The sequence below is a fragment of the Phaseolus vulgaris genome, chromosome 2 (assembly GCF_051622355.1).
Source record: "Phaseolus vulgaris cultivar YP4 chromosome 2, ASM5162235v1, whole genome shotgun sequence".
In the NCBI taxonomy this organism is placed as follows: Eukaryota; Viridiplantae; Streptophyta; class Magnoliopsida; order Fabales; family Fabaceae; genus Phaseolus; species Phaseolus vulgaris.
The window spans coordinates 16450395-16522483 of NC_143499.1; the positions used below are offsets into that span (position 1 = coordinate 16450395).

At 35.9% G+C, this 72089-nt stretch overlaps 1 protein-coding gene and 3 pseudogenes across 3 annotated transcripts; all 4 read right to left on the minus strand.

The window, feature by feature from the left end:
- Positions 1–25896: 25896 nt before the first annotated feature.
- On the minus strand, positions 25897–31095 carry LOC137810802 (uncharacterized). Of its 3 annotated transcripts, none has more exons than XM_068612245.1 (10): positions 30762–31095; positions 29617–30012; positions 29146–29229; positions 28841–29050; positions 28421–28556; positions 28130–28292; positions 27874–28002; positions 27111–27305; positions 26638–26760; positions 25897–26413 (listed from the first exon to the last, which is right to left on the minus strand). In XM_068612245.1, exons 2-10 carry the CDS (start codon positions 29933–29935, stop codon positions 26294–26296), a joined length of 1479 nt encoding a protein of 492 aa, XP_068468346.1. In that variant the 5' UTR covers positions 29936–30012; positions 30762–31095; the 3' UTR covers positions 25897–26293. The 3 variants fall into 3 exon arrangements, with proteins under 3 accessions (XP_068468346.1, XP_090154446.1, XP_090154445.1); XM_090298320.1 differs by lacking the exon at positions 30762–31095 and adding an exon at positions 30287–30364; XM_090298319.1 differs by lacking the exon at positions 30762–31095 and having other exon boundaries at positions 29617–30072.
- A 5903-nt stretch (positions 31096–36998) lies between these two features.
- On the minus strand, positions 36999–50842 carry LOC150029023 (uncharacterized; annotated as a pseudogene).
- Positions 50843–51380: 538 nt separating this feature from the next.
- Positions 51381–53138, minus strand: LOC150029024 (uncharacterized; annotated as a pseudogene).
- A 1017-nt stretch (positions 53139–54155) lies between these two features.
- On the minus strand, positions 54156–55059 carry LOC150029025 (uncharacterized; annotated as a pseudogene).
- Between the last annotated feature and the right edge of the window lie 17030 nt (positions 55060–72089).

The following is a 72089-nucleotide window of genomic DNA, read 5'->3' on the forward strand; positions in this document are numbered from 1 at the left end:
ATTAAAATTTATTAACAGATAGAAGATAGAAATCTAACAACTTTAGGAGAATTTTTTTATCTATCTGATAGAATATTTTAAACATATCATGCATATTAATACTATTTAAAAAATATCATTTTCAAGAAAATAATATTCAAAGGGATAAAAAAAATTATAACCAAAGGCTTCAACATCCTATCTACTCTAATATACCAATAAGAGTATATCATCAATTATATCAGGCTCAATAATATAAATATATATATATATATATATATATATATATTGCACAATAATGTAACAAAAATTTAAAAATAATATTATAATTCTACCTGAATATGATAGGTTATACGTTTTTGTCTTAAATATAATTATTTGAACTAATTCTAATCAAATTATCATAAAAATATATATATATATAGATAGATATATCACCAATTACTATATCTACAATATAATACTTGTATATAATATATTGCCCATCAATGTAACATAAAATTCTCAAAATAATATTATAATTCTAATTGAATATGATGTGTTTGGTTATATATTTTTGTCTTAAGTATAATTACAACATTAAACTAATTCTAATAAAAATCATAATATATATATATAATAAGGATATATTACCAATTATATCACGTATCTACAACATAATACATGTATATAATATATTGTACAACAATTTAACATAAAATTCTCAAAATAATTTTATAATTCTAGTTAAATATGATATGTTATACTCTTTTGTTTTAAATATAGTTATAAAGGTTCAGTAAAAAATCATCATAAATATATATATATATATATATCAATTAAATCATATTATTAAAATAATATGATGAATTATAATTGAATTTGTAGGAATTTTCATCCAAATCTTAATGAAAGCATACAATTAATCACTTAAAAAAAATTAATCCTTGACACATAGAAAACTTTATTAATAAAATCCAATCTTATTTTCTTATATATGAGTGGTTTCTCGCATATCTTTATGTACGGGTGATTACTTGCGTAATGGTAACAGAAGAATCTTTCTTATTCATTATCACATGAAATCTTATATATTTTTGTGATTAGATCATTGGTGTGAAGTATAAGATATCACACTCTCTTAATGCCTTTATGTTTAATAACAAAATATTATGACTTAATACCATCATAGATATCACGATCATTAAAACATAAGAAAAGAATACTAAATTGTGTTTTTTTAAAACTTTCACAATGTATATTGTCTCATAGTAAGTGATCAAACGATCTGTCAAAAATATTTTCAGAGATTGTTTACAAATATTTAATTCTTTCACTATTCTAGTTTAGTAATATACAATGAACAAAGACAAGAGAAAGAAACATTTACTGTACAAGTTTTATATTGGTTCGTCTGATATTGTAGACTACATCCAATTTTCAATCAACAGATTGAGTTTCACTATGTTGAATATTGTTATAAGTTATAAACTGAGTATTATTTGGAACACAACCACTCATCGCTAAAACTCAAGTATTACCTATTAGAATGACCTTAGGGGAGCCTTGAGACGCCGCCATATTCCCTCATACTATAATAGGGAGTTGATGGACAACCTCCAAAAACTCCAACAGAAGAGTATGAGTGTAGAGGAGTATAGGCAAAAGATGGAGCTCTACATGATGAAAGCTTTTATTAGGGAGGAAGAAACCACCACCATTTCTAGGTTCCTTAGTGGAATCAGTCTTGAAATAAGAGACAGAGCAGAACTTTTGCCCTACAGGGACTTGAATGACTTGATCTAACTTTGCATAAAAGTTTAGCAACAAAGTTTGAGAAAAGGATCAAGTCGCAAGGAGAGTTCTTACTCTGGCTCCTATCCCAAGAAGGAGTATAAGAAAGAAATGGGAGATAGTTTCTCTAAAGATAAATCTAAGATAGAAACTTTTAAAAGCCTAGAAAGAGGAAAAGGAGTGTCCACTACCCACACCCGCACTGGAGGTATACAATGTTTCAAATGTCTTGGTTGAGGTCATATAACATCCCAATGTCCAAATAGGAGAACCATGATCATAAGGAGCAAAGATGAATATAGCAGCCAAGAAGATGAGTCTAGTAGGGGAGAAAAAAAAGAAAAGTGTGAGAGAGAATATCCTTGTGAGGGGGAATTATTGATGATTAGAAGAACCCTCAACAATCAACCTAGAATGAAGCATGAAACACAAAAAGAGAACATCTTTCATACAAGATGTAAAATTTTAGAAAATATTTGTTCTCTCATTGTGGATAGTGGCTCTTGCTGCAATTGTTGTAGCACTGGTTGAAAAGTTTGATCTACAAGTTATACCCTACCCTAAACCTTATAAATTACAATGGATGAATGAAGATAGGGATTTAACTATTGATAAGCAGGAAAAAGTCAGCCTTTTTGCGGGGAACTATAAAGTTAATGTTTTATGTGATGTAGCATCCATGGAATTCGGCCACATCTTATTGGGAAGACCATGGCAATTTGATAAGAAAACCTCCCATGATGGTCTTACCAACAATATTACTTTTACTCACAAGGAGAAAAAGTTTGTACTTTATCCATTAACACATTCACAAGTGGTAGAGGACCAAGTACAAATGAATATGAAAAGAGAGAATAAAAAAATCGAAAATCAAGGGATAGTCCTTAGGGACAATACTGAGGCTTGGGAGAAGAGTTCTCTTTCCCACAAGGTCATTTAGATATAACAAAATCTTGAAAAAACTAAAGTTAAAAAAATACTTCTATCTAAACAACCTTCATACCTCCTTTTTTGTAAATGAGCACTTACATGCACTGTCACACTTTCAAAATCTAGTATTTTACCTCCTAAAGTCAAGAGTCTTATGAAAGAATTTGAAGATGTATTCCCTAAGGAAGGACCAATTGGACTTCCACCTTTTAGGGGTATAAAACATCAAATTGATTTAGTACCGGGAGCTAGTCTACCAAATAGATAGGCATGTAGGACTAATCTTGAAGAGACCAAGGATATAAAATCCCAGGTTCAGGAATTTTGGAGAAAGGTTGAGTCCAAAAGAGCCTAAGTCCTTGTGTTGTACATGTTTTGTTGGTGCCTAAGAAATATGGCAAGTGGAGAATGTGTTGTGATTGTAGAGCCATCAATAACATCACCATCGAATGTAGGCATCCCATTCCTAGACTCGATGATATGCTTGATGAATTGCATGGGTCCATAATATTGTCCAAGATTGATCTCAAAAGCGATTATCACCAAATAAGAATCAAAGGGGGTGATGAATGAAAAACTACTTTTAAGACCAAGTTTGGACTATATGAGTGGTTAGTGATTACTACATAGAATTGATGACAAATTGGATGAACATGACTTAGACATTACTTGAACTTGATTCAAAAATTAAAATGAATCAACCAAATTGAAATGTACTAAATGAAAAATATAAGAAGACTCAAATAAAATGCAAAGCAATCGGTCTACTCAATAGAAAACCTGCAAATGCAAACAGAATAGCTCAAGAATAATTGAACATAATAGAATTTAAAACAAACATCATGGATTGATTAGTAAATTGAAATTGAAACAACAAGACAATCAATGACCACAATGAACAACAAGGAAATAAGAACAACACAAAAATTAAAAGAAGAGAAGGCACTTAGCTCTTGAAGAACCAAAGCTCTTGATACCAAATGATAGGTGCCTTCATCTGAATTGCTTTCTTTCTTGGAATTTTGGAGGGATAAACTAGTGGAGGAAGTGGATTAAGGAAAGCTCCAATGAAGCAATGATTTCCTTGTAGGTGAATGAAGAGTAGGAAGATTGTTTGGTTGGGTCGTATCACTTGAAAAAATGAAGAAGAAGACCAAAGATGTCTATCCTATAAAGGTTTAGACAAGGGAGTGACTAGGCTAGCAACTTGGCAGCATAACACTCTAAAACTGATCTTATGAAAATGCGAGTCAAACATCTTTTTATACAGGCTAGAGGTTTGACCAATCTTACACAAATTTGAGAGGGAAAATTCAAACTAATTATGTTTGAATTAGGCACCTAAACTGAGTCACATTACAAGCATGTTCAAGTGTGCTTCATGTGACCTTTTTAGGTCTAAATGATTGACCTAGGTTAAATGTGGGCTTCAATGAAATCCTAATTTACCCTAGATTTCTTTATAGATACCTAACCCCAACCCTAATTCACTTAAGAAAATTTACAATTAAAATTCCTATTCAAATTTTAGCAAGAAAATAAATTCTACTCTAGAAAACTTATACTAGGTTATGAAATTTTTGAACATGTATAAAAGGGTGTCTCTGCCATCAGTAGTAGAGTCCTAATCTTCTTGTATCTTCCTTGCCATAGCCCTAGTGATTGGTCATGAATTGAGCCATCTGCCATCAAGAATACTTACAAAGAAATATAATGAAGGAAGTCTTTCCTAATACTAAAGAGCAATTGGACCTCTCAAATTTATTTGAGGAAGTTATACATCATCACATTCCAAAGACAGAAGAGGAAGATAAAGTCCAATAGGAGGTGGCTATAGAAAAAGATGCATACAGACCAGGGCAACCCCTAATGCTTAGAGATGTTAAATTGCAAATAGGGTTGAAGACAAAAGGGTCAAGATTATGGGTTATCAAAGAACTCAAGACTAATGGAATCGTTGAACTTGAAAGCCCATACTCAAGAATTACTAAAGTTGTAACCAGGAAATTGTTGCAACAAATGTGTTGTTCACCTTGAAAGAAACATGTAAAGTTATATGACATTAAACAAGAGCTTATTGGGAGGCAACCCCGTACATATTTTTAGTTTTATGATGATTTGTAATTTTTGTTTTAAATTTTACTTCTAAAAACCTTGTTTTTATGCAGAGAAACTAGCCCAAGCGTCATATGTCTCGCATAGGCAAGTTTGACGACGTAAATCCAATTTTTTTGTGCAGGGAACCTTGCCCAGGCACAATATATCTCTCCTAAGCAAGGTTGACGAAGTAAAATCAATATTTTTGGCAGGGAACCTCGCCCATGCGTAGAGTATCTCACCTAGGCGAGTTAAGTTAAAAAAATATTGAAAAAGTAAATAAATAAAAAGTTATCTCTAGAGTAACATGACTAAGACAAAACTTGACATGATTACAAAATTAAAAGACACATCACAAACTTAAACAACAAGTGAAAGGAAGCTTAAGGTAAACTCTAGGAAGGATAATGCCATTCCAAAAGAGCAACCATACTCATAAGAAGAATGAGTGCTATAAACCTTTTCACAAACACTTGGTGTAAAAGAAAAACAGCAAGAATACTCAAGTAAAATTCTAAAACAGAAACTTAAATTGCAAGAAATTAAAAGAGCTCTTGAAAAAAAAAAAAGTGCACACAACTCAACAATTAAACAAGAATGAACCTAAGACTCATGATACCACATGATGTGATTCCAATAGCCACATAGAACAAGATTCTTGACATTCTTAGGAATCACCTTGAGCTGGAAAATATAGAGACACTTTTCTTAGAGTTGGATCATTGTTCTAAGACAAGAACTCACCAAAAACTAGTACCAAATCCCAAACTCATTTGGATGAACCAAATATTGTCAAATTGAATAAACAAAGAGAATGAAAGCTGGAATGACCGAACAGAATTAAACAACTAAACATATGAACCGAACAGAATTAAAAACAAAACAGAACATAGTGCTGGAAAATAGAAAAACCGAAACTGAAAAACTCAAGAACACAAAGCAACATGAACAATTGAAGAAGAAGAAAGGAAGGAGAAGAGAATGCTCATGAAGATGGAAGGAGGATGGATGATCTCGCCACTAGAAGTGTGGAATGCTCCTAGATGAGAGTGATGCCGCCACTTGAGGACTCCATTGATCCATCAAGATAAGACTAGAGAAGAAGGCTCCAAAAGCTCTCCAAAGGTCACTCAAAATTTGAGTAGAGTTTTCTTAGATTAATTCCAATCTGAATTTTACAAAGAGAGCACCTCTATATATAGCCTAAGGTGCTGAAAAACTAAGCTAAAACATTTTAAAATTCCCTCCTAAACTATTCTAGAAACCGGCGCCTAAAACAAACATCCTATGGCACCTCCTATTCTACTCCTACACCTATCTACTAATACACCCCCCTAAAGCTCCTAATTAAAATCTACAAGATGCTAAAACAAAAGAGGTTTCTAATGTTTCCCTCTAAGCACCTTCAACTAAAGAAATTACAAAAAGAGAAAATAAATGTCCTCTAGCTCCCAAAGCTTTGAACATGCTTCTTGTAATCCTTTGAGGTGGACTTTGACCTCCATGGGCGTCCTCCATTTGTGCCTCCACCTCTTCTTGAGCTTGATGATTGGCCTCCATGTCCTCTTGAGCTTGATCTCCATCATCGCCCATGTGAGACAAATCTTACTTAGGCGAGATTCCACTTATACAATCTCTCTTGAGTAAGACGTATAGTCGTTTGAGCGAGTTTGACGGTCCAAAAGTATGAAGGCAATCCAACCCTTACATGCCTTCAGATCACTTTGAAGCTTATGTAGCTTAGTCTGGGGACAAGTTCTACTATTCAGGGGGAAAATCTAGCAAATGAAGCAGAGTCATCTACAACTGTAGATGAAGACTTTAATAGCTAGATGACTTCCTAGGAAGAGAGGATTGAGCAAAAAATTTAGGGTTTAGACTTTTATAGTTTTCTTTTTCTAGTTTTCTTTTCTTTTCAATTATTAAAATTTGTTTTATTTATTTATTTTGTTATTTTGTTTTAAATGGCTTGTATTGGTATTCTTGAATAATTTTCTTTGTTTATTTTGTTATTTTTATGTTTTGAATTATTTTTCTTGAATCAATTTCAGTTTAATCTAATTGTTGAGTAGTTTTCTAGTTTTATTTTTCTTAAATAAATAAGAAGTACAATATTAAATTTGAATTGTGGAAAAAAGGAATTTGTGTTTAAATATTAAATAGTGAAATGAATTAGACACAAATTAAAGAAAATATGATTGAATCCTTATTCAAATGCAGTTGAAATGGTGATACATGAAAATTTAACAGGATGATTGATTAGAACAGAGAATGACAAAAGAATAAGGAATGAGACCACTTAAACCAAGTGAGTGTGTGAACCTTAAACAGTTTTGAGAATTTTACTGATGAATTATCAGTTGTGGTTGTTTAATTTTTGTTTTATGTTACATCATAAAAGAGCATGAAGATGATTGAGAGAATTGTGTTAATTAGAAACCCAAGGTCAAATAGTCAACCTTTATCTTATTATAATTCTTTTTTTTATCCCTTTTTAGGCAAGAATTTTGTTATTATTGCACCCTAAATCTTTAATGATATATTTTCCTACACATTGGCATGTTTAAGGAAGGATAACATAAATGCAATATATATAGAAAAGGGAATGGTTGGTTCTAATTGTTGAAAGTTCAAATAATTGGAAATGGGAATAATCTATTCCTATTGATGAAAAAAAAAAAAGAGAAAGAAAAGTTCATGTTAAAATCATGAATAAGTAAAAAGAAAATGAGGAATAGTGTGAAGTCAAAGAAACTGGTGATTAGATAACACATATGTACTATAATTGGATTGTATGTATGTTCTTCTTCTTTAAATGTGTATTTTGTTATCTAAAAAATCAATACTTTGTGGAAGTTCAACCTCATTACAACCACTTCCGTAGAAGCCTGGACACAAATTCCAAACATCCACGTTTTTTATTTAAATAAAAATTAAAATTAAAATTAAAAGAATAAAGGAAAAGAAAGAGATTGTGAGAAAGGAGGTCTTCTTCTTCATACAATCTCATGTGTCAACGATGGTGTCACAGTAATAACAATTGAAGAATGAAGAAGAGAAGAAGAAAAGAAGAAAATAAGGTAGCCACGATGAGTTACAGAGACATTATCTCATATTTCTCTCATCCTTCAACTTCGTGCTTCATTCCATTACCGCGCCAAACCTGCACATGCACCTCCTCCATCGTCGTCATGCAATCGATTAAAGGTGCCACCGGTAACGACGTCCTAGTAGAAAGAGAGAAGAAAGCACCATATGCATAAAATAAACCCTAAGCCCCAAAAATCTTAATCATTAAAGGAGAAAGAAAAGAAACATAACTTACTTAAGAGTGACTTCGTTATGTTAATAAAGGAATTGTGGGAGATAAGGAGCGAAAAACACAATAGGAGATAGACAATATATAAGGAGCGCGAAATTCTTGTGGAGGGTGTGAGAGTGGACTACTGGCGCGAGACTTCAAAGAAAGCGGGATTGTGAAAGAAAAAAAGAAACTTATTATGTCATTTAAAATACTAACTGAGATAGTATGTGTTTTTTTATATAATTTATAATAACATGTGACATAGTAAATTTCATCTTATTTACAATTTTGTCATCCCTACATTTACTATGACATGTGGATTAGACTTGTCATAGTAAGTCGTCATTGATTCTCATTTTTGTACTAGTGTGTCTATGACGATCTTTGGGCCAAAACAATCAAGAAATGACATAAATGTTTATCACAATCCATTGATTGATGATTTGAGATTATTCTGGGATGAGGGAGTTGAATTCTTTGATGCATTTTTTCATATGCGTGCCATATTATTTTTTACTATTAATGATTTTCCTGCATAAGAAAACTTGTTAGATTATAATGTTAAGGGTCATAAAACATGTCTTGTATGTGAAGTAGAATCATCATATCAATAATTCAAATATGAAATGAATATAATATATCCTTGACATTGAAAATCTTTAAAAAGTTTCACCCATAATATAGATCGAGAAAAAAATCCAATGAACATCAAGATGAAGAGATTTAGTCTACTCCATTAACTGATGTTGAGATTTATGAAAAAGTAAAGAACATTAATGTTATCTTTGGAAGAAATGAAAGAGGGCAACAATAAAAAAACATATGGAAGAAGAAGTTCATTTGGTTTGATTTTCATATTAGTGCAAGTTACATGTCAAATATTGTATTGATATAATGCATGTGGGTAAAAATGTTAATGATAACTTATTAGAACATTTCTCAACATTGAAGAGAAGACCAAGGATAATGTGAAAATTCGTTTGGATTTGATTGAAATGATTTCCACCAATGGAACTAGGTGAGCATACATATTTGTCTCCAACATGTTACACTTGAAAAAAAAAAGATAAAAAGTTTGGGTCAATGTATTAAAGGTGTGAAAGTGTTATAAAAATACTTTTTAAATGTAAAGAATTTTATATTTATAAAATATGAAACTAGTTGACATGAAGTCTTGTGATTAGTGGTGGAATCTTGTCCAAAAATTTTAGACATTATAATTCAATTGTTTTCATTTTTAATTCAATTTATATTAAATTTATTAATCATCACAAGTTGGAAGAACTCAAATAGGAGATTATTGTTATCTTGTGTCAATTGTAGATGTTTCTCCCCTTTTTTTTTGACATCATGGTGCCTTTTCTTGTTCATTTAACTAGAAAAATTATATTTTGTAGGTCAATTTATCTAAGATACAAGAATCCAATTAAGTGTTATATTAAGATTTTGATTACGCATGCGAAAAATCAATATCATTTGAAAGCATATATTGTTGAAATGTACATTACAAAATAAACTATTGAGTTTTGTTCATAATACATGTAAAAAAAAAACAAATCTTATAGGCCTTCTTGACAATGCTTGGCATATTGAGTAATCCACAAATAAATGTTCTCAAGGTATCGTGACCAAATATGAGAAGAGTGTTCCAAACACATTTGTATATATTGAATAACATGGATGAGCTAATAACTTATTTTTTTGCCCATAAAACCATTTTGAAGGAGAATAACCGTAAACAATTCGAGAAGTGGGTGTTGATGGAATATAACAAGACTTTCACGGTATTGTTTGTATATGAAATCATGAAAGATTTTATAGCATATGAAACATTAGCATAAATGACAAATGGACTAAAGTTTGATGTTTTATGTTGTTCTGGACACGAAATTAATAATTGTTCATTCTATACAAAGTATTTGGATAACAAGATTATAATATAATAATAACATCACTCTTGAGGAAGTGTCGATGAAGTTCTCTACTTAAAAAGATTAAAAACCAGTTGTTGGATCATTATAAGAAATTTGCTATTTACATACCAATTATTACATACAGACTCAAATCCATATGTAAATTGAACATTACATACGAATTTTACATACAGACTCAAATCCGTATGTAAATTAAACATTACATACAAATTTTACATACGAATTTTGATCCGTATGTAACGTGAGCATTACATACGGATTTAGATCCGTATGTAAAGTCAGTGTTACATACGGATTTTTATATACGGATATGGATCTGTATGTAAAGTTAGCATTACATATGGATTTTTACATACGGATTTAGGTTAAATATTTTTAATAATTGTAATAATAATAATATTGATATTAGTGATAATATTAATATTAATATTTTTTTAATATTAATATTAATATTTTTATTTTTATTTTTAATAATATTAATATTTTTATTAAAATTAATACTTTTATTAATATTAATATTAATAATATTATTAGTAATAATAATATTAATAATATTTAATAATATTAATAATATTTTTAATAGTAATAAATTTATAATATTAATAATATTTAATAATATTAATAATGTTTATAATATTAATAATATTTAATAGTATTAATAATTTTAATAATATTAATAATATTTAATAATATTTACAATATTTAATAATATTAACAGTAGTTAATAATATTAATTACATAAATGATATTAATATTTATAATATTTATATTATTTATAATATTAAGAACAGTTAATAATATTATTAATGTTATAATATTATTAAGGTTAATAATATTATTAATGTTAATAATATTAATAATATAAATAATATTAATAATAAAAATTATAATATGAAATGGTTAAAATTTTTTGACAACTGAAGAGATTTGGTTTGTCTATTTTTAAGTGTAAGTGTGATAATTATCTAGTTGTATTTAACTTGAATTAAGTAATTACTATGAATCTTGATTTAATTTTCTAACACACAAAAGTTATGATTAAAAATTCAAGAAAACTTACCATTGAAAACAAATTTAAGAGATTATACACTATAAAGAAAATTGATTTTAAGAAAGGATTCAAATTCCTCGATAGTTTTTTTTATCAATAGATAGTAACAACCATAAATTTTAAAATTATTTATATAAATCCGTCGATAAAAAATATCAGTAAATTTATTGTTGTTAGTAAATCTATTACAGATAATATAATTTCATCGATAAAATTTGTAAGTAAAATTATTATTGATAAAATTAGTTATTTTTAATTTATATTAATATTTTTTTTCAGAAACTAGTATTGGACTAAGATTGGCCATTTTAATAAAACATGATTGGGTTGCTTGTGTGAGTTTATATACCCAAATCTGATTAGGTTTCCTATGTGGGTCTATATAATAATAATAATAAGCATGATTGAACCTAAAACATTATTGTTTACATAAAGGAATTTCAGGATTTTCTAAATGAGCTTCGCATAGTTGAGTGTCATGAGATTGTGTGTCGTGATCTCCTCTTTTTCAACACTTAGAATCCTCCTTGTCACACTCTGAAGGTTTACTTTTTTAACTTTCCTTTTTTTAGGGTTCATAGTAATATTTAATTTTCTCTTAATTCTCTCCACTGTGTTATATTTTGGTAGATGTATTTGACACATTTGGACAATCCGTTCAAATTAATTTGAAGTTCTTACTGAACAAATTCCAATATGTTTATGCCCATCAGTAATTATAAACGGATTATTCGTCGGTAATTACCAATAGATAATTATCGACAGATTTTTTACCATATTTTTTTTAATAAATTTTATTTACTAACGATATTTTGACATTATCATTAAATTTTGATAATCTTTAAAATATTTTTTTTTACTTGCTTCCAAAGGATGAGAAATATTTAAACACAACACAAAATAAACAAGACATGAAAAAAAAAAACAATCGGTGCAAAATTGAAGAATATAGAACTAGAAGAAGTCTAACAAGAAAATAATGGAGAAACCTTCGTCTTAATGATAAGTTCAATAAAAAAAATAATTACTTATCTTAGAATTATAAACCCTAAATCCTAAATCAAATGGCACAGCTAAAAGCAGACTGGATAGATTTCTTGTTTCTGAAGAGTGGCTCCTTAATTGGCCATCGTATAAGCAGTATACTCAACCGAGAGTAGTGTCAGACCATTGTGTTATTGTGGCAAAGTCTTGGGTCAAAGATGTTAGAATATATGGCCTTAAACGAGAGGGGGGTGAATTGTTTAAAGGGGGGTTTTTTAAAACTTTTTAAGCTAGAACAAAATCCTTTGTATGAAATTTAATCAGAAATTCAGTTAGCCAAGATATAAAGCACAAAACAACAAAGCACCAGAAAAAAAAAATCGGTTGTTTCTTCGAAACAATCGGTTGTTTATACTAGCAAAGCAATAACAACTGAATTTAAATGAGTTTGAGGGAGAAAGAGATACACAAACAATTTATACTGGTTCACTCTTAAACTAAGAGCTAAATCCAGTCCCCAGAAACCATTAGGCAATCCACTAAGCAATCAAATACAGATTACACACAAAACCACCAAAGAACTGACCTTGAACCCTTCACGAAACACACTTCCTTTGGCACAGCACACACCAAGAATGTTGATCTTGACAACCTCAAGAGCACACAACACTCCTTGGCTTACAACACCAGAAATTACAAAGAATTCAGAATGAATTACACTTGTTTACAGAACAAACTGAAATCAATACATATGTAATCCTATTCCACCATCTTTTGAGAAAACCAAAGCTGAAAAGTGAATGTTAAAAACTTGAAAACAATCTTTCACAACTGAAAAAATCAAATCTATTTTTCTTGTATGTTATAAAACATAAACAAACTATTTATAGCTTTCAAAGATTGATCAAAGCATTTAATACAGAAGCGTATTCACTTGAAAATCATTTAGAGCACACTCAACTAACAAAACAAAATTTTGTTAGGATTTTCAGACAAACAATCGATTGAAATCACGAAACAATCGATTGTTTTGGTTTGACAACAAGTCAACCAACCAAAACAATTTTCAACCTTTTCAAAAACACATAAGACTAAAACAATCGGTTGTTTCGACAAAACAACAGGTTGTTTTTCACTTAGTTTGAAAAACACTTTAATCTTAAAAGATTTTAAAAACACTTTAGCTTTAGATTCAACAAAGAGTGGATTACACAAATAAACTACCCAGATCCTATCCTAAACACAGCAACAACTCCAGCCTTGCATCAAACACTTGGATTTGAATTCTTCAAAGCCTTTAATCACTCTTGATCAACAAAAGATTAGGGCCCTAAACCCTTTCGAGCTATTGATGTGTGGTTCATGGAACCAGGGTTCAAGGAGTATGTGAAGAAGAAATGGTGTTCATACTGTGTTATGGGAAATAGATATCTAGATTCAAAGATAAATTGGAATTTTTGAAGGCAGACATTAAAGATTGGAATAAAAATGTATTTGGGTGTCTTCAGGCAAATCAAAAGCGAATTCTGGAGGAAATTGAGGTCCTTGATATTAAGGACGATAATGAAGAACTTGAGGAGATTGGTCAGCTGAGAAGAATGGAATTACTTAATCAATTGAGGGTGGTTGATAAAAAGCTGGACTCCCTTTCCAAGCAAAAACCTAGAGCAAACTCGTTTAAGTCTGGCGACATGAATTCTAAGTTCTATCATTAGGCTATCAGATGGAGAAGACTTAAAAATGAGGTCAAAGGTGTGGAGGTTGGGGGTCAATGGTGCGAGGAACCGGAAACAGTACGCAGGGAAGCTAAGTCTTTATTTGAAAAGAGATTCATGGCTACACAAGATTTTGGGGTATGTCTAGGTTCTATGGAGTTTAAATATCTCCCTCCAGAAGTCAGTATAAGAATTGTATCTAGCTTCACAGAGGAAGAAGTGAAATAAGTTGTGTGGTAGTGTGAAGGATAAAAAAGCCCATGACCGAACGAGTTTAATTTTACTTTCATCAGGAATTGTTGGGATTTCCTTAAAGCTGACATTCTGGAAGCTATGCATCTTTTCCAGGAAACCGGGACCATACCGAATGGGTGCAAAGCTTCCTCCATAACCATGGTACCTAAAGTGAGAGATCCCTCTCCTCTCGATCAGTTTAGATCCCTAAACCAAAACAACCGATTGATTCGAGGAAACAACCGATTGTTTGTTTTGGTACCATAACAGAAAAACTGTTTTATCTTTTACTAAGCTTTAAATGATTTAACTGCTTACGTTCCAGTCTTTAAATGCTTTGACCAATCATTAAATGCAATAAAAGAGTTTGTTAAGATTTGATAACAAACAACATCTTTGAATATATTCAGAAAAACAGATTTGTGAATAATAAGTTTTTGAATAAGAGTTTTTCAAAGAGTTGAGATTGCTTAGAGTTTGTGATGGATCAAAGTGTGTGGAATATGATTCTTCTTGTATTGATTTCAGATTATCTTCTGTAACAAGTGTAATCCTTGTATGCTGTTGAACAAGTTTCATTTCTGTGTTTGCTGAGATTGGTTGTGTGTTCTTGAGGGGATCAAGATCAGCAATCTTAGTATTGGTGTGTTGGCCAAGAAGAGTGTGTGTCTTGAGGTGTTCAAGGTCACTTTCTTGGTTGTGGTGTAAGTGATCAAAGTGTGATTGCTTGGTGGATTTCCTCAAAGGTTTTCTGAGAAGACTGGATGTAGCTCTGAATTTGGAGTGAACCAGTATAAACATCTGTGTGCAATCTCTCTATCCCTAACTCTTTAAATTCAGTTTTGTTTGTTGTTTGCTGGTATAAACAACCGATTGTTTCTGTGAAACAACCGATTGTTTTTCTGGTACTGCTGTTTTTTGATTGCTGTTTTGGCAAACTGAATTTCTTATCAATTGTTTCTTGAGATAATTTCATTCTTCTTTTAAAAGTTTGCGAAAACCCTCTTTAAACAATTCACACCCCCTCTAGTTTAAAGCCATCCATTCTAACACCATTTCCCTTGTAGGAATTTTTTATAAGATCGTTACTAAGGTGTTAGCGGGTCGAATGAAAGAAGTTCTCTCTCTAGTTATTGAAAAAAGCCAGTCTGCCTTCCTGAGGGATAAAGGTATGTTAGATAGCGTTCTTATGACAAACAAGGTGGTAGAGGAGGAGTTGGAGGAGCGGAATTTGCTTCAAGGTGGACTACGAGAAGGCATATGATTCAGTAAGATGGAATTTCCTACTTGAAATGTTACATAGGTTGGGTTTTCACAACAAATGAGTAAGGTGGGTTAGAGGGTGTTTGGAATCATCCTCAATTTCAGTGTTAATAAATGGAAGTCCAACAGAGGAATTTAAACCGTCAAGAGGGCTGAGACAACGTGACCCTTTGTGTAACATTCCTAAATTTTTACCCATATATATAATAAAATAAAAGTAAAACAAACACTATCTACTTAACATATGAATATATATAACTATCTCATAATTGTATCTAAAATAAATATCCCTCTTCATAGGGATTTTAATATATACATCAAAAGTTTTAAAAACAAACAGAACATTCAAATTAAAACTATCACATCCTTCAGTTGCTCACTTAGGAGCTCTATTACCTGCAATCTCATCTGCTCCCGTATACAACACGATCATCACAGATAAAGAAACAAACACAAACAAATAACATGGTAAGCTAGCTATAACAAAATTTTCTATATAATTTAAATTTCAAATTAATACACAAAATTCATAATTTTCATACAATTTCTCAAACATTTCACATAACCATCAAGTGTTTATCAACAATTTCAATATTCATCTTTCTCATGTCAGTCATCTACTGACTCACAACCCACAGACACTTGACTCTACTTCTGGAAGACTCGTGCGTTGACTTAGACTTAGAGATCTACACCTGTCATACTATCTCACTGTGAAATCCACACAGCTATGCGCATAAATAATCTCAATATCATCTCTTTCCTAATATGACAGGGTTAATTCATATAACAGGTCAAGTTAATTATCTTTCAAACAACTTACCCATTCATATGAACCTCCTTCGACTCTCACCACCTGAATAACTTAATCTATATGATTCCATTATCCCAGGAGAGTTAGGATATCTCCTTCTAGACGAATCCCTAGTCAATGCACATCATAAACAATCTTAACACGGTATTTTCTTTCTTGAAAATACTATGTCTTGATTAAAATTCATATTCTGACTCTCACAATATCTAAATCACACAATCAAATCATACCAAAGTTTAGAATTTCCAAATCACACAACAATTCATTCACTAATCATATAAATATTTTAAACTTTTCTAAACAATTCAATTATATCTAAAAATTCACTTAAACACATAATTAAGTTCCAAATATATGCTTTCTAAATCAATCATTGTCTAAAATCAAACAACCACTTCTCATAAAACATCTCCTTTAAGTAATTCAACAAAATATTCAAAAACAGTTCAACTCATTTATATTATCATTCAAACACTTTCAACAACTTATTCACCTTAAAATCAATATAAAATATTCAGAATTAACCATTTCAATCAATATATTACTTTACTCTTCAAAAGAGACAATCCTGCAAGCAGAAATTTGAACTGGTGACCACGTCACTCCCACATCCAGATCTTCTAACTTAGGGTTCTATATAAAAATAAAACTAGCTTCCCTTACCTGGACTTGAGCATATGCTCACTAAGAGCTCCAACCCACCAAAAGCTTAAGGATAACCTAACCTACACCACAAAGTCTTGATCACAAATCTAACTATATCACTAGGACCCTGATCTAACAGAGACTAATTTTGAAGATAAAAACCTCACATGCAAACTTAAACTAAAAGGCACCCTAACTATATCAAAACTAACTCAAAGGAAAATGAGCCAAAAATTAACTTACTCTATCTAATATTCTGATCGGGCAATCTTGTAGATCTCGCTGCCAGGAGTCTAATGGTGGACTTCGATCGTTAAACAGATGAGCGAGGAAGTCAGAATCTTCGAGAGAAGGGAGAGGAAAGAAAATGAAACTTCTAGAGAGATGGTGGTTCTTTTAAAATGAAACCTGAATAACTAATTTTCTATTTATATAGCATTTTCACTTTAATAATAAAATATTCAGGTGTCATTTTAATTGTACCATTTCTACTCTAAGACGATTTTTCTCGGTCCTTACACTTTGGCCCCGTTTCTGTTTCTTGTGGTCGCTGAAGGTTTGGTTGGGCTAGTGAGACAAGTGTCTAAGCAAAATATGCTCACAGGTGTGAAGGTGGGAAGGAAGGAAATCGAATGTTGTATATTACAATTCGCAGACGATACTCTTTTTATGTGTGAAAACTCTTTCTCCAATATTTTAACTATTAAGACGATCCTAAGATGCTTTAAACTAGTTACCGGTATGAAAATAAATTTTCACAAATCGAAGTTGGTGGGTGTAAATGTTGATAGGAATACATTGGAAACCTATGCAAAGACTTTAAATTGCAATACTATGTGGATCCCTTTTAAGTACTTGGAGCTGGAAATAGGAGGTTGTTAGAATATATGGCCTTAAACAAGAGGGGGGTGAATTATTTAAGAGTGTTTTTTGAAAGCTTTTTCAGGTTTAACAAAATTCTTTGTGTGAATCAGAACAGGAATCAAGTTTGCCAAGAATTTAAGCAATAAAACAGCAAAGCAACAGAAAAACAATCGGTTGTTTATATCAACAAAGCTTAAAACAGAAATTAAATGAGTTCAGAGTAAGAGAGAGATATACCAACAGTTTATACTGGTTCACTCTTAAGCCCAGAGCTACATCCAGTCCCCAGAATACCACTGGGTAATCCACTAAGCAATCAAACTAGATTACAAAACACAAAACACCAAAGTAGTGACCTTGAACCCTTCAAGAAACACACTACCTTTGGCAAAACACACCAAGAGTATTGATCTTGACCACCTCAAGAACACACAACACTCCTTGGCAACACAATACTAGAAATACAATAGGTTTAGAAAGGATTACTCTTATTCACAGTACAAACTGAAATCAATACAATAGATATCCTATTCCACTCTCTTTGAAAACCCAAAGCTTGATGTGAATGTTCAAATCTTAGAATCAATCTTTTCACAACTGAAAAATCAAATTTGTTTCTCTTTTTCTTGTTTGAAAACATAAACAAACCATTTATATTTTCCAAAGATTGGTTAAAGCAATTAATAAAGGAGCGTATTCAGTTGAAAAGCATTTAAAGCAGATTCAACATTCAAAACAGAATTCTGTTAGGATTTTCAAAGAAACAATCGGCTGAAACCACGAAACAACCGATTGTTTGGCTTGACAGTTAAGTCAACCAAACTAAAACAGTTTTCAACCTTTTCAAAACTCCTAAGAGTAAAACAACCGGTTGATTCGACAAAACAACAGGTTGTTTTTCACTTAGTTGGAAAAACACTTGATTTCAAAAAGGTTTTAAATCACATCAGTTTTAGATTCAACAAAGGAGTGCATGACATTCTATTCTACCCAGAACCCACCCAGAAACAACAACACCAGCCTTTCATCAAACATCTTGGATTTGGATTCTTCAAAGCACTTGATCATTCTTGATTAACAATCTCCCCCTATTTGATGAAGACAAATCCCTGGTTGCTTGTGTTAATCTTGATTGAATCTGAAACAACACTTGCAAAACAAAACGCTATGCAATATAGAGCATTTCTTATAGCAGGTTATGATCATACAACAACTAGTTTTCTGCATAAATCAAAAAGAAGAAAAACCAGCCAAAACTAACCACAAAACAGCTCCATACAAACCAATGATGCAATAGAAACTTAAAATAGAGATATAGCAGAGTTATAACAGTTTGTAGGACAACACAAAATCTATATGCGCCCCCTATTTGTCTTCACAAATAGACTTTAGGAAGAGATAAAAACATAATAGTCCAAAATAAAGCAATACAAACATAGAAAGAACAATAAAGACTTGTTTTCCAAGCTTCACAATCGGTTGTTTCGTGATATCAACCGTTTGTTTTTCTTCAATCTTCTTTTCCATACTACAGCTCAAACAACTGATTTTGAACAACTTCAATCTGTTCATCAAGGGTCCGAAAACGTGTATCCATGCTTTGAAATCTATTATCAAAGTTATGAAAATTTGTAACACATGGATCATGAAGATTCCTTTGGTTTTCAGCAAAACCATCTAGCCTATTCACCATGTAGCTCTTGCACAGAACCACGTCTGCCCTTACCAGAAAAACACATGGTCAACACATGTTGATTTGACTAGTCATAAAGGCACTCGAATTTCCAAGATATGGAATATATTCCTTTTATGACAAGAGGCAATTTTCTCCTGAACCAAATCAGACCTCATAACTGCTTTATTGACTCATAATCCCTTGAGAAAAGAAATCTATAACAGATAGAATTAATAAAGAGATTAAATCAATTTTATAGTGTTGTCAGAGAAGAAACAATCGGTTGTTTCAAGAAAACAATCGGTTATTTTTTTGCAGAAGCAACAATGTTTGAGATTTAAAACAAAAGAAGAGAATAATCAAAATGTAATTGTACATATACATATGAAGAAATTAGTATGAACTTATAATAGAAAAGCAAATAAAAGGAAGGTCTTATCCTTTTGTCATGAAGTCCCTTCAATGAGTCATTATTTATGATCAAGAATGCTTCTTTTGGCTTTCAAGACTCCTTGAGTTGGTACATAACCTTAATTCAATTCCAGACAAACTCCTTTTCTTCCAAAAGTTTGATCAGATAACTCATGACTCCATGCTTCTTTTAGTATCCCTACAACACAATAAATTCAAGCAACAATATTTGGTCCCCTTACAAATGTGGGTCCTTTTGATTCAGTTTTATCAATGGGAACTTCATAACTTTTGGGAATCCATCTCATAATACCTTTAGGAACAAAATATTTCCTAATTTTACAGAACCTAACTGAGTGGCCTCTTTTCATGCAGTAAAAACATGTAACAACCGATTGTTTTGATTTTTCAATCGGTTGTTTTTCTGGCACTTTTGAAAAAGAGTTTGAAAACTTGTTCTGTGGATTAAAACCCAATCCAGCTTTTCCAAAAAACATAATTTTGAGATGCCAAGACACTCTCAAAGTTGGATTTACCTTTTGAAAGCTTATCCACATTTTTTACAAGGTAATGAACCTTCTTTTCAAGAGATTCACAGTTTTCACAAACAAGAGAGTCACACTTGCAAGAAGAGTTTTTGTAAAGCATTTCAAGATTTTCAAAATCTATTTTTGAATTTTCCAATTCTTCTTCCAGTGCCTTGACTCTATTTTCAAGCCAATTGTTCATTCCTTTCAAACGGTTGTTCAAGACAACTAATCAGTTAGCTTCTTCATGAGTTTCTTTAAACGCTTGAAGTAATTGACTAGAGTTTTCAGCATTTAAGGAGGCACAAGAACTTACATTGCTTTCAATGCTTGAATCATCTTCCTTTTTAGCCATTAAACAAAGATGGTCTTTTTCAACTTTACTTGAAGAGGTGCTTGATGAGTCATCATTGCAAGCTTTTCTTGATTTTCCTTTCTTCTCATTTTTCTTGAAGTTCTTCTTTTCTTTGTTTAGACATTTAGCTTTAGTACGTTCCTGCTGACCATATTCAAGGTATGCATAATTGTTAGTTTTAACCTTGGTAGAGTTTTTGTTATCATACCTTTTAGATGAGTCCCTTTTGTTGATTCTTTCCTTTAAGAATTTTCTGAGTTTCTTGAACAACATGCTAAGCACTCCCTCTTCATTCTCATTTGTCCATTCATGAATGACTTCTAAAGTATCCCACATCTCTTTAGCTAATTCACATTGCGAAATCCTGAAAAATTCATTAGAGTTCACAGCAGATGTTATGATATTCTTGGCAATGCAATCAAATTTGGCCTTTTCACTTTCTTCATTAGTCCATTGGGACCAAGGTTTTTTAGCAAAATATCCATCCTTTTCAAATTTAGGAATGAAAGGGCCATTTTCAATTGCATCCCAAATTCCTTGATCAATAGATTCAACAAAGATTTTCATTCAAGCTTTCCAATACTTATAATTCAAATTGCAAAACAAAGGTGGTTTCTTAATTGAAGCACCCTCCTCAAAAGGTAGTTTTTCAGCCATAGAAAAAATATTTTAGGATCAAACTTGAATATTTTTCAAGTACCAAGCACTTGATGTCAATTGTTAGAATATATGACATTAAACGAGAGGGGGTGAATTGTTTAAGAGAGGTTTTTGAAAACTTTTTCAGGTTTGTGTGAATCCAGAACAGGAATCAAGTTTGCCAAGAATTTAAGCAATAAAACAACAAAGCAACAGAAAAACAATCGGTTGTTTCTTTGAAACAATTGGTTGTTTATATCAGCAAAGCTTAAAACAGAAATTAAATGAGTTTAGAGTAAGAGAGAGATACACCAACAGTTTATATTGGTTCACTCTTAAGCCAAGAGCTACATACGGTCCCCAGAATACCACTGGGTAATCCACTAAGCAATCAAACCAGATTACAAAACACAAACCACCAAAGTACCTTGAACCCTTCAAGAAACATACTACCTTTGGCAAAACACACCAAGAGTATTGATCTTGACCACCTCAAGAACACACAACACTCCTTGGCAACACAATACCAGAAATACAATAGGTTTAGAAAGGATTACTCTTGTTCACAGTACAAACTGAAATCAATACAATAGCAATCTTATTCCACTCTCTTTGAAAACCCAAAGTTTGATGTGAATGTTCACATCTTAGAATCAATCTTTTCGCAACTGAAAAACTCAAAACTGTTTCTCTTTTTCTTTAAAACATAAACAAACCATTTATATTTTCCAAAGATTGGTCAAAGCAATTAATAAAGGAGCGTATTTAGTTGAAAAGCATTTAAAGCAGATTCAACATTCAAAACAGAATTCTATTAGGATTTTCAAAGAAACAATCGGTTGAAACCACGAAACAACCGATTGTTTGGCTTGACAGTTAAGTCAACCAAACTAAAACAGTTTTCAACCTTTTCAAAACTCCTAAGAGTAAAACAATGGGTTGATTCGACAAAACAACAAGTTATGTTTCACTTAGTTGGAAAAACACTTGATTTCAAAAAGGTTTTAAATCACATCATTTTTAGATTCAACAAAGGAGTGGATCACATTCTATTCTACCCTGAACCCACCCAAAAACAACAACAACACCAACTTTTCATCAAACATCTTGGATTTGGATTCTTCAAAGCACTTGATCACTCTTGATCAACAGAGGTAACCCAAGGAAGATTCAGTTTTGGGAGTCTGTTGTGGATAAAATTAATACCAAACTTAGCACATGGAAAGGGAGATTTTTGTCTATGGCAGGCAGGTGTTGCTTACTCAAATCAGTCTTTACATCCATTCCTCTTTTCTATTTGTCTTTCTTTAAAGCCCCGATCTCGATTTGTAACAAAATTACAAGTATACAAAGGAGATTCCTATGGGCTTGGGGCAAAGATAACAGGTTTATACCCTGGGTAAGTTGGGAGAATATTTGTAAACCTTTGGAAGAAGGTGGGTTAGGAATCAAAGATATCAGGAAATTTAACTATGCTCTAATGGCGAAATGGAAATGGAGGTTGATGAGCGACGAGAAAGGGAAGTGGAAAGATATTATGGAGTCTAAATATTTAGTGGAATCTGGTATTAACCACGTATGTTTGAATAGCCATTCTTGGTGGTGGAGAGACTTAGATAGAGTATGCAGGGAGGGTGAGGGCGCAGGTTGGTTTAAAAAAGCTATAGCATGGAAAGTCAGATCTGGGGACCTAGTCAGATTTTGGGAGGATTCCTAGATTGAAAACAATAATCTTAAGAGTTTATACCCTATATTATATTCTTTGTCTCTAAATCAAGGGATGAAGGTGGGTGAGACTGGTGTTTGGGATGATTATGGGTGGCATTGACTCTTAAAATGGAGGAGGGAGAGGTTCCAATGGGAGTCGGTTTTGGAGGAAGAGTTATCAACAATCTTGTCTATGAGTGTTTTGTACAAGGACTCCAAGGATTATATTGCATGGAGAGGGGATTCCAAGGGGTTTTTTTTTGTGAAATCAGTATATACCCTTTTGGTCAACCAAGGCATCGTATCAAGTAATGGTGTATTTAGTCTTCTATGGAAGACCAAAGCTTTTCCAAAAGTTCTATTCACTGCCTGGAGAATTCTTTTAGACAGAATTCCTTCCAACTAGGCAAAACCTTGTGACACGAGGAGTTGTAGTGAACTCCTCTTTATGTGCCTTTTGTAACTAGTCAGAGGAATCCGTCCAACACCTGTTCTTGGATTGTGCTTATGCATACCGGGTTTGGATTCTTTGCTTCATATGGATAGGCATTGTGGGAGCCCAAAATAAGAATATTTGTAGTCACTTTGTGAACTTTCATCTAGTTCATTTATCCGAGAAAAAAAATTAGGTGTGGAAGGTTGAATGAGTGGCGATCGTACGTTGTTTTTGGGAGCACAGGAATATGGTGATTTTTGTACAAGGGTTCCTGATTCTAAGGAAATATTCCAAGTTGCTCAACTTCTTTCATGGTTGCAATTGAAACACAGGAGGAAGGCTCTTTTTCATACTCTTCCTCCGATTGACATGTCAATCCTAATCAGGGCCTCCTCTGTATTCATTGAGTAAGACGGTAAGTTCCGGCAAAATACAGTGAGGGGGGAGAAGTCTAAGACCTTTTAAAGTCTGTTTTGTTGGTCTGTTCTGGTCTATAAGTGAACAGTTCTGTCATGGAGTATGCAGGGGTGAAGGCATATGTGAAGGCATGGTTGTTTATATACAGAGGTCAGTATAGCCGGGAGAGGCATTGGTCTGTGGCTGGGCTGAAGCAGATTCCTTTTGGCCATGTTCGATTATAGTTAACCGAAGAAGCGGTAAAGGAAAAATTGATTCATGCAGGTATATGGTGAATCAAAAGCCCTTTTCACCTCTAAACATGATTATCTTGGGTGTTTATGAAGGAATCCCGATAGAGCTAATGTATGTCGTGGCAGCATCTGTCAACACAATCTCTAGCTGGTATTTATATAGGTACAGTAAGCTGGTGGAGGCGCTGCTAACATAGTTCGAACTAAGGCAACACTGATGTCATACATAGTCTTATGGTGCAACCTGGTGTGATATTTTGATGTTGCTCAGGGGTGTATTGTTGCACTCTGTTTTGCCTCTCTATTATGCAGGTTTTATGTTATACAGGAAGCAAAAGAAGGGTGATGTGAGTAAAGGTAGCAAAATGGACATGGAAGTGGTTTGATAGCAGGGTCTGAATTCTTTGATAATTCAATTGTTGTTTAAGTTAAGTTGGTCCCGAATATAACCTATGGGGAGGGTGGGAGTTATTTATACATTTTGCTGGTAATTGGCTATTTGTTTTAGTACCCATAAATTGGACATTTTGATGCTTCAAAATGAAGAAAAAGGAACCATATCAGTCAACTTCAGCTGTATAGTAGAATTGTCGTTGGGGAACAACTTATGGTTGTTGATTAGGTTCTAATGGTTGGCTCGAGAAACCTAGCAAAAGCTATACCAATGACCTGGTCAGAAGGATATGTGTGGACAATAGAGATGGCTAACTTGCTGGAATTTTCAGTACAAAATCATCTTGTAACTAGTTTAAGTTTGGTGTATTAGGTGGTGGGTCATTTATTTTGCTTTGATTATTAAATACATAAACTAATAAACTAAGAGTATGTTTTGTATAAGGATTGAGACATCCTTAAGTGTTTTATTTTAATTTTATTAATTTATTGTCGATAAAAAAAAATTTCATATGTCTCATAATTTCATATATTTAAGAGTAAACTTACACGTGCATGGCTATTTATAACCAATCAGTCCAGAATTTCTCTTCTAAATGCTTAATTAATGAAATGTAAATGTGGCTTCCAACCGGTTTTAAAAATTATGTGTACTAGTGATAAGATGCTACATGTAAAATTTTCAATTAAATATTTTGTCTTATATGAATTACATATGTTGAAGTATATCCATATAAAATGATTTAAAATTATGTTATGCATAACTTATTTCTTCTAATATATTATTTCTTTCACGGATTAACTTAAATTAATAGATTAATAAAAATATCCAGTTAGATATGAAAATTTGAGCTCTTATCAATAAATTTTATCAATAAATATCATTGTAAATTATAGTCATAATATATTAAATATATTCTTACAAGAAAACCATGAAATAGAAACTAATTTTTAAATACCAAAATAATTAGTTGTAATAGTAACTAAATTAGAAACCATTTTAGAAACTAAAATAAATTTGGTTTCTAAATTAGTTTCTACTATTGTTAAATAATTTTTAAATTGATATCTAAATAGCAACCAAGATTTTTGCTAATTGGTAGAAAAACCTTGATTGTTAATTAAATACCAATTTAGAAACTATTTAACAATAATATAAACTAATTTAGAAACCAATTTTTTTAATTTTTAAAATGGTCTCTAATTTAATTACTATTGCAACTAATTATTTCTTGTAGTGTATATAGATATATAAATATATAATTAGTATATTTGAAAATAAGTGTATATATTTTTTTTTGATAATGTTAGAAAACAAATATATCTATTTAAATTTTACATAAATAATAAAATTAAATAATGTTATATATATATATATATGAAACTTTTTATTAAATTCTTTTTTCTTGACCCCCTTGAAGCGAGATTTGTAGCTCCGTCACTGCGTCTAATTGCGTATGTAGAAAAAAAAAAGGAAAGAAGATATCAAATACTGAAATGAAAAGTAAAACAACCATAAGAATCAAAAGAATCCTCAAGGGTTAACCTTCTTATGTAGAATAAACTTTAAAGAGAAAATAAATGTACAAACTAAAATGTTAGAAAACATTTTCCTTTTCTCCTAAAAGAATATCCCAATTACAATTTTTAATTAGCCTTCCTCAGAACAACACGAAGGAGAAGATAATTGTGATGCAAAGTAACAATATGTAGGACTTTGATAGCATCATCTCATAAATAATAATTTTAAAAAAATGAATCTTAAATGTTGGAGAAAGCTCAAATTTCTTCAATTTTGCTTCTTTTCTTCCCTTTTTTTATTTCCCATGTTAATTAAATAGATTTGGCACCCCAGTCTTTGAAACTATTCACCAAGCTTCTTCTTTTTTTCATTACTTTTTCTCCCTCATCCATCAACTTGAGTTATCCTCAAGAGTCACAAGAGTAGGAATTTGGCCATGGTTAACAAAATCAATTTTGTTCAATCGTAAGCAGCACAACACCTCCTCTGGAAGTTCCTCTTGCTTTTGTGCCTGCAAAACCATAACAAATGAGTATCAAATAGTATATTTAATTAAACTAAAGTATGTTTTTATTCCATATAAACCTAACCAAAATAAAAACTCTCTCATTTTTCATAGATTAAAAGTATAATTAAGCCTTTTAACTAATAGAAAAATAAGTGTTAGGATTTTGTTGTAAGCACTTTGTTTGTCTAATAGAGATAGTAGCAGGATATAGCAAGACCAGAATATACCTGGATAGTTAGGCCAACATCAAGTATTCCAAGCTTTACACGGTCTCGCAGTGAATCAAGTCCTTTCCTTGATATGTAGCTAAAGCGATGTATATCCAGATCTATCTCAAAGTAGTTAGGTCCCTGTAATTAAAATACATGAATAATGTGTACAGATAAGGGGAGCAGAAGAATCATTCTACATGCTAAAGTGAGCTTTATGCCTTAATGCAAAATCAAAGGAACTTCAGAAGGATCTTTGCTACTAAGAAAATAGTGTTTTCTTCAAACAACTTCTTATTGATCATTCCACCTCAAAATCCTAAGGTTTTATTGCATTAGGCCAGACATTTTAACTAACAGCAAAAATAAAAATGTACTTACCAAATTAACTCAATTCTGATGTCATATGTAATATATTGCTATTTCATAGGCTCCTTCTTAAGTTGAGAACTAGACATATTTTAAGCCAAGGAAGATCTGAGTATATATACCTTATGGAATTCATGCTGAGGACGTGACAACACAGGCTTGCCATTGTAAGCATTTATAAGCTTTTTCTCTGCAGAATACAGGTTAAGGTCCTCAGGATTCACAACCCCGGCCAAAATTTTTAGTCTCTCCCTATAGGGAACCGTGCTTTCCTTTGTATACCCTTTCACCTTTTCCATCTCATCATCCATTAATCTCTGTCAAACCAATACTGTTGTTTAGCTAGAAAAAAAAGAAATGCTCAATCTACAGCAAGATCATATTGGATTTCACTTGTTTTCCCTTAAGTTTGGAAGACTATAATTGACAATATATAGCAAACTTGAGAAGGAAACTACTAGAAAGCTTATGAGCATGTCATACTAAGAACCTACTTCAAAAGGGTACCTCAATTTGTAACACATATATCCATGCACATTTTAAGGTGAAGTAAACCAAAAAAGATTACTCTGGTTAACAGGATTAGGATGAAGGTCCTTCTCAAAGAGGATATATGTTTTACCAATAGTTATGAGGGTAGCCTAGGCAAGCATGTTCTAAGCAGCCATTTTGGTTTTAAACTAACTTGTCAAGTTTCTAAATTACAGAAACCACTTGTATTTACTGCTAAGTCAAGTTTTAAAACCTGGCCTCCTATTTGGGTTGGCAATTGCATTCGCCTTGAACAAAACACAGTGGAACTAGTGATGTCATAAAGTAACAATACTGTAACCTGGCAGAACTAGAAGTTTAATCAGGTAGCTAGCTACTAATGAAAATAAATACCTTAATCATGCCCTGGAAATTTTTTGAGATCTCATTCTCAAAATTCTCGGACAATTTAAAATACAGCACAAGACTCAAGCCTTCCCCATCGGCATCACCAAGGAACACGCTAGCAGCATATGTTGGCAACTAAGGCAAAAGAAACATAATTATGTAAGTAAGCATTCTTTAACGTTGTATAAGTAGAAAACTAACAGCTATAGACCACATCAAAAGTGAAGAATATTTGTGACTTGTGAGTGTAAAAGGAGCAAACCTGTATATTAACAATGAGGAGGGAAGGTAATTTCTCATTTTCTTTGACAGATGGAAGTTCAAGATACCTAGCAATGTGATTTATCTTCTTCGGACAGGAAAATAAATCAACACCTATTGGTATATAAGGACAGGTGTCAGGAGCAGGGCACTTTTGCTTGTCTCTGCATAAATTATTTCACATATAATATCAATCGTTTAGAAGAAACAAAGAAGAAAACCAATGGACTATAACTGATGGATGAATATGAGCATAAAATGACAGAATATTGACAAACACAATCTCACGTGCCTGAAAAAGTTTTCACCACGAAGCTTGAACACTGATGGTGCAATCACAGACCATGTACAAGGTGATGGCTTTTCTTGAGTTGAACCTGGAATTTGAAGCCCTGCCCTGGGACGATAAATAAATTTCTCTGATGAACCTGCCCATCCAATCATTATAGTATCGTCATAATTCTGAGAAGAATGAATGCATTTATTAATATAAGAAAAGTAGCAATGTAGCTGTAACAAATAGTGCCACACACAAAAGATTATCAACTGATATGTAATAAGTACAGATTACATTCTCATTGTTGGACAAGGAAAGCCTCCAAGATGTTCATAATTTAACATTGAGAGATTTTTAAAGATAAAGTCTGTATGAAAAGCAAACAGCCCAGTCATTGAATAAAACAATGGAAAATACTACATATTATGCACTTACAGGATTCGGTCATCTTGTCATATCCATCAATTGATGACCTTTTTACAGAAAGCATGATAACTGTTGATTGTTTTGAGTTGGTTTCTTGAGTTTTCTCCCCATTCTTACAGTTAGCTCCATCTATTTTGAGGTAGCAAGATGCGGTTTCATACTGAAGTAACTGAGTATTTGGGCCATTTGTCAAAGCATTGCTGGTAAAGGGAAAACAATCTGTCACCATAAAAGAAAAACACATAAGTTCCATTAAGATAACAAGAACCGATTCTGAAATGGACACTAGGAACTGCAAGCAATAAAGGCATCACCTCCATGCACACTGCTGAAGTCATCATCTGAATCAGATTCTATAATGCTGACTGAATCAAACCATGCTTCTTCTTGATATTTTCCTGCATAATATATGTATATATTCGTCAAGCATGTTTAGCATAGGGAGAAATGTCAACTCCATGAAATTCATCAAGCTAAATACCATAAGAAACATCATCAAAGACCACGACACCAAGCCTTATCTCAGTTATGGTTAGCTACATTGATCACACAGCGCCGTTTGACTCAATTAAAGACTACAGTTTTAGCAATGTCTAATCAACCAAACAATCATAAACCATCAAAGGCACAAACATTAAAATCATAAATAACCAAAGCGCCAAATGAGTACCTGATATAATTAAATCGCTGCAAGTTCTCTTTAAGGAATTCATTAATTAACAAAAAAATTCTTAATAGTTTTGCATTGCAGAAAGGAGGAGGGGGAGAAAAGAAAACATGTATACCATTTGCATCAATTTGACTATGGTATTGAAGCTGTGTGAGATGAAACTTCATGTTTGAAACCTCTGATCTTCTGCAGGGGGCTGAAGCACCATTCTCAAAGTCCAGGTGAACAAAGTCACTGAGATTGAAATCTCCCACAAGGCTTCCAGCATTGCTTACCCTTTTCAAAGGCATCTCAGGAAGTGCTGTGGGAATATTTCCTCTGCGTTTGCCAGACTTGTGTTTTCTTCTTTTGTGACCACTGCCTTTTCTATTTGGATTTGAGGCACAGCTCCCCATTGTGGTGGAAGCGATCTTCTTCACTAATCCAGCCAACATTTTGACTTTCTTATATTTCACCACAAAAAGGATTAGGAAGTGTGTCTATGATTAATCCCCCTGGGAAAAATTAGAACCTAGCAGCCACACAAACAATCAAATTATAGTTTTAGATTAGCATCAAAACATGGAAGAAAAATACATAAAAAAGAAAAGGCAGAGTAATGGTTAATCAATATATGAACTAGGATTTGAAAGCCAACTCAGTTTAATAGAATTGGCTTTTCCTAATAATCAATTAAATCTAGCAACAGCCTGCACACACACATATACGTGAGTGTATATATATATATATATACACCTCAAGTTAATTTGTTTTAGAAACAGCACTCTAGACAATGATACACCTACGATTGATTATAACATGGACTCCATCAAAGTGTTACATACTGTGCCTACCATACACCACCTCATTCTGAAGAAAAATACCTGAACACAAGAATATAAATATATACCATTTGTAAAAAAATAAAAGAAAGAAGAAAGATTCACACAATGATTTGGCTCGCAAGAGTTGACAAAAACAAGATGTATCAAAGGATAATTACGTTGACCTGGACTCATGGTACGTGTTCACATGAACACAAACCTCCAACAAGTACGTATGTTGAAGGGATAACCGACGGACACAACACAACAACACATCAGGGACACCACACGTGAAAACAAAAGCACACATGAGGGAAAAGAAGGCATTTATATGTATGAATACATAAACAGCACATGCATGCACAAAGAATGAAAAGGTGGTTGTATGAATGAAGAAAATGATAAAAGGGCAGTTGCTAAAAGGATTGATGATAACAAAAGAATAGAATTGAATCACCTGATGAGGGGTACTCTGCATGAATGGAGGATCCGTCGTTCCCAGAAAGGAACTAGGATTCCTCTCTTTACGTGTTGGTTGTGATTTCCTTTGTCCTTTAACTGGTTTGAGATGAGAGAAAAAAAGAGACAAGGAAAGAGAAGAAAGAGGTTGTTCCAACCAAAATAAAGAGAGAGACTCCGAAAGCACGAAAGATTTTGACAAGTACCCAACACAACACAAACCTCCGATCTAGTCGGATCCTACTTCGTTGTCAAAGTCTTCTTCATTCTCACAAACTATAAATACCTTTTTTCTTATCATGGATAGTAACCAGTTTCAAATGATGCATGCTAAGGGTAAAAATAGGTATTCAAACATCTTATTAAATATTAACCCACCTCTTCTCAAACACTCGTCTTTTTAAGATTAATAATTTTAAACTGTCTTTTCTATACAACTGTTAAGAGGTCTTTTAACCAATAAAAATTGTCATTTATGGTACTTTTGTTAACATGCTTTATAGTTGATTCATAATATGATTTTTTTTACATTACTATATATAAATGCTTTTCTATATTTCTTAATACACCAAAAACTTATTTAATTCTTAATACAATTGAAATATAAACCAATGTAATAAATAAAATTTATGGCTTTAATTAAAAGCAAATATTTAGGTACTCGAATGTAAAAATAAAATTATATATTGTACTACCGAATACCGAAAAGTCTAGATGTTTAGTACTCATTCGACATCTCGACACATCATAATCCTACCATTCCAACAATATAACTGTGTAATTATTTGCATCAAATCATATTAAACACCTCAAATTATGATTAGAAATTGATTGGATCGGGAGCTTAACTTAATTAGCTGTACAACTAAAAGTTCAAAATTATTATTATAAATAGATAACATTTCAGAACACAAAATAGAAAAATTTAATATAGAACTAACACATTTTCTTAGATTTAAATTAACTTGAATGTTGGAGTAAAATTACAAATATCTTGTTATGGAGAAGATCAAATACATTTAGATTTAAAAAGAACACAAAATACACGCCACCTTTGCCTTATACATAATATAATTAATTATTCACTTATCAACCCATTTTAATATGTTTTATTTCAAAAGAATATATCTTAATATTTTATAAGATTGTTACATTTATCATAATAATAAATCTATTAATATTTTATTTTAATTTTGAGACTAAAAAACTATATAAATTATTACTTTGAATTCTTATTTATTTAAATATTAAAAAGTTTTTTTATAGGACAACTTTCATTATGAGAACTTCAAAAAGTCCACAACTTGACAAGAAGGATTTACTTAGGATAACAAAGTGGTAGAGGGTATGTTTTCCAGATAAAAAAATTATATTTATCTTCATGTTTATTCTCTTTTAATGTGAAATTTATGTTTTGTAACAAAAATTCATAGATAAATCAACATTATTTAGGATTTTTTATGGAAAAAAAAATTATAGATAAAGTAGGCGTAGGTAATTTACTTGCAGATGTTGAGTCTGTGGGTAACAACAGTCTGTAAGTAATATCTACCAATAATAGTCCATAGGTAATACTCACTAACAACAATCTATATGTAATAGTCAACAACTCCAGTCTGTAGATAATATCCACCAACTCCAGTTTGTAGCTAATATCTACCAATTTCAGCTCGTAAGTAATATCTACCAATTCCAGTTTGTAGGTAAAATCTATATACACATTACTCACTAACTATATTTCATAAATAATTCTACATGCATCAAAATATTCATTCAAACATTTAAATGAATGTCTTAAATATTTAAAATATCTCACACACATTGAACATATGAAGTAATCCTACATATACTAGTTGGACAATTTATTACACAAACACCATCCAATATTACACCTAACATAAAATAAAACACAAATTTTTATTTTAAATTGAAACATAACATAAAATTTCCAATAGTATACATTGTAATTAGTGTTTACATTTAAAGTTTTATTGACACTAATTAATAGGAAAATAGTTATATACAATGTTATATGCGGTTAATGTTAAAGTTTTATCTCAATAATTTATGTGATAATTAATTTTATTAAATACATAAAATATTAATAAATAAAGTACAAAAAAATTGCAAAATAATATATTTACTGTATAAGTTTTGTGCGTTTTAATATTTTCTAAGATACGCTCTATACGATTAGCAATTGTCTTTTGTTCTCAAATTAATATATATAAGTGTCTCTTTCAAGTTTGAAAGACTACAATATTATTATTTGAATTAATGTTTAGTTTATATGAATGGGAAAGTATCATGATATTAAAAAATTGTAACCAAAGACAAAGTATCTAAATAACTAATATCTCTCTTGTCCTAACTTTGTAAGATGGCATGGCCACTTCTTTGTCATGAATTATTGAATTTGTCTCCTTACCTACCAAAATCTTCAAATTAATAATTCATATAATTTTTTTATAAAAGTTATTTATATGATTAAAAAACAAAATAATACCATATATGTTATGTGAAGTACATTGAGATGCCAAAGAGACTTGAACATCCAAATGTCAAGTAAACAAAAATAACATCATACCATATTAACAATATAATCAAGGTCTCGAGATTAATTAATTAACAAATCAAATATTGGGATGGGTTGTACTATTAAATTTTGCACATTTATTATTACACAATATAGTTATTACTGACTTTAACGTTGGATTATTTTTGTGAGCATATACAGAAAAATAAACAATAAAAAAGCATCTCAGGTTATCAAAGTATTAAGGAGAAATTATTTTAACTAAGGGTGCTAAATGAAAAAAAGAGAGTTCGATCTTGTAATTTTTTTTTCAAGTCCGAATGAACAAAATTTATTTAACCAGCAAAAAAAACTATTTCAAAAAATAACTTCCTATTTGATATTCGTAGTTAATTTAACTATTCTCATCAATAAGTAAACATGTCATATAAATGCAATTTATGTAATATAGTTGTTTTTTTCTCCTATCTTAAGAGAAATTAAAATTATCCTAAAGTCATTTTAGAATAATCATTCTAAAGATATTCTTACCTAATATTTTGATGGAGATTCTTTTAAATTTTTCATGTTAGGTTAAATTTGTCGTTTGGTACAATGTTTCAAAAATGGTTCTCATGAATTCAACATATTTTTTTTTAGGAATTGATTTTAATTTTCCTCACTGATACAATTTCATAAACTTGGACGAAAATCTAAGTCTCTTTCATGTTATTTACAAGCAAAGACTAATTTAAATATATTTTTTCTTCCTTAATCTTTTAAAACATTTTTTAATAATAAAACCTTGATGAAACTCTAAATTTTAAAGAGGACAATACCTCGAATGTGGTTATTAATCATAACGATATTATCTCAATGGACTAAAATATTACTATAAAAGTCGTTCTAAAGACAAACTTTTGTTCCCTTAGACCTTGATTGAGAAGACTTGTTTTGATAGTCTCACATTACTTAGTAGTCGATATCAAATACAATGTAAATATATCTCCGTCTTTAACTCTCTGATGCACTTTTTATAAGGACAAAACTCTAATAAGTTTCAAACTTCAAAGTGGACAGTACCTCAAATGCGATGAATGAATCTAACGATATTATCTCAATGCACTTAATGTCAGAACATTAACACGTATATGAGAATAGAAAAGCGGTTTAAAAAATTCCTTACTTAAAATCATAATAAAAATAAATAAATATATCTTCCCTTAATCCTCGTCCTACAATATTATCTCAATTCGATTTGACATTAGAACAACCTAAAATGTTGATCCAACTATAAGAGTTTATTGTATATAAATTTTTGATAATTTATATATCAGTGTTAGTAATTATTATTTTTTTGTTCCGTTGAAAATTATAAAACCACAAGTATGATTTATTAAATAATAATCATACGATTTTTAATAAATTTTAATTTATAATAAAAAATTATGATAAAAAGAATGTATTAAAGGATACATTATTATTATGATTATATTACATGTGTACCAATATTGTTGAACCAGCAACAAAGGCATTGCGACAAGTGAAAACAGCCAGGGCAGACAGTGGCTAACAACTACGTACTATAATTAATTAAATATTAACCATAAAAATTCTAATCATCATTCTTAAATTATTTTAAACATTTTATTTTTAGACCAAATCAAAGCAAACCCTCCTTTGCCCAACAATCCAAAAGCCCTTTTCAAGTGATACACAACAACATAAATTATTATTGTTTAAGAATCTCAACCCCAACAATATTGAATTCATATATTTAGGTTTTCCAATAAGAACACACTTCACCAAACCAATCATTGATTTAGGCACTCAGCCACTCTCAGCAATAACAAGATTCCTCTAAAAGACTTTGTCTCCCCATGGAAGAAGTTCTTTCATTATCTTGCACCACTTCCACTTCAACAACCTGCATTAATTAGAAGAAAAATAGGGACTTTAAAAGTACTTACTATGACTTCAAAATCAGTTTAATTGCATATAGATGAAGGGGAATGAGGGTTGTTTTAGAGACGCTTGGGTTTCTTTTGATACATTATTGATATAAATATTTTAACATAAGAATTAAATAAAAATAATCTTAATATATATAATTTGTAATTAAATATTCTGAAAATAATAATATTTATTTATTTGTGTGTTACGAAGTGGACTTTAAGCCTAACTCAACTTCATAAAACCGGCTCATAAGGTTGAGGTTTGCACCCACGTATATACAATGAAAGGTTCTAATCTCTAGTCGATGTGGGATCTCCAACGTGTGTATAATAATGCAATTGACTGAATGATAACAATATAGAAATATTTACGTTGCTGTTGTATTTAAATTTTCATTGGAGACCATTCATGCCATGAATTGTGTTAGTTACATGTTCTAGTTTTTGTTTTTGTTGTATATAATAGAAAATATTGCATCCTTTAGGCCAGTAGATTATATTCTCTTAACTTTTTCACTTGTGTGTATAGGAGGGATAAGTTATTAAGTAGCACTCAAAGTATTTTTTTTTTCTTTTAATCTAATAGTTATAATAGATTTAAAAAATAGGACAAATATCAAGAATAACTCTTTAAAATATTTATTTTGTGTCTTAACTTTTATTTTATTTTAATTTAATATATTTTAAGAGTTACATATGTAAAAGAAAATTTTATGTTTGTTATTAAAAGTTTTTATTTATTTATTTCTTTTAATAGTCTGAGGTAGATGTGAGTGATGTAAATTTAGGTGGATCACAAATTTGATGTAAAATTTTTGCATTTACGTTGGACCGTAACACAACAGACATAAAATTATAATAGAAACAGAGGTAAAAAAGAGTCCAAAAAACTTTATGTTGTATCATACGTTAACCAACACAAATTTTGGATATTTTTTTAAATTAAATTGGTTTTGACTTCAAACCAAGTAAAAGAATTCTCAATAACAATTCAAACAATAATAAATAAACATTTCAACTAAAACTTCTATACAAAATCATCTAATTTAACCTGAAAGTTTTATGAATAAGAAAGTAAAACTATATTATCTATGTCAGAGAAGGAAAGTAACACATTTTTCTCTTAAGCTTTTTGGATGTTATTTCGAGATAGTGGAGATTGATCATTGAAAACATGAAATATTTCACGCATGTGATTATGAGTCATCATAAAGGTAAAATAAAAATGATCCTATGTTTAAATGTGTTACATTTGTTCAAGAGTTAATAATACTAGTTCAAATAATGCTTCTCATCTACTACATCACGTAGTAGCCATACACTACAAGAAAATTTGGTATTACATACAACACCAATCTGTATGTAAGACACTAAATCATATGTAAAACATAGTTACCTACGAATTACATACAGAAAAAAAAATCCATATGTAAAACTGTCGTAGGTTGTTACACACGTAATTACACCAGAAAGTTACATACAAAAATATTCGTATGTAATTACTAATATATCAAATACGGTTATATCCATATGTAAATGTAATTTTTTTTTCGTACATCTGAAAGTATTGAAAAATCAATTTTCCAGACCTGGATATACTGAAAACATTGAGAGACATATTCATGAAACATTCAAACCTCCCATATTTTGAAAAGCATGATAATATATTATTTCCAAATGTTCAAAATATTCAAATGTATTTCATTCAAACCAAAGAAAACATCTAATAATAAGAAATTCAATTCATTACAAAGTTTTGAAAAAACTAATAATTATTATAATCTTGAGCAGGTGAATTGTGTTGCTCATCATGATTGTTGTCATCTTGCACTTCATCATTATCTTGCATTTGATTTTGTGGAGTATTTACTTGTTGAGTATTTGACTGCGGAGTATTTGGCTGTTGAAAAATATGTTGTGGAGCCACTACTGCTTTAGGCAGTAGATATTGAATCATAAGTTCTTGAAAGGATTGAAACCGGGAATTCATGTGTCGAGTCTGCTTCTCACTTGTTGATAGTCGTTGTCTAAGTTCAACAATTTCTTCAAAATCAACTTTCTTACTAGAATATGCTTGTGTTTTTTGTAGGTAACAATCAACACAGTCGTCCTGATGATCGACACATCCAACCCCGTACACTCGTCCCTTCTACCTTTCACCTGCAACTTCTAACCAACAACTGTTTCTTAATCTTTCCTCCTCAGTAGGATCTAATGGAGTGGATATCGAGGTACACACAGATGATGACTCAGATAATGATCGAGAGAATCTACTTTCAAAATCTTCCTATTAAAATGATAAATATTTGTTATAAAATAGTAATTAATGTACATGTACAAAAAAGTTGGAAAAAAGTTGAAAAAAACTAACATGTGTCCGCCTCGATCTATCATCAACAAAATCTCCAATGCTTTTACGTATATGTGTTTGTTGAAACACTTCATCGAGCGGTCAAAATCCTCTGTCTATAAACAAAACATTTTTATAAATTAAGGTGATAATAATTAATCATAGATTAATCCAAAATTTTATAGAGAAGTCATACCAAACGAATCGCGTGTTCATGCACGCTAATGGATCCTCCACTGTGCAAACATACACCTTTTTTGGATAAACGATTCTTTTTAGTTGTATCACATTTTGATCGATACACAGGCATGTTCCACTCTCCAAAGAGGTTGTTCCAAATACTATTTTCAATCCATTCAAGTTGTTTACCTTCTTACTGTTGAACCAAGAGGTGTTCAAGCTTTGAAGAATCCAAACCCTTTGAATGATGTTGAAGTCTTTGCTGTGCTTGGTGTTGCTGTGCTGGTTTAGCTTAGTTCTGGGGTAGTTTGAGTTGTGTAATCCACCCTTTGATTAAATCTAAAGCATAAGCATCTCAATATTTGTGAAAGTAAAATGTTTTCAAACTAAGTTAAAACAACCGATTGTTTTATCGAAACAACCGATTGTTTGTACTTAGGTGTTTTGAGAAAAAGATTGAAAACTGTTTTTCAAATGGTTGAACTGTTAAGAACCAAAACAACCGATTGATTCGAGGAAACAACCGATTGTTTGTTTTGGGACCATAACAGAAAAACTGTTTTATCTTTGACTGGGCTTTAAATGTTTTAACTGCTTACGCTCCAGTCATTAAATGCTTTGACCAATCTTTTAATGCAATTTAACAGTTTGTTAAGATTTGATAACAAACTACATCTTTGAATAAATTCAGAAAAACAGATTTGACAATTAATCTTTGACAAGTTTTCACTAAGAGTTTTTGAGTTTTTCAAAGAGCTGAGATTGCTAAGAGTTAGTGATTGATCAAAGTCTGTGGAATAGGATTATGCTTGTATTGATTTCAGATTATCTTCTGTACCAAGTGTAATCCTTGTATTCTCTGTGAAACAAGTTTCGTTTCTGTGTTTGCTAAGATTGGTTGTGTGTTCTTGAGGGGATCAAGATCAGCAATCTTGGTGTAGGTGTGTTGACCAAGGAGAGTGTGTTTCTTGAGGTGTTCAAGGTCATTCTCTTGGTTGTTGTGTAAGTGATCAAGTTGTGATTGCTTAGTGGATTTCCTCAGGGTTTTTGAGAAGACTGGATGTAGCTCTGGGTTTGGAGTGAACCAGTATAAACATCTGTGTACAATCTCTCTTTCCCTATCTCTTTAAATTCAGTTTTGTTATTTGATAACTGGTATAAACAAACGATTGTTTCGGTAAAACAACCGATTGTTTTTCCAGTATTGTGCTTTTGCTTTATGTTTTGAAAAACTGATTCCTTAATCAAGGTTTTCTTGAAGTATTTTCATTCTAGGCTTAAAATTTTACGAAAATCTTTCTTAAACAATTCACCCCCCCCTCTCGTTTAAGGCCATATATTCTAACAATTGGCATCAAGAGCTTGGTTCTTGAAAGTTATTCAAGTTGATCTAAAAATCTTTTTTCTTTGGCTGGAAAACTATCTTTTGAGGAAGGTGCTTCAATCTACAAACCACCTTTATTCTGTGGATTGAATTATAAGTTTTGGGAAGCAAGAATGAAAATCTTTATTGAATCTATTGATCAAAGAATTTGGGATTCAATTGAGAATGGTCCTTACATTCCAAAGTTCAAAAAGGATAATTCTTTCATTGCAAAACCTTTGTCCAAATGGACAAATGATGAATGTAAGATGGCCCAACTTGATAGGTCTGCTCAAAACATTATAGCTTTTGCACTAGATACTAATGAATTTTTTAGGATATCAAAGTGCAAAAACTGCTAAGGATATGTGGGACACACTCAAGGCTGCTCATGAACCAAAGGAAGCAATGAAAAAGAATCAAGCAAGAAGGAAAAGAAGGCAAAATAAGAAAAGCCTCAATCTTTGCTTCATGGCCAGAAGGGAGGATGACTCAAGTAGTGTAAGTTCATCAAACTCCTCAAACTCTGAAAATTATGGTCAATTGCTTCAAGCCTTTCAAGAAACACATGAAGAAGCCAACCGATTGGCTCTCTTGAACAATCAGTTAAAAGAAAAGAACAGCTGGCTTGAAAACAGAGTAAAGGCACTGGAAGAGGATTTAGAACATTCAAGAACAGATTTTGAAAATCTGGAAATCATTTACAAAAACTCCTTTTGCAAGTGTCATACTCTAGTTTGTGAAAATTGTGAAAATCTTGAAAAGAAGGTCCACTATCTTGTTAAAACAGTGGATAAGCTTTCTAAAGGCCAATCCAACTTTGAGAGTGTTCTAGCATCTCAAAACTGTGTTTTTGGAAAATCTGGATTGGGTTTTAATCCACAAAACAAACAAGATAGATTTTCAAAATCTTTTTCGAAAATGCTAGAAAAACAAATTGGACCATCGAAACAACCGATTGTTACATGCTTCTATTGCATGAAAAGAGGTCATTCTGTGAGGTTCTGTAAAATCAGAAAACATGTTGTTCCTAAAGGTCTTATGAAGTGGATTCCTAAGGGAAATAAAGCTTTAATTAATGAGTATAAACCAGATGGACCCACATTCATAAGGGGACCAAATCTTTGTACTTGAAAATCTCTTTTGTAGGAAAACTTGGAGGAGAGCAAGCAACTATGGTACTTGGATAGTGGATGCTCCAAGCATATGACAAGGGACAAATCAAAGTTCCTGAGTATCTCCTTCAAGCAAGAGGGTCATGTCACCTATGGAGACAACAACAAAGGAAGAATTCTTGGGAGAGGATCCATAGGAGATGAGAACATCTTGGTAATCCATGATGTACTTTTTGTTGAAGGCCTAAAGCATAATCTGTTGAGCATTAGCCAACTATGTGACAAGGGGTATCAAGTGATGTTCAAGACAAACACATGTGAAATCTGTCTACCTAACACCAAAGAGGTAATGTTGGTAGGTAAGAGAGTTAATAATGTGTATCTTCTAGATATCTCTTCACCATGTTCAATTGGATGTCTTCTATCCAAGCAAGATGAATCTTGGCCTTGGCATAGAAGAATTGCTCATATTCACATGAATCATTTGAACAAGCTAATTTCAAAGGATCTTGTGATTGGGCTGCCAAAACTCAAGTTTGAGAGGGATCACATTTGTGAAGCATGCCAAAAAGGGAAACAAGTGAAAAGTTCTTTCAAAATTAAAAATGTTGTTTCATCTTTGAGACCTCTTGAACTTCTTCACATGGATCTCTTTGGACCCTCAAGAACTATGAGTCTTGGTGGAAATTATTATGCTCTTGTTATTGTTGATGACTTTTCTAGGTACACTTGGACTCTTTTCTTGGAATCAAAGAGTGATGCCTTTGCTGCATTCAAAAAGCTAGCAAGAAGACTACAAAACACAAAGAACAGCAACATAGGTTCTATTAGGAGTGATCATGGAGGATAATTTCAGAATGAGAAGTTTAGCAATTTCTGTGAGAAGTTGGGAATTTTGCACAATTTCTCTGCTCCAAGAACACCAAGCAGAATGAAGTGGTAGAAAGGAAGAACAAGTCTCTTGAAGAGCTTGCAAGGACAATACTTAGTGAATCATCACTTCCTAAGTATTTTTGGGCAGATGCAGTGAGCACCTCTTGTTATGTGATGAATAGGGTGCTTATAAGGCCCATTTTGAAGAAAACTCCATATGAACTCTTCAATGGAAGGAAGCCTAACATCAGTCATCTCAAAGTCTTTGTGATGAGAATCAACTAAAGGTGGCTTTTTATAATGAAGAACAAGATCATTCGCCTTCACATTTAAAGTTTTTCTTGTTAATCTTTGCAAAAGATAAAGCCCAAGCCCAAGCCCAAGCCCAAGCCCAAGAAGGCCAAAGCCCACAAAAGCCCAAAGACCATCCCATGAAGGGCAATGCCAAGTTTTAAATAAATATTGTTTAGAAAGGTGCTTAGAGGGAAACATTAGAAACCTCTATTGTTAAAGCATCTTTTAGTCTTTAGTTAAGAGTCTTAGGGGGGGTGTATTAGTAGATAGGTGTAGGAGTAAATAAGGAGGTGCCAAAGTGAGAGAAAGGATCACACCTTCCTCATGCCTTGTTTTAGGCGCAAATTCTAGAAGCTTTTTGGGAGGGAGTTTTTTTGAATTTGTGTAGCTTACATTTCAGCACCTTAGGCTATAAATAGAGGTGCTCTCTTTGTAAAATTCAGATTTGAATTTATCTAAAGAAACTATACTCAAAATTGGAGTGAGCATTTGGAGAGCTTTTGAGCTTCTACTCTAGTCTTATCTTGAAGGACCATGGTTTCCTCAAGTGGCGGCTTCCACACTCATCTAGGAGCATCCATACTTCTAGTGGCGTGATCATCCAACCTATCTTCCATCTTCATGAGCATTCTCTTCTCCTTCCTTTCTTCTTCTTCAATTGTTCTTGTTGCCTTGTGTTTTTGAGTTGTCTAGCTTTCGGTTTTTCTATTTTCAGCACCTATATTCTGTTTTGTTTTTAATTCTGTTCGGTTCATATGATTAGTAGCTAATTCTGTTCGGTTAATCTAGTTTCTATTCCTTTGTTGATTCAATTTGACAATATTTGGTTCATCCAAATGAGTTTGGGATTTGGTACTTGTTATTGGTGAGTTCTTGATCTTAGAACCATGATCCAACTTCTAAGAAAGTGCCTCTACATTTTCCAGCTCAAGGTGATTCCTCAAAGTGTCAAGAATCTTGTTCTATGTGGCTATTGGAATCACATCATGTGGTATCATGAGTCTTAGGTTCATTCTTGTTTAATTGTTGAGTTGTGTGCACTTTATTTCAAGAGCTCTTTAATTTTTCTTGCAATTTAAGTTTCTGTTTTAGAATTTTAATTGAGTATTCTTGCTGTTTTTCTTTTGCTCCAAGTGTTTGTGGAAAGGTTTATGGCACTCATAATTCTTATGAGTATGGTTGCTCTTTTGGAATGGCATTATCCTTCCTAGAGTTTACCTTAAGCTTCCTTCCACTTGTTACAATTTGTGTTGTGTCTTTTAATTTTTGAATCTTGTCAAGTTTTGTCTTAGTCATGTTATTCCATATATGTCATTACTTCTAGTAGTACTTTTATTGTTTTGATTGTTTCTTGCTTTGGTGTCATATAATTTTCTGAATTGATGTTGATCCTTTGTGCATTTTCTTTTTAGAATTGAGTTCATACTTGTATTCTAGACCTATACAAGTTCCAATACATCATTTTCTATTATGTCTTTGCTAGTTCATCATCCTGTTTTTTATTCCTATTAGGATTCCTCTGTTTCTGAAAAAAGTGCTTACTGTTTTTCCTTATTGCAACTGATTTACGTACTGTAAAATTCTGAAATTCTGGATTTGAGATATTCAAAGTGTTAGAAAAGAATAGAAAAAAGAATCATTCAAAAATATGAAGTACACAAAAAATGATAAATAAAATAAAAAAAGTGTACATTCCTGCCGAAAAAAATACGGTAATCTGGCAGTGATTTTAAAAAATTTATTTCTCTCAATTGGCTTACTGTTTTTAATTGATTCCAGTGCCATTATTGAGTTAACATCTTGAAGTTTCTGTGGTATAAATTTCATAATCCAGTTCGCTCTACAACGTTCCAGTTAAATCAGTGAATATCAAACACAGTTTGCATAAAAAAAAATTTCCAGTAGTTAAATTTTTTTGTTTTCTTCATCTACTCTAGTGCTTTTCCTTAGGTATTCTTTTGTGTGCCTACTTTTCTCATTGAGTTCTTTATTTTCTTGATTGTCTTTCATTCTTACTCTTTGAGTTTGTCTTACATATAGTATTCCTTTTGCAATTACCTTTCCTTGCTTATACCTTTTCTTGTTTGTCTTTATTGTTTCTTTGGTTTTGTGGTGGTTTGCTCTTAAGATTGGTGTGCTTGCTTTGACATATTTCTTTTGAGGATTCCAAGGCCTCAAGATCAGATTGGAGCAAGAACATTATTTCTTTGAGAGTGATATCTTTTTTCAGCCTTAAATTCACTTCGGCAGTTTCAATTACCAAGCTCACTGTTTTTGCTAATTTTTAACTTGTTTGCTGTTTTTGTGTGTTTGCTGTTTTTAATTACAAATGGCTGGATTTTCAAGTGATGCATCCTACAAGCAGAATTCTCCTTCCAAAGCTTCAATCCTTGGTGAATTACATGAAGCACAAAGAACTATTAGACGCTTGGAAGAGAAAATGCAAAAGATGGAGGTCCAACAAGCTAGACCATCTCCTTCTATCCATGATGGGCATCATTCTCATAGACCATCCTCAAGAGCCTCTTCAAATGATTTTGGCCGTGAAGAAGAGCATAGGAGAAGGAGGAATCCACCACAATTTCATGGACAAAGACCTCATCTTCAAGGAGAAAGACATCACTACGGCAATGGTTACTACCAAGATGCAAAGGCTAGGCTACCTTCGGTCAAGCTTCCTTGTTTTAATGGCTCTAGTGATCCTAATGTATATTTAGATTGGGAGGCTAAATGTGAAGAAATATTTGAGATCCATGAGATCCAAGATGAGCATAAGCTTAAGCTAGCCACCCTAGAGTTTAGTGATTATGCCATGAAATGGTGGCATGGAATTGTAAAGGACATTATCTATCACAAGGGTCCTCCCGTGGACTCTTGGAACTCTTTAAAGGATCAAATGCGCGCTAGATTTGTGCCCCCACATTTTAGGAAAGACCTCATGTTGAGACTCCAACGGTTTCAACAAGGCACGCTAAATGTGGATGAATATTATAAGGAGCTAGAAACGCTTGTGCTTAAAATTGAATTAGAGGAAAGTGAGGAAGCTATGATTGCTAGGTTTGTGAGTGGTCTTAGGAAGGATATTCAAGACATTGTTGAGTTACAAGAGTATTCATCATTGGGCTCTTTAGTTCATCTTGCAATGAAGGTGGAAGCCCAACTTGCTAAGAAAAACTCTTTCAAAAATGCTTCCAATGATGGATACTACTCCAAGTCTTGGAAAAACAAAAATTCTTTTTCTAAACATCCTTCCAAAGATTCTTCTTTCAAACCCAAGGATCCTATGCCATCTACTTCTAGGCCTAAATCCCCAATTAAATCGTCTAGTCAAAAGTGTTTTAAATGTTTGGGATATGGTCACATTGCTGCTAATTGCCCTTCTAAACGAAGTATGTACATGCATGAAGGCATTGTAGTTAGTGAGCATGATTCCAATTCACCTAGGCATTCTTCACCTTCTAGACCTTCAAGTGAAAATGAGAGTCAAAGTCCTTGCGAAGGTGACTTATTGATGGTAAGACGTATGTTGGGCACAATTCCAAAATCTTTGAATGATACTCAAAGAGAAAATATTTTTCACACCCGATGTCTTATCAACAACAAGTTATGTTCCTTGATTATTGATGGGGGAAGTTGCACTAATGTGGCTAGTACAAGAGTTGTGGAGAAGTTAGCTTTACCCACTATCTCTCATACCAAGCCCTACAAATTACAATGGCTTAGTGAAGTAGGTGAAATCATGGTGAATAAACAAGTCCTCATTAACTTTGCTATAGGAAAGTATAAAGATGAGGTTTTATGTGATGTTGTGCCCATGGAAGCTTCTCATCTTCTTTTAGGAAGGCCTTGGCAATATGATAGACATGTTTTACATGATGGCCTATCCAATACAATGTCTTTTTCCTTCCTAGGGCGCAAGGTTATATTAAAACCCCTCTCTCCCAAAGAGGTTCATGAGGACCAAATAAAAATGAAAACTAAAAGAGAAAATGAGAAAGAAAAAGAAGTAAGTACTACACCGAGTCACACCATTTTCTCCTCTAAATCCATCATGTTGACTCGTGCTATACCTCAAATGGACCCTCCAAGGTCTTCTTCTTCTTTATCTTTTTCATTACCCAAGGTTCCTATTTCAACACCACCTTGGTTAAAATATGTTAGGGATGATTTTTTCATACCTCCTAATGGGTTTCACCATTTAAGAGGTCTTTTTCCAAAAAATATCATCATTCCCAAACAAATTTTTCCAACTTGGTTGATTCATAGGACCTCCCTTTCTGCAATCCCTTTGATTCCCTCTACTAAGTCATGTATTCCTTTTTCTTACTCTTTTGATTGTAAAAGTACACTGACTTTGTTATATGCAGGGATTCAGAATTCGTGGGCGAATTCTCTCCAACTCGGGGAGTATGATGAGAATCAACTAAAGGTGGCTTTTTATAATGAAGAACAAGATCATTCGCCTTCACATTTAAAGTTTTTCTTGTTAATCTTTGCAAAAGATAAAGCCCAAGCCCAAGCCCAAGAAGGCCAAAGCCCACAAAAGCCCAAAGACCATCCCATGAAGGGCAATGCCAAGTTTTAAATAAATATTGTTTAGAAAGGTGCTTAGAGGGAAACATTAGAAACCTCTATTGTTAAAGCATCTTTTAGTCTTTAGTTAAGAGTCTTAGGGGGGGTGTATTAGTAGATAGGTGTAGGAGTAAATAAGGAGGTGCCAAAGTGAGAGAAAGGATCACACCTTCCTCATGCCTTGTTTTAGGCGCAAATTCTAGAAGCTTTTTGGGAGGGAGTTTTTTTGAATTTGTGTAGCTTACATTTCAGCACCTTAGGCTATAAATAGAGGTGCTCTCTTTGTAAAATTCAGATTTGAATTTATCTAAAGAAACTATACTCAAAATTGGAGTGAGCATTTGGAGAGCTTTTGAGCTTCTACTCTAGTCTTATCTTGAAGGACCATGGTTTCCTCAAGTGGCGGCTTCCACACTCATCTAGGAGCATCCATACTTCTAGTGGCGTGATCATCCAACCTATCTTCCATCTTCATGAGCATTCTCTTCTCCTTCCTTTCTTCTTCTTCAATTGTTCTTGTTGCCTTGTGTTTTTGAGTTGTCTAGCTTTCGGTTTTTCTATTTTCAGCACCTATATTCTGTTTTGTTTTTAATTCTGTTCGGTTCATATGATTAGTAGCTAATTCTGTTCGGTTAATCTAGTTTCTATTCCTTTGTTGATTCAATTTGACAATATTTGGTTCATCCAAATGAGTTTGGGATTTGGTACTTGTTATTGGTGAGTTCTTGATCTTAGAACCATGATCCAACTTCTAAGAAAGTGCCTCTACATTTTCCAGCTCAAGGTGATTCCTCAAAGTGTCAAGAATCTTGTTCTATGTGGCTATTGGAATCACATCACTTTGGCTGCAGCTGTTTCGTTCTCAACAATGGAAAGGAAAACTTGGGAAAGTTTGATGAGAAAGCGGACCTTGGTATCTTCATTGGTTATTCACTCACAAGTCATGCATATAGAGTCTACAACAAGAGGTTGATGACTGTAGAAGAATCAGTTCACGTTGTCTTTGATGAGGTAGATCGCAGAGTCAATGAAATCCCAAAGACCAGTGCTGAGGAAGATGAACAGAGCATCAGTTTGGAGAAGCTGGAAATCTGTGCAGAAAAACAACCGGTTGATTCGCAGAAACAACCGATTGAAATTCTGCAACAGAGTGAGCTGCCCAAAGAGTGGAGGATTCCTAGAGATCTATCAGTGGATAACATCATAGGGCAGATAAAGGAAGGTGTCTCCACACGTAGCTCCATCTCAAACTTCTGCAGGCACACATCTTTTGTCTCTCAAATTGAACCAAAATCAATTGAGGAAGCTCTCAAGGATGAGAAATGGGTTGAAGCTATGCATGAAGAGCTTAATCAGTTTGCAAGGAATGAGGTATGGTTTCTTGTCTCTAAAACTAATGAAATGAATATTATTGGTTTGAAATGGGTTTTCAGGAACAAGCTAGATGAGGATGGTGTGATCACAAGGAACAAAGCAAGGCTAGTTGCAAAAGGCTACAATCAAGAAGAGGGCATATATTATGGTGAGACCTTTGCTCCTATTGCTAGATTGGAGGTTGTGAGGCTGTTGTTGGCGTTTGCGTGTATGAGTGGTTTTAAACTCTTTCAAATGGATGTCAAGAGTGCCTTCTTGAATGGCTACATCAATGAGGAAGTCTATGTAGATCAATCACCGGGTTTTGAAGATCATAAGTATCCCAACCATGTCTTCAAGTTGAAGAAAGCTTTGTATGGACTGAAACAAGCTCCAAGGCAGTGGTATGAGAGGCTTAGCAACTTTCTGCTATCTCATGGTTATGAAAGAGGAATGGTAGACAAGACTCTCTTCATCAAGAAATCAAATGCAGAAATAATTCTTGTGCAAATCTATGATGATGATATCATCTTTGGTGCTACACAAGATAGATTGTGTGAAGAATTTGTGGCTGCAATGAAAGGTGAGTTTGAAATGTCTATGATGGGAGAACTATCTTTCTTTCTTGAATTGCAGGTTAAGCAAACAAAGGATGGGATCTTCTTGAGTCAATCAAAGGAGATTCTCAAGAAATTTGAAATGGAGAGTTGCAAAGAAGCAAGCACTCCAATGCCATCAAGCTGCTACATGGATGCGGATGCTGCTGGAAAATGTGTAGATCAAACAAAATACAGAGGATTGATTGGATCTTTGCTTTATCTAACAGCTAGTAGGCCGGATATCATGTTTGCGGTGTGTGTATGTGCAAGATATCAAGCAAATCCTAAGGAGTCACACTTCAAAGCTGCAAAAAGAATTCTGAAATATCTCAAAGGAACATCATCTGTAGGATTATGGTATCCTTCTCACTCTCCAATTCATTTAATTGGTTATTCAGATTCTGAATTTGCAGGTTGCAAGCTAGATAGAAAGAGCACAAGTGGCACTTGTCACCTTCTTGGCTCAAGCCTAATCTCATGGCATAGCAAGAAGCAAGCATGTGTTGCTCTCTCTACTACTGAGGCTTAGTATATTGCTGCTGGAAGTTGTTGTGCACAGATTCTATGGCTCAAGCAACAACTTGCAGATTTTGGTTTGCAAATCAGCAAGGTTCCTTTGATGTGTGATAACACAAGTGTCATCAATCTTACCAAAAATCAGATTCAGCACTCAAGGACCAAACATATTGAGATAAGGCATCATTTCATCAGGGATCATGTAAACAATGGGAACTGTGAAGTGAAGTTTGTGGAGACCAAACTACAGTTAGCTGACATCTTCACAAAGCCTTTACCAAAAGAGAGGTTTTTCTTCTTAAGAAATGAGTTAGGTATCCTTGATCTTAATAATCTCTCCTAAATCTGTTTTTGATACATGCTAAAGTCTATTTGTGAAGACAAATATGGGAAGAATTAATTGGTTCTTGTATCTTTATATGATACTGTATAATCTGTTAAAATCTCTGATATAAAAGGTTTTCTGCTGCTGATAAAAACAACCGATTGTTTCGTATAAACAACTGATTGTTTATCATGCTTTATGCTTGGAATATGTAAAAATCTAACTTGCTGCTGTAAGAAGCATTGGGTAGTATAAATGCTATTTTTGCAGGTACTGCTTCAGATTCAATCAGAACAAACACAAGCACCAAGGATTTGTCTTCATCAAATAGGGGGAGATTGTTGAACCAAGAGGTGTTCAAGCTTTGAAGAATCCAAACCCTTTGAAGGATGTTGAAGCCTTTGCTGTGCTTGGTGTTGCTGTGCTGGTTTAGCTTAGTTCTGGGGTAGTTTGAGTTTTGTAATCCACCCTTTGATTAAATCTAAAGCATAAGCATCTCAATCTTTGTGAAAGTAAAATGTTTTCAAACTAAGTTAAAACAACCGATTGTTTTGTCGAAACAACCGATTGTTTGTACTTAGGTGTTTTGAGAAAAAGATTGAAAACTGTTTTTCAAATGGTTGAACTGTTAAGAACCAAAACAACCGATTGATTCGAGGAAACAACCGATTGTTTGTTTTGGGACCATAACAGAAAAACTGTTTTATGTTTGACTGAGCTTTAAATGTTTTAACTGCTTACCCTCCAGTCATTAAATGCTTTGACCAATCTTTTAATGCAATTTAACAGTTTGTTAAGATTTGATAACAAACTACATCTTTGAATAAATTTAGAAAAACAGATTTGACAATTAATCTTTGACAAGTTTTCACTAAGAGTTTTTGAGTTTCTCAAAGAGCTGAGATTGCTAAGAGTTAGTGATTGATCAAAGTCTGTGGAATAGGATTCTTCTTGTATTGATTTCATATTATCTTCTGTAACAAGTGTAATCCTTGTATTCTGTGTGAAACAAGTTTCGTTTCTGTGTTTGTTAAGATTGGTTGTGTGTTCTTGAGGGGATCAAGTTCAGCAATCTTGGTGTAGGTGTGTTGACCAAGGAGAGTGTGTTTCTTGAGGTGTTCAAGGTCATTCTCTTGGTTGTTGTGTAAGTGATCAAGTTGTGATTGCTTAGTGGATTTCCTCAGGGTTTTTGAGAAGACTGGATGTAGCTCTGGGTTTGGAGTGAACCAGTATAAACATCTGTGTACAATCTCTCTTTCCCTATCTCTTTAAATTCAGTTTTGTTATTTGATAACTGGTATAAACAAACGATTGTTTCGGTAAAACAACCGATTGTTTTTCCAGTATTGTGTTTTTGCTTTATGTTTTGAAAAACTGATTCCTTAATCAAGGTTTTCTTGAAGTATTTTCATTCTAGGCTTAAAGGTTTACGAAAATCTTTCTTAAACAATTCACCCCCCCCTCTCGTTTAAGGCCATATATTCTAACACTTACCGAGTCATTTCAAACTTTTGTGAAAGGGTTTGAGAATCCTTCGAATGAAATTTTTTCTTAACTTTTTCCTCATCCTTAACCCTCCATGTGACCTTCATTTACAAAACAACAAAAATCATCAATCCAAATTGTAAAATATAAGCATTTTTATAGGGAATAAAAAACAAGTACCTTAATACGTTGAAAAAATAGATCCTGATCAACCTTTAGGATTTCCCCCCATGTTAGCCATGGCTCACCAAATTGTTACTTAATGGTGACAGTGATGGCTTTTGATGAAATTTTTTATGGAGAAAACCTAAATACCAAAACAAATTTAGTAAAAATTATAAGACAATAATAGTAAATTATATAAATTGAATTTTATTATATTCTTACAGTCCCCCAATAGGTTGAATCATAAGGTGATCACCAACTGAGAGAACCTCCTCCTCTAAGTTATTGGTTGCAGAAGTTGAATGCGTCCCTCCAAATTTTGTATATGGGGATGGTGTAATATCTGGGTTTGGGGTTGATGCATTAGAACCAACATGTGGAGAAATGGATGAGGTGGATTGATCGGGTATTGATGACATGACGAATAAAGATGGTGTGGATGCAATAGCATTTGCTACTAAAGGGGTGGATCCAACAACAACACATGAAGATGGTGTTGATCCAATAACATTTGCTACTAGTGGGGTGGATGCAGTAGCATCTGCTAGTGATGGGGTGGATCCAACAACAAGACGTGGATATGTTGTGGATGCAGTAGCATTTTGTATTAATGGGGGTAGATGCATGAGTTGAAGATGGAATAGGTGTAGTGGGTTGAGTGGATGATGAACTTAGGTTGTTTATTCGTGATAACAATTTTATCACATAATGTTTCTTTCCCTTTTTTATTGGCACTCGGTGATGGTTGATCACAACCTCCTGATGACATCTATATTATGGCATGAAATGATAATGAAGGTAATATAAGTTTATCAAAGGAGAAAAATATGCAAAATGTAGTTTATAGAAAATTTCAAATAAACATGTAGAAATTTCAAAACCGAACATAAAGAATATGACATCAAAATAAGTAATGTAATAAAGAGTATGTTAAAAACAACAGTACAACACTAGTTCCTACATCACTAGTTTCCTAAGTCTATTCAAAGCTAGAGATGTAAAGTCATCTCCATATTCATCTTCACTTTCTCCCTCTTCATTGTCTTCTTCCCATTCATTTGTTTCTTCATCTATTTGATCTTCAAACAGTGATACATTGTTTATGTCCACTTCTTCAAGCTCAGCCTCTAAATCTTGTAATCCTAAAATTTGTTCAACTTCAATCACATGACATTTCATCAACTTGGTATGGCACTTCAACTTCTACATCATTAGAATCTATACAACCTCTGTGCTTCATTTGGATTGCAACACACCAACCACGTTTGTCTCTGCGTGAGGTTGGATATGGTACATAATATACTTGTTGAACATTATGTGCAATGGTAAAAGGATCAAATGGCACATATCTTCTATCCATTAGAATATCCACAATACCATATTTGGAATCCACTCGTGCACCTCTGGTTGATGGATCAAACCAATCACAGTAAAATAATACAACTATCTTATTTGAGGTCGAAGAATTGTACTCCACCTCATACATGTGTTGAATCACATCATAAAAATCATCATCACCTTCTTCTGTAAGGCCATTTACATGGACCCCACTATTTATTGTTTTCTTTCCCTCGCTCCATGCATGAGTGTGAAATTTGTACCCATTCACAAAGAATGTATGCCATTCTTTTACACACCTTAAAGGACCAAGTGGTAAACCTCTTAGGTGTTGACTCCTCACACTTAAAGGGTCTTTATGAACCTATAAATATATCAATGTCATTAAAAATTTGATGAAATGGTCAAATAAGTCAACAAAAAGTAAATTATAGAATTTGAAGATACATACTTGTCCCCTAAACCACAAAGGAAAATCTGCATGTATACGAGCCAAAGCATGTGATTCAGTAATTTAATTAGAATGTAAGAAGGAACTGCCAATAGGTGTCAATGCATTAGGTTAACGATAACTTAATGAATGAATAACACTTTTTTAAAATAATATCTTGCATGAGGCTTACTCAAAGTATGATTTAAATTCATTACAGTTGATCAAAACATGAACATGTGCTGAGTTAAATTCTTCATCACTTAACCAACAAGTGAACTCCCTCCCAGAATAACGTCCATGTTGGTCAAAGACTGATAACATTGATGAAAGCCTTTCACTTTCAATCTTGACTTCATTTTACTATTTTGTGGTCTTAACATAAAGTTGTTGAAATAGTGTGAACAAAAATGAGTCGTCTCACGATGCAAATAAGATACGCAAATAGATCCTTCTACCCTAGCCTTATTCTTCATTGATCGTTTAACATATTCCATGAATCTATAATAAAATAAATATGTTATGATTGATAATTATACTTCACATTTTATAAAGACTAATAACTATTATTATTACCTTTCAAATGGGTACATCCACCTATTATGTACAAGTACACCAAGTCTTGCTTCATATGCTAGATGAACAGGGAGATGTTCCATAGAATAAAAAAATGTTGGGAGAAATATTCTTTCCAACTTAGAAAGAGTTATTGGAATGTTTTGTTCCATCCTAGTAAGGTCATCCTTCTTTAGTGTCATAGAACATGAATCTTTGAAAAAAATACTTACCTCGATAATGGGATTTAGAACATGAGTTGGTAACGAACTAAATGGTATGAGAAGTAGGCATTCCATGAATACATGACAATCATTGTTTTTCATCCCAAGCACCCTTCCTTTGTTGACATCATAACATCTAGCCATGTTGGAAGAATATCTGTCAGGCATCCTAAGATCTTTTAGCCATTGGCACACATGCTTTATTTACTCAAGTGCAAGTGTGTACTTTGCTTTTGGTTTGAATTTCTTTCCATTAGGATGTGACTTTAGTTCCAATTCTTTTCGCCTACAATACAAACTTAAGTCCATTCGTGCTTTCTCATTGTCCTTTGTCTTCCCAGTGAAATTCATCACAGTGTTAAAGATGTTATCGAAGAATTTTTTTCAATATGCATGACATCAAGATTATGTCTTAATATATTGTCTTTCTAGTATGGAAGATCCCAAAAGATGTTTCTTTTTGTCCAATTATGCCACTCCCTGTAACCATGCATTCTTTGCACACCACTTTCAGTTACTTTAAGATAAGTCTTGACGCTATTCAAAACTTTTGTAGGTGTCTACTTAGGTGGTGGGGGACCCATGTCTACTTCCCTCTTCTTGAACACATTCTTGTTCCTTCTAAATGCATGATCATTCGTTAAAGTTCTACGATGCAATTTAAACCAAGAATTTTTTCCCCATGATGTAATCTAAATGCCTTTGAATGCTCCATGCAATGTGAGCATGCCAATTTACCATGAGTTCCCCCGCCAAACAACATACCATAAGCAAGAAAAACATTAATCGTTCACATTAATGTTGCCCTCATCCTGAAGTTTTTTTCCTTGAAATATTGTATGGTTGACACCACTCCACAATTTCTTCAAGTCGTCTATCGAGGGACTAAAAATACATCAATACCAGCCTTTGGATTGAATGGGCTTGGTATGAGACAACTAAAAAGGATATAAGGTTTAGACATGCACATTTCGAGAGGAGATTATACGGGGTCACAATTATTGGCCAACATGAATAGGGTGCATTTTATGCTTGCACATATGGATTGAAACCATCAGAGCATAAACCCAATCGCACATTGCGTGCCTTTGTAGAAAAATCGGGATATACTCTATCAAAGTGCTTCCAAGCCTCGCCATCACATGGATGACGCAAAACACCATTAGTGCTTTTATTATCATAGTGTCATGTCATTTCTCCCGCAGTCTGTGTTGAAGCATACGTTCTTCGCAAGCTTGGAATTATTGGCAAATACAACATTTCCTTTATAGGAATTGGTTTTTTTGTTACTTGCTTCGGTGTTATGGTGATGACACATTGGCTTATGACAAAATTTTCATTCAAGCAACGCTCCATCACTTTTATCATATTCTTTATCATAGAAGAGCATGAAACCATCAACATAACAATCAATCCTTTTAGCCTGTAATCCCAACTTCGACACTAGCCTTTTTGCACCATAATAACTTTTAGGCAAATCTGTTTTGGTGGGTGTTACATCCAAAAGTATTTTTGAAATAAACTCTAAGCATTAGTCAGGAACATTCCAACTGGATTTGTAAGATAATAGCTTGACACACATTGATAATCTGGACTCTGATGCCCCTTCATACAATGGCATATTTGCATCCAACAAAAGCTTATAAAATCTTTGAGTTTCTTTATTTGGAGGATTTTCCATGTTATCTACATTTGGTACTTGGAATGACTCTTGTTGCCTAAGAGCATCATACACCATGTCTTCCATCTACATAAATTGGTCATGTTGTGACTGATTGTGTGCACCATCCATTCCCAAAGCCATATAATTACGTCATTACACAAGTCAACTTCTAGCTTGTCTTCACCATGATCAGTCCAAATCGAATAATTAGGTGTTTGTAGAGGTGTACAAGTCTTTCCTCCAAAATTCTTGTACAATCACACTTACTACACGAACATCGTATTTCCCCATCATTTTGATAAATTCTTGTTGGCAAGCTTTGGTTTTAAAATTTTCAACTCCTAATATAAAAGACTCTTTCAAAGCACCTCTTCCTCTGTGACACCTATCATACATCCATCCACGATTTGATGGAAAGTGATCCATGTTTTGTATATAAAGCAATTGAAAAAATGTCAACAAATTTTTAAGACAAACCTTCGAAGACTAGATTGTCATAAATTGTATTTGCAAATTTGTTATTGTTATAAATGTCATCTTTGTTACAAACAAGCATCTAAGAGTTCGTGTTACAAACTCTGCCTATTTCAACCATATATGGATTTCCATAAGTCATCCATATTTGGGTAATGTTTATGTTTCGCACAAATTGACTATTGCAACATTTGATTATAATAAGTATAATCAATTAACAAGTAACTACACCCTTAAATTCTAGTAGATCTTACTAACTAAGCAATAATTGAAAAAAAAATGCTAACCAACCTAAATTAAAGGGAGAGGATGCAGAGTGAATGGTGATGGAGATGTAAATATTATTAGTTCAAAGAAATTGATATACAAATGCAAGTTCATAGTTGTTCTTTCTATCAAAAATAATTTCTACATTCTTTTTTCTGTTACTTTTTCATGTTTTACTAGCTAGGCTTATAATTTTTCAATATGCTATATACGGTACTAGATTTTGAGTTGTATCTAAGCAAATATGACTTTGTATTTCCTGTGTATAATGTTTTTTTTTCTTTGTAACAAGTCTCTAGGCTATATGTCTATTTGTTGAAGACAAAAGGGGGAAAATATTTGGATGTTTGTAATTTTTTTACTTTTTTATTTCTGCATAATTTTTTACTGTTTTATGATTTCATATTTGAATAAATTTTGCTTATCCTGTTGTACTTGTATATTCTGAATTATTTGATCTTTCCTTATGTTTGTGCAGGATCTCCTTGTGTCAAAATCTTCAACACAACACCAAGGATGTCTTCATCAAATAAGGGAGATTGTTGACCAAGAAGCTTTGATGAAACCAAATTTGTCTTAAAGACTTATTGTTGTTATGTGTATTTAGTTAAGTAGACTTTGTTATGTAACTTTGCATTACATTATGATCCCAGTTATAGCAATCACCTTGAAATGTTTTGTTTTCCAAATTAGTGTTAATTTTAATTAGTTTATTCATATTAATAAGATGAAATTACTTCTATTAAAGTCTATAGAGTAAGCATTTTTAACAAATAGATTTATCGTATGAACCGATTGAAACACTTAAAGTTTTTAAGAATTTAAAAATTATTTGTTTTCTATTTTTTTCTTTTTTGTTAAGTGAAATCAACCAGATATTTCGATAAAAGAACCGATTTAAAATCTGGTGATTTCTTCTATAAAGAAAATAGTCTCTTATGCTAACCAAACTATTTTTAATTGATAAAATTGTTTTCATTAAATGATTAAATTGTTTTAATAATCATTATTACCTTATATAAGGGTGTAATTTGGTAATTTAAAACAAAAAAATTTCATTCTTGGAGATTAAATTTGCTTTTTGGATCATTCTTGTTCTGGGTTTACATTTATGTTATGCTTCATTGTATGTTGTTGTAAGCAGATCCAAATAGGGTTTCTGAATTATGTGTGTGGTTAAAATGTTGTGTGTTTTTGTAGGGTTCAAGATTAACACTCTTGACTGTTTTTGTAAACCTTATGAGTTTGATTTAGTGAATTCCCAGTGGTTTGATGGGACTAGATATAACTCTTAGTTAAGAGCGAACTAATATAAATCTCTAGTTAAATCTCTCTCTCTTTCACTCTAATATCATTTTTATAAATTACTTTACGTTAAATCAATAGGATGAATTCTAGGAACAACTAGTTTATATTTTTGAATAAATTTTTGTTTTGTTTTTTATAATCAGTTGAACAGATAAATCAATTAGTTGATTTTATTCAGTTTTCACTCTAACTCCAATATTTGCAAAAATCTTGTAAAAACAATTCAACCTCCCTCTTGTTTTAAGCCACTCATGTTAGAATATCTGACTTTAAACAATAGGGGGTGAATTGTTTATAAGAGATTTTCGCAAACTTTGAAGGTATAATGAAATTCAATGTTGAATTACAGAGAAAAGAATCAAGGAAACAAATACCCAAAACTGTTTTAAGATGATATCAGAAAAACAATCGGTTGTTTAGTCGAAACAATCGGTTGTTTTGTCGAAACAATCGGTTGTTTTGTCGAAATAATCGGTTGTTTTTTATCAGCAGTTAATAAAAACAACTTAAAACAGATATATGTGAGATTAGGGAAAGAGAGAATCACACAAACAGATTTATACTGGTTCACTCTTACACCAAGAGCTATATCTAGTCCCCATAAACCACTGGGTAATCCACTATGCAATCAAAACCAGATTACAAACATCACACACCAAAGTAGGGAATAGAATACACCTGGGTATTACAAAGCTTACAGTAATCAATGAAGGAGGGAATAGAATACACCTGGGTATTACAAAGCTTAAAGTTCAGAATTACAACCCAATCCTATTCCACACACTTAAGAATGATCCAAAGCTCTTTCAAATCTTGGAAAAACTCTTTTGATAAACTCTTTCTCTTACTCCAAGATTAGGAGCGTAAAGCCACCTTTATATAGACCAACCAAGTGGTCAAAAGCATTTAATAAAGGAGCCAAGTTAGTTAGGATCATTTAAAACATATTAAAACCACTTGACAAAATTATGTTAAGGTTTTCAGAAAAACAATCGATTGTTTTGTCGAAACAATCGGTTGAATTCACTTGACAGCAAAGTCAAGCTTTTCAAAAACTACCAAGGTAAAACAACCTGTTGTTTCAAAACACAACCGGTTGAAATTTCAATAACATTTTAGAAAACTCATATTTTCAAAAGGTTAAAGATTCAAATGAACTTGGATCATCTTAAGGAGTGAATTAACAAGTTCCAAACAATTAGACAACACACACACACCCAGGAGCAAGGTCTTCAAGCTTTCCTCTTGGATTTGGAGACATCAAAGCATCTTGTTCAACAACTCATTCTAACATAATGTTATGATATCAACTTTCAATGTGTTTTTCCACGTGCTTGTACTTCGAATAATTTTTCCTTCTGAATATCTTTTCTTTTGTACATCCTTGATGTTGTTGGATAATCATTTGCATGATTCATATTTGTCAGCTTCATCTCTTTCCTATCATACACTGAGAAAGGAAACTTATACTTCCAACTTTGTGCACGTCTCAGAGTCCCCTTAATAATTTTTGGGAACAAAATGAGTAGCAATGAACAATATAATTTGTAACTAAATTGTGGGTATCACTGAAACAGTATTTTGAATATATGTGAATTATATTAAATTTCCATGCTTAGATATTTCTTAGTTAATTATGTTTTCATAAAATTTCCAAATTTAACATTGAATTGGAATGTTGAAGCCTAATTAAATTTAACTCAGATATCATGTCATTAATTATATTTTGTAAAACCTTTAATATAGAAACAATTCAAACTTTGTTTTTGGAAAGCTTTTACAGTGATATACTTTAATCAAATTTTTTCTAAAACATTTATTTCTTAAATCTTAATTAAAAATAATGTTTTCTATAATTTAGAAATGCCAAATAAGATTTGTTAAACATAAATGCAGTTTCATAAAACATTCCAAGAATGTAAATGATTAAGCATGGACACTTCTTTGTTTATCGCATTCTATATGACGATTAGACGATGCTTGTATCATTTGATGTGTATAGTTTTCAACGTGTTTTTTATGCTAAGTGTATGCACCTGTTTTGTTGTTGTTCAAGAGGTTTCGTCTAATGTGAGCTTTTAAAGTGTCCATCAATATTTGGTCGTCTGATATGATCATTCTAAGATCTATCGTCTTATCCTTCATCTAATGTGTTCTCTCTTCGAGCATCATCTGATACATTCTTTCAAGTGTTTTGTCTTATGTGATGTTATTACATTTGATGCCCTTTTCTCCATATCGGTCTTTCTTAATATGTTCTCTTCGATGCTTGTCTCTTCAATGTGTACATTGTTTCGTCTAACAACCTTTTCTCTTGTTGTATCATGTACTGAGTGATGGTGTGTGCCTTCATTCTGAATTGTATCCTTGGACTTTTTAGAGGATTTGCGGAAGCTTGATGTATGGAATGGAACAAGGATGGCTCCAATAGAGCTAGTGATTCCTTAAAGGTGCATGAAGAATATGGAGAGTGATTGGTTGAGTCATATCACTTGGAGAGGTGAAGAAGAAGACCAAAGGTGTTTATCCTAAAGAGGTTTAGACAAGAGAGTGAGTAGGCTAACAACTTGGCAGCATAACACTCTAAAATTGATCTTATTAATTCATGAGCCAAGCACCTTAATTTATAGGAGAGAGGGATGAACATTTTGGAGCCAAAATTTAAAAATTCAATATAAAACTCTCCAATGAGAATGTGTCATGTGGACTCATGCTTTCCATGTTTAGCTCACACCTTCCATGCTAAATCCTATCCACTCCTAGGCCGCCATGTGGATGTCCATGTGCTCCATGCCACCAGGTAATTTTCGTCTAATATATCCCAGACGTTTTAAGGTTATATTAGGCTCAAAGAAGCTCAATTGTTACCCTAACTAGTCACTTTTAACCCTGACTAGACCTATTTTACTATTGGCCCAAATACAAGGCCCAAAACCTATGCTATTTGGCCCAAATATTTGGTCCAGTTATTTTATGCTACTAGGCCCAATACATGGACCATGAAATCCTAAACAAATTTATACAATTTATTTAAGCTAAAGCTTGACCCAAAAATAATGTTGACTAGTCAACCGAAACTTAGTCTTCTTGTGTTCTTCTGACCAATGCTCTAGTTTGTGTTTTGATGAGTAGGAGGTCTTCTTGGATATTTTTGTACATTCCTTCATCATAGAGTTGTCCTCTTGATTGGGCCTACAAAAATAAACCGAACCCCAATTAGACTCGTATTTGCAAATAAATCCATAAACAAGTCTAGGTCTTCATCCTCCTTATTATGTGGTTGTGTGTGTGGCTGAAGGCTCTGACATCAATGAGTCATAAGAGATAGACCGGAGCTAGAACTTGTTACCAGAGTCAACCGACGACAAGTTCAACCGGCAAGAACAATAATCATTATAGTCTTGACGTGGCAGCAGGCGTGTTAAGCAGGGCTCATGGCTGGCAGAAGGGAGGGAAGTCGGGGGGCTCGTGTAGTCGCCAGTCCTTAAGTTGGCGTGCTCCGATCTCTAGCAAACCTAAACCGGCGGTCACCGGGTTGAGACCAAGTGATCAGAGATCGCCGAAACAAGGACATCGCCGAAGGATCACAGAGGTGAAGTAGATCATGAAGGCGGACGGCGAGACCACAGGGAAGGTGTGTAAGAAGGCACCCGTGCTTGCCACACAGAAGAGATCACGCTCCAAGGCAGCTATGCGCTAAGTTGTTTCATGCGTAAGTAACTTAGCCAAAAGCCTGAAGAGTAAGAAGTGGCGTCCAAGTCAAAGATACTCCAGATGGTGACACATGTACAACTGGATGCGAGCCACGTGTCCAGATGTGTAATTGTCAGGAAAGAGAAAGTGCACAGGTATATAAGAGATTCTGACGAACTTCTGAGGTACGTGCGTTTTAGATTACTTCTTTTACGCTTGCGAGAACTAGAGTACGCTGAGAGAGAATTTTGCACGGTTCCAGAGAGTTCTTGAGTTTTCTCTTAGTATTTGGTGATTCAGTCGCTGACTTGGGCGTCGGAGCGTGATCGGCCGCAGCGGCGCCGTTCTGTCTTTTTGCAGGTTCTTGAGGTGAATCAGAGCGAAGGACGGAAGCTAACACGGCGCAGAGTCGATCCAGATCTAACGAGGCAAGGTTCTTGCGTCCTGGTCAACTGACAGGATCATCAGGCGCCCACCGTGGGGCCGTGTAAAACCTGTTCCCATCCGCAGCGTGAGTTCTTGGAGGTTTCTGCAGTTCCTGTGTGGTTGTGTGCTGGTGCAACCATTTCCCGCTGTTCGTCGAAGTTTCGTTTGGTAAATTCGCGTTTCCACCGTTCGTTTGAAGTTTCTTTCGTTCTCGTTCGGTGAGGTGAAGTTTTTCGCTGTTTACGCGAGTTTTAATCGGTGAGATCGAAGTTTTTCTCTGTTTTGACCGGTAAATCAGAGGTTTCGGTGGAGAAGCGGTGGTCTGTGGTGAAGTTGCGAGTTTCTGCGAAGGTTTTGCTGTTGAGGTTGTGTTCTTGAAGTTCTTTGGAGTTTTCGAAGTTCTGACCGATTGATTGTTGGATCGATCGTTGTTGAAGGAGGTTTTGTTCGTCGCTCATTGTGATCTGTCAAGTTTTCATGAGAAAGATGAGAAGCAACCGCTCAAGTCCAGTTGCGCCAGTTGCTGCTGAAGGCGCCATGACTATGGCGCAGATGGTGGAGATTATGCGTGCGCTGCAGGCGAATGTGGAAGCCTCGCGCATAGAGCAGGCAAGGATGCATGAGGACCTGGTCGCCTCTCAGGCCAGGAATGAAGAGCTCAGCAAAGTGACTGAGGAGTTGCGCCAAGCTCTTCAGGAGCAGAGAGGGCGCCCAGTCGCTGAAGAGGTCGCGCCGTCGTCGCCACCTCGCGTTTTCCCCATGCCATTTGCTCAGGCGATCACGAACACGCCTATCCCTGCGAGTGTGGTACCCGTGAAGGCTACTTTCACCGGCGTGGAGGATCCTGAAGCACATCTCACCACGTTCCACACGCAGATGATGCTGTCAGGAGGCTCGGATGTTGTGTATTGCAAGATGTTTGTGAGCACGCTCCAGGGGACAGCACTGGAATGGTTTGTGAGCCTGCCTACAAGTCACATAACCAACTTCCAGCAGTTTTCGAAGCTTTTCGTTGAGCAGTACATAGTAAACAAGGCGCCGCCAAGGGTGTCTTATGATCTGTTCGACATAAGGCAGTACCAGGGAGAGTCCCTCAGGGACTACTTGAACCATTTTGGGGCACAGATGGTCCGCTCGCCGGCCAAGGACGAAGAGATGTTGGTCTACGCCTTCAAGAAGGGCGTGCTGTCGGGACCTTTCTGCGAGGCGTTGATCAGGGCTCACCCCGCCACGTTTGCAGAGGTTAGGCGACTTGCGGTGGCCCACATCGCCGATGAAAGTGAGGTCGCCGAGAAGAGAGGAAGCGTGGCCCCGGCTAGGCCACGTGCCCATACCAGGATCCAGCCACAGAGGGTGCTGGAGACAGCGGCGGCCAAGAGGGATCAAAGGACCCGCCATCCTTATGATCCAAGGAAAAACAAGGGCAGGGGCCCAGGGCGGCCCAGGGAGTACAATCGCCCGCCAAAGCATAAGTTTGTCATGGGGTTGGCGGACCTGATCGCCATTCCCAATATAGCAACCAGGCTTAAGGCACCCGAGAAGGTGGGCGACAAGGTGTTGGGACCAAAGCCAGACGCCTGGTGCGAATTCCACCAGGGCTTTGGCCACACCGTGGACTCATGTTTGGCATTAGGATACCAGCTCGACGACCTGGTCAAGAGCGGGTTTCTGAATGATTACTTGCTGGACAGGAGGGCGGGGGGAGCGTCGAGCTCCCAGCCGGCAGGTGGTGAGGCTCAGCAGCACGAAATGCCCACTCACGGAGAGATCCACACCATTGCAGGAGGTTTCTCGGGTGGTAGATGCACCGCGTCACAGAGGAAGAAGTATGCGAGGTCTGTGATGACGGTGGACATGTTCGAGGACCACTCGCCAGACGTGGACATCACGTTCACAAGGGAAGATCTCAAGGACGTTGTGCCTCATGACAACGATCCAATAGTCATCTCGCTTGTTACGGCGGGAAGGAAGGTCCACAGGGTCCTGGTGGACCAAGGAAGCTCGGCAGATGTGATGTTCTGGCCGACTTTCACACAGTTGCAGTCGCCCCTTGACCAGCTGAGGCCCTATGGAGGGTGCTTGTATGGTTTCGCTGGCGATCAGGTGGAGGTCAGGGGGTATATAGAGTTAAGAACTACCTTCACGGATGAGGCGGGCTCGAGGACGGAGAAAATCAAGTACCTCGTCGTGAATGCTCCCTCAGCATATAACATTCTGTTGGGAAGACCAACACTCAACAGAATAGGAGTTGTGCCTTCAACCAGGCACATGAAGGTGAAGTTGCCATCGATGGAAGGGCTGGTGATCACCATCAAATCTGACCAGAAGGAAGCGAAGAAATGCTATGAGAATAGCCTGAAAAACAAGAGGTCAGTAAGTTACATCACAACGACGCCGCCTCCCGGTGTGAAGCCCAAGCCAACAGAATGGCGAGTTGTCGGTGCAGCGATGGAGGTGGCCGTCGGGGGCGACGTCGCCATGATGGACGCTGAGGCTGAGGGAGAGAACGCCGAGCGGGAAGAAGAGGCGAGGAACCGCCCAGAGGAAGCGAGGGAACTGGGAATCGCCAGGGCGGTGATCGCCAGGGAAGCTAGACCCAAACCCGTCGAGGAGTGGCTCGAATGGGAGATCGGGGGAAAGGTCTTCAAGTTGGGAAGATCCTTGGAGGCTGAGCTCCAAGACCAGATTGCCAAGGTGATAGAGCGGCATCTGGATACTTTCGCATGGTCTGCTTCAGACATGCCAGGAATCGACCCCGACTTCTTGTGCCACCATCTAGCAATGGACAACCAGGTCAGGCCAGTACGACAGAGAAGAAGGAAGTTTAACGAGGAGAGAAGGCAGGCGATCAAGGATGAAACACAGAAGCTCCTCGCTGCAGGCCATATCAGGGAAGTCCAGTACCCTGAGTGGCTGGCCAATGTCGTGCTGGTGAAGAAAAGCAATGGGAAGTGGCGCATGTGCGTCGATTTCACTGATCTGAACAAGGCTTGCCCAAAGGATTCGTATCCTTTGCCAAGCATAGACGCCCTGGTCGACAGTGCTGCAGGGTGCAAATTACTGAGCTTCCTGGACGCCTTCTCGAGGTATAATCAGATAAAAATGCATCCCATGGATGAAGAGAAGACCACCTTCATGACCGAGAGATCGTGCTACTGCTACAAGGTGATGCCCTTTGGGCTGAAGAACGCGAAGGCCACGTACCAGAGGTTGATGGACAGGGTACTTGCACCAATGCTGGGGAGGAATGTGCAAGCGTACGTAGATGATATGGTCGTGACCTTGCCGGAGAAGAGCAAGCACGTTGCGGACTTGGAGGAGCTGTTCACCACAATCGCCAAGTTCAGGTTAAAGCTGAACCCCGAGAAGTGCATTTTTGGCGTGGAGGCGGGAAAGTTCTTGGGTTTCCTCTTGACCGAAAGAGGAATAGAGGCTAATCCTGATAAGTGTGCTGCCATCTTGGCAATGAGGAGCCCGGCTACCGTGAAGGAGGTGCAGCAACTTACAGGTCGGATGGCTGCCCTGTCTCGTTTCGTATCAGCTAGCGGAGAGAAGGGCCATTCGTATTTCCAGTGTTTAAGGCGGAACAACAAGTTTGCCTGGACGAAGGAGTGTGAAGAGGCCTTCGTCAAGCTTAAAGAGTACCTGGTGAGCCTGCCGGTTTTGTGCAAACCGTTGGTGGGGACGCCTCTCAGGTTGTACTTTGCTGTGACTGAGAGGGCGGTGAGTGCGGTGCTCGCCCAAGACCAAGATCAGGCTCAGAAGCCTATTTATTTCGTCAGCAAGGTGTTGCAGGGCCCGGAAGTGAGATATCAGGCCTTGGAGAAAGCTGCACTGGCAGTGATATTTTCGGCGAGAAGGTTGCGCCACTATTTTCACAGTTTTACCATACTGGTGATGACCGACTTGCCCATCCAGAAAGTCTTGAAGAAGCCCGACGTAGCTGGGAGGATGGTGAAGTGGGCGGTGGAGCTGTCGGAGTTCGATATCAAGTATGAGCCCCGAGGTCCAATCAAGGGGCAGATTTTCGCTGATTTCGTGGTCGAGCTCTCGTCAGAAGCAACGCGAGTTGAGGGGGATGATTTTCGTTGGGTGCTCTTGGTGGACGAATCGTCGAACCAGCAGGGTAGCGGTGCTGGAGTCATCTTGGAAGGGCCCAATGGCGTGCTGATTGAGCAGTCCCTGAGGTTTGCCTTCAAAGCCAACAACAATCAAGCAGAGTATGAGGCGCTGATCGCCGGAATCTTGCTGGCCAAGGAGATGGGAGCTAGGGTGCTAATGGCTAAGAGTGACTCGCTGTTGGTCACGGGACAAGTAACAGGCGAGTTCCAGGCCAAGGATCCACAAATGGCGGCTTACCTGGAGTATGTACAGGAGCTGAAGAGTTCCTTTGTCTCCTTTGAAGTGGTGCATGTGCCCAGAGAGCAGAATGCCCGAGCTGACTTGCTAGCTAAGCTCGCCAGTTCAGGCAAGGGGGGTAGGCAGAGGACGGTGATCCAAGAAACTCTGAAGACGCCCAGAGCATTTGTGGCAGATCACCTGGTTCTTCAGATAAGCAAGTCAACAGAGAAAGCGGCGAGGAGTCACAGGTCTTTAACTCAGGAGACCTTGAGATCGCCGCGAATAAGAGCATGTCGGGGGGAGAAGGTGAACGTGGCACAGGTCTGCGGTACCCATGAGCCAAACACCTGGGTAACACAGTACAAGCGATGCCTGGCGGATGGCCTTCTCCCACTGGATCCGACGGAGGCCAGAAAGATAAAGACGAACTCCAGCAAGTTCACGATGATTGATGGCGAGTTGTATAGGTTTGGGTTCATACACCCACTCCTGGAATGTGTGCACGGAGAGAAATGTACAAGAATCATGGCCGAGCTCCATGAAGGGATTTGCGGAAGTCATGTCGGGGGTCGAGCTCTGGCCTCAAGAACCCTCCGTGCAGGTTACTACTGGCCAACAATGAGGGAGGACTGCAAGAAGTACGCACAGTGTTGCAAGCAATGCCAGCAGCACGCCGATTGGCACAAAGCGCCTCCCGAGGAGTTGAAGTCGATTTACAGCCCTTGGCCGTTTCATACATGGGGGATCGACATTCTGGGACCTTTTCCATTGGCGATCAGGCAAATGAAGTACTTGGTGGTGGCAATCGAATATTTCACCAAGTGGATTCAAGCAGAACCAGTGGCCCAGATCACCGCACACAAGATCGAGAGCTTTGTGTGGAAGAATATCGTGTGCCGGTTTGGTGTGCCTAAGCGCCTGGTGTCAGATAACGGGACTTAGTTTGCAAGTCACCTGTTGAAGAAGTTGTGCGAAGGGGTGGGAATTCAACAAGTATTTGCATCCGTCGAGCACCCTCAGACAAATGGCCAAGTAGAGTTAGCCAACCGGGTACTGCTGAGAGGCCTGAAGAGAAGACTAGAGAAAGCCAAGGGATCGTGGGCTGAGGAGGTACCCCGTATAGTTTGGGCGTACCACACCACCGAGCAGTCATGAACCCATGAGACCCCGTTTAGCTTGGTCTATGGATGCGACGCAATGATTCTAGTGGAAATCCAAGAGAGCTCGCCGAGATTCCAGAACTTTGTAGCGGAAGACTCGAATGAGGAAAGAAGGCTGAATCTGGATTTGCTGGATGAGGTCAGGGAGGAGGCGAGAGTAAAAGCTGAGGCAGTGAAAAGAAGGATTGAACGAAGGTATAACTCAAAGGTGATGCCAAGGCAGTTTAAAGAAGGCGACCTGGTGATGAGGAAGGCCCACCAGTACGAGATGGACAATAAGTTGTCGCCCAAGTGGACGGGACCGTTCAGAATAACCGAGGCGCTCGGGAACGGCGCCTACCGCTTAGAAACATTGGAAGGAGGGGCGATTCCTCGCACTTGGAACGCCACGCACCTCAAGTTATATTACAGTTAAAAGCTTTGTAAGTAAAAACAAACACGAAGAGTTTGCAAGCTTTCTGTTAAAACAATTTGAAGGGGGCACTCTTTTTTCCCTAAGGAGGGTTTTTAATGAGGCCACCCAATAAAGAAGAGTTTTCGAAGTTTAAAGTGTTTTAGATTGCATGCTTGTTGTTGTTACGAAAGTTTTAAAAAAAGACCTTGTCACTCGAATGTGACTTAAGGCGAGTTTGGAGTTATGTTGCATGCTTTCTAAAAAGTTAAAAGCTCCCATCGCTTTTCGACGATTGGCGGCATCCGTTAAGTTGAAAGTCCTCATCGTCTTTCGGCGATCGGAGGCACCAGCAGCGTTTAAAGACCTCAACGCCCTCGCGCGTCTTGAGGCGAGAAAGAGATAAAGACCTCCTCGCCGTCGAGCGAGTGCAGGCGAGAAGGAGAAAAAGTCCTCAGTGCCTCCAGGGGAGAGAAGATGTAGCCTCTGGGGCAATGTAGAGGCACGAGTAAAAAGTCCTCAGTGCCTCCAGGGGAGAGAAGATGTAGCCTCTGGGGCAATGTAGAGGCACCAATAAAAAGTCCTCAGTGCTTCCAGGGGAGAGAAGATGTAGCCCCTGGGGCAATGTAGAGGCACGAGTTAAAGACCTTCTCGCCGTCGAGCGAGTTCAGGCGAGTTAAAGACCTTCTCGCCGTCGAGCGAGTTCAGGCGAGTTAAAGACCTTCTCGCCGTCGAGCGAGTTCAGGCGAGATAAAGACCTTCTCGCCGTCGAGCGAGTTCAGGCAAGATAAATTCTTCTCGTCTCGAACGAGTTCAGGTACGGTGTAGAGGGTGGAAGAAGTTTGAAGGATGGCTAAGGCAGGTTCGAAGAGAACGCCTAGCTGTCCGGCTTATTGTTCTGTAACTCAGAGAGGTAAAGAAGGATTCGAAAGACGCCTCTACCCCCCAGATGAGGGAACTATAGCCAAGTTACGAAGGCAAAAGGGGGCTTACATCGCCGGGACCCTCTGGCGATTAGAAGAGATTCAGGCGATGGCAAGATTAAGGACCCATTTTGATGAGGCAGATCAGGTGAACTATGTCTTAAACTATCAGTTGGGTTGAAACTCGCTGATTAGTAAGTAGTTTCGCGCTGAAGTTCATTGCCTTAAAATTCACAAGTTATTAAAATGCTATCGTTCGAAAGTTGATAGTTGGATCGAGTTCGAAGCAGTAAGTAAGCAGTTGCGCCCGCAGAATCGCTAAGTTAAGTTCGTTTAAGCGATTTTTACAAGAAGAAGCAAAGCAAAAGAAGAGATCAAGTGAAGAAGCAGAAAATTTATGATAAAAGTGGTATCAGTTCAAGTACATCAGAATAGAGGAGAAATATTACAAGCATTGTGCAAAAAGGTATCAGGGAATAAGCAGTGGAGGGAGATGACTAATCTTCAGAAGGCACGATCTTCCCATCCACCACTTCATTGTATAGTGACACCATGGAGAGGTCGAGATCGGGGTACTGGCAGGTGATTTGCTCCAGGGCGGCGTCGAACCCAGCGGCGAGGACTTGGGCGGAGCTCAGTTCGAGCTCTTCGTTTTGCTTTTTAAGCCCCTCGGTTTGCTGCTTCAGCTCGTCAGCTCGCTTCTTCAGTTCTTCAATTTCCCTGCGAGTCTGAGCGAGGTCTTCAGCAACGTTCTTGTTTTCTTCCCGCGCCTGGGCCAGCTCTGCAGCGATCTTTGCATTCCCCTCTCTGGCTTCGGCGAGCTCAGCCACGGCGTCATCCCTCTCTTTTTCAACTTTTCCTAAGAGTACTTCCCGATCAACCGACCTTTTCTCAAGATTCTCTACCTTGGCTACATCTGCTTTGAGTGATGCCTCCAGGTCAGCCACCTTGAGATGGTAGGGAACCAGTTTACTCTCCAGCTCGATCTTCTCTTGAGCAAGGAGGTGCAGTTTCTGGCGTAGATCGGAAGTCTCCTTGCGTGCGACCCGCAGCTCGGCGCTCATGGCATCCTCCACCCTTGAGTGGTCGATCTCTGCCATCATGAGGTTGCAAGACAACTTCTCCACCTCGATTCTTATCAGGCGATTCTCCTCTTCGAGTATGGAGATATCATCCTGAAGTTTTTTGGTGGAGCTCTCCACAGATTTTGTTATGATAGAGGGGAGATCCTCTGCCATCATTTTGAGCTTAGCCGTGAAGGGCCCCCAGATTCCTTTGACCGCGAGGGGAAGGCTTGCAGCCGCTGTTGGTGGAGGTGTTGGAGGAGCCTGGTGCTGATTCTCGCCACCACCCTCTTGAATTAGTTGTTGAGGTTGGGTTTCTTGGCGTGGTGGTGACGTGGGGGACTCGGTAATGATTATTGGCGAGTTATGAGCGCCTTCATCCCCGCCTGGCGCAACTTTGGCGATTGATGCAGTTGAAGGAGGACCCTCTCCAGCAGATACGAATGGCGTGGAGGCACTCGGAGGGTTCTCCATGAAGTTGGGCTCGTTGGCCTCAACCGCAGGAAGTGCAGCCGCCAAGGGCACTGCTTGGACTGGCGGTGTTGGAGCCGGGGGAGAAGGTGGTGTTGGTGTTGGTGTTGGTGTTGGTAGAGCAGGTGGAGTAGGTGGAGCAGGTGGTGAAGAAGGTGCCACCCTTCTCCTTTTGGTAATGAGGCCATCCTCAGTCGCCTCATCGTCCTCTTCTTCATCTTCTTGGACCACCTGAGGAGTTTTCCTCTTTGGCTTCCTCAAGATGAGTTTCTTTCGTTGAGGAGTGGGCGATGCTTCTGGAGGAGCTGGGCCTTGAGGGGGCGATCTACCCTGAGCAGCGGCGATCTCCACCACTGAGTTAGGCACAGTTTGGGAACCCGACGCCAATCTGTGGGTTCGGGCGAGCGCCCTCAATTCAGCTAACTTGCCTTTGCCCAGCATGAGATCTGCATAGTGCAAAAATATACAAGTAAGCACAAAGGCAAAGGTGAAATGTGTGAGTACGTGTGCAAATGAGACAAACAAATGGTGCAGGAAATAAAAATCAAGTATAGTGCGCAACAAACAGGACGCCCAATAATAGATAACAGAGATGCAGCACAGGGCAAAAACCTAAATGTCAAGGTAAGTACTAACCTATGTGAGCTTCAAGTTGGTCCTCGAAGAACTCGAAGGAGATTATTGAAGAGGTGGGAAAGGTGATGTTAGCGGCTGCCACGCTCTTCCAGAAGAGGCATAGGTCCTTGTCCAACTCGCCCATGTTGTCGGGGCTTCTTGGCCTTCTGAAGCTTTCCTTGGAGTCCTTATTTCCCTTGTTTACCCAGTACAAGGGAAAGTCGTCGAGCAGCGAAGGGTCTCGATCATTCTGGCACACTTGGACGAACTTTCCCTTCCAATCTTTGTAAGATTGCTGGAAGATAGAGAGGATCGACCTCCCAGCAATTCCGTTCAGGCTCACCCAAAGGCGATCTCCAGGATTCTTGGCCTCGAACAGGAAAAGGAAGACATCTACCGAGGCCGGTAGTCCCAAATGCGCGCACATAATTTGGAACGCCCGCACGAATGCCCAGCTGTTGGGATGGAGCTGGGCGACGGCGATGTTGAGCTCGGTCAATAGTTCCCGTTCAAAACGGGTGAAGGGAAGTCTGAGTTTCACCTTCTTGAAGAGAGTGGTATAAAGGAAGCAGAACAGTTCGTCGTTGTTCCCCTCGTCATCCGCGCAGATTGGCACGTCGGGGGGGCAAGGCAGCACCACCAGTTTGTCGTCGTGCTCCTTGTGGAACGAAAGATTGGGTTGGTCCCCTTTCTTCAACCTTAGCACCGCCAGCGCAGAGTTTACTGAAGAAGTCTCCTTTAGCAAAGTCGGGGTGGCCCATGGGTAGAGTTTCTTGAAGTCTGGAGTGGGAATGGAGGCTCCTCCGGCGACTGGGGGAGTTGCCTGAGCAAGGTCGGGACGAGAGGTTGCAAGCCTCTCGGCCTGGGAAGAGGGAGCACCAGATGCTCGCGGTAGGTTTTGCGCTTGGGATGGAGGGTTTCGTGACGAAGGAGGAGGATTCGCGGTGATATTTGAACGAGCCATCGCGGGAACTGCAAAGGAAAAAGGAAGGGAAAGATGAGCGAAGGTTGCAGAGGTCGACTCGATTGTGAACGAAGGATGAAAAACGAACGAACGAAAGTTCGTTGTGATGGAAGACGATGCCCTAAGTTACGAAAAGGGAGGAGAGGAAGAAACAACCCACAGCGTATGCACCAGACAGTTAATGGATGATGCGAATCGGTTAAAATGCAACAAATATCAACAGAGGAAGTAAAAGAGGTACCTTTCGATGATCAGATAACCGATTGAAGGGAGTTGGGGATTGAGAGAGTCGAAGAGCGTCGTGGGTTTGCAAAGAAGACTCAGAGCGTTTCGAAGGCAGAAAGATGATGAAACAGTAAAAATGAAAAGGGTTTAAGGGTTTTTCAAACGATTTTGGAAGCGCAAACGACAGCTAAAGATAACCGTTGATGAAGCCACGTGTCGCGCGATTGGAAAGGTGTTTGGTGGAGCGTCAGAAAAGCAGAAGGTACGAACGTTTGGAATTCTGTGCCAGCGCCACGTAGATCGGCAGTGACGTGACCACTTAGTCTTTTCGCTGGACAAGTCTTCGCTTAAGACTGGGGGGCTTGTGTACCGCCCAGGTAGTCGGAAGTGATGACGTGGCAGCAGGCGTGTTAAGCAGGGCTCATGGCTGGCAGAAGGGAGGGAAGTCGGGGGGCTCGTGTAGTCGCCAGTCCTTAAGTTGGCGTGCTCCGATCTCTAGCAAACCTAAACAGGCGGTCACCGGGTTGAGACCAAGTGATCAGAGATCGCCGAAACGAGGACATCGCCGAAGGATCAGAGAGGTGAAGTAGATCATGAAGGCGGACGGCGAGACCACAGGGAAGGTGTGTATGAAGGCACCCGTGCTCGCCACACAGAAGAGATCACGCTCCAAGGCAGCTATGCGCTAAGTTGTTTCATGCGTAAGTAACTTAGCCAAAAGCCTGAAGAGTAAGAAGTGGCGTCCAAGTCAAAGATGCTTCAGATGGTGACACGTGTACAGCTGGATGCGAGCCACGTGTCCAGATGTGTAACTGTCAGGAAAGAGAAAGTGCACAGGTATATAAGAGATTCTAACGAACTTCTGAGGTACGTTCGTTTTAGATTACTTCTTTTACGCTTGCGAGAACTAGAGTACGCTGAGAGAGAATTTTGCACGGTTCCAGAGAGTTCTTGAGTTTTCTCTTAGTATTTGGTGATTCAGTCGCTGACTTGGGCATCGGAGCGTGATCGGCCGCAGCGGCGCCGTTCTGTCTTTTTGCAGGTTCTTGAGGTGAATCAGAGCGAAGGACGGAAGCTAACACGGCGCAGAGTCGATCCAGATCTGACGAGGCAAGGTTCTTGCGTCGTGGTCAA

What these genes read in the sequence shown, in the direction of transcription:
- LOC137810802 (XM_068612245.1), bottom strand. Translation starts at nt 29,935, where the DNA reads ATGTTGGCTGGATTAGTGAAGAAGATCGCTTCCACCACAATGGGGAGC. An exon ending in CTTCAGCAGTGTGCATGGAG is followed by an intron (nt 29,051 to 29,145) that starts GTGATGCCTTTA and finishes TTATGGTGACAG; the next exon opens with ATTGTTTTCCCTTTACCAGC. An exon ending in CGTGGTGAAAACTTTTTCAG is followed by an intron (nt 28,293 to 28,420) that starts GCACGTGAGATT and finishes TAATTTATGCAG; the next exon opens with AGACAAGCAAAAGTGCCCTG.